Source organism: Schistocerca serialis, chromosome 10, assembly GCF_023864345.2.
Source record: "Schistocerca serialis cubense isolate TAMUIC-IGC-003099 chromosome 10, iqSchSeri2.2, whole genome shotgun sequence".
Lineage (NCBI taxonomy): Eukaryota > Metazoa > Arthropoda > Insecta > Orthoptera > Acrididae > Schistocerca > Schistocerca serialis.
In genome coordinates this window covers 157,246,424-157,318,512 of record NC_064647.1, presented here as the reverse complement: position 1 = coordinate 157,318,512, position 72,089 = coordinate 157,246,424, and the positions used below count along the sequence as shown (strand labels likewise).

Genomic DNA, 72,089 nt, shown 5'->3' with positions numbered 1-72,089 from the left:
CGAGCATGTATGTGTGTGATGTCCTTAGGTTAGTTAGGTTTAAGTAGCTCTAAGTTCTAGGGGACTGATGACCTCAGAAGTTAAGTCCCATAGTGCTCAGAGCCATCTGCCAAGTTGCAGGCCCTGCAAAGAAGTGCCTGCTTAACTTTTTTATTGCCGATAGATATAAATACGATACACTACGGTTGTTATATTAATCTATAAAATAAAATTGTACAATTAACAAACGAAAAGAAACAACTCATGGTAGCAAATTTGCAAACAAACAGGACTGGATTCTTGCTTCATCAATTTGTCAGTATCATGGCAATTTACCTATCAGGACACGTTTGTATCTCATCTTCCATGCGAAATCACCCAATCATCCACTGTGTGACGTTTAGGCTTAATTACAATATATTACTAAAATGTGATGTTTATATATATAGTAAACACCCTCATTTCCTGCACACCGTGATCGAAAACCGAAATGTTTGACTACTAACGGGTAAGATACTTTGATGCAGTAGAACCTTAAATATCAGTGTTAAATCGAAATAAACACAAGTATATCTTTTTTATATGCAGCATGTACGTAGTTTTTTAAATGGTAAATACACCTTCGAATCTGTCAAATGGTTCCGCTACAAGACAGCAGTTATTACCACAGCTCAGATGTGCTTCATTGCAATTTTCTAAATAATCCCCCTTATTTCAGTCAACTAACAAGAAATTCACAAAGAGAAGGGTGTTTGAGGGCTTCCACATCTACTAAATTATGGCGTAAAGTTCTGTGTCAGATGTGATGTCTGACACGAAGCTTTACTCCATCACTACAATCTATAAAAAAATTATCACAAATTTGGAACCACCTACGCGACTGATGGGAATCTTTTTAATTAATAGATAAATACTCTGACTGTGTTTTAGTAATTATTTTGCTACTTTAGGTAACAAACTGAAGAAGCAATGTCGATTATAGTCAATCACGCCGGCCAAGAATTTGACGCCAGTCAGCCAGTGTACTCTTTTGTGGTGCGCTGCGTGAACCTTAGGTTCTGTATAAAATTACGCAGTATAGAATTAAAGATTTCAGCAAGATCTAGATTAAAAATTGTCGAAAAACAGCTTAAATCTCTAAAACACAACAAAGCCACAGGGCCCGACGGAATTCCTGTCACGGCATTTGCGACCGAATTAGCCCCTTTCTTGACCATAATTTACCGCGTGTGTCTCGAACAAGGAGTTATCCCCAGTGAATGGAAAAGGACATATGTCACACCGATGTACAAAAAGGGAAGTAGAATGGACCCACAGACATTTCTGCCAGTAATATGGAGCTAATATGCGGGGTCCCTATCAGGCTGGGCTAACGGGAGACATATAGCAAACACAAAGAAGGCCAGCACGAATGGTAACAGGCTTGTTTGATTGGCGAGAGAGCGTTAGTGACATGTTGAGAAGTCAGAATTGGCAAACACCCGAAGAAAGACGTATATCACGCCAGAACCATCTTGAAACTTTCCAGACGCAAAATCTTGGCAGAAGCGATGCATATTCTCCTTCCCTCTTCGTATCTATCTCGCGAGGACAAAATTAGATAAGTAAGAGACTAAGAGCTCGCACAGAGGCGTTTAAACAGTCATTCTTTCCGTCCTGGAATGGAACAGGAAGAAACCTTAACGTATGGTACTCCCGAGTACCCTCCGCCACACACCACATGGTGACTCACAGAGTACGGAGGTAGATGTTGATAGTATTAAGCCTTCGATGCGCATTTAGGCCAAACGTCTATTAGCAGACAGTGGTGTGCGTACTGTAAGACCTTCGGTACACACACCATCAGATTATTTGGCTTGTCGCTCTAACGAAGTAGGCGAGTGTCAGCAATATGTCTCGTGGTCTTATCATGGCGTGTTTATCTTCTGCCATTAGGTCAGACGATAGAAATGCCACTTGCACGCTTAGAGTAGCAGATTGACGGTGACCAACTTTAAACAGAACTTGATTAATTTTCACACACATTTATTAAAATAATAACAATCGTAAACCTTACTTAACTTGATTCTGGATGCTATTTGCAATTGGCAATCTGAAGTTCCTTTGGTCTTGGTACGTTAATCTTATTTTCACATATCTCTGATACTTGACAAAGTGTCTATTCATTTATCTTCATGGCTATGTACGGAAATATGGTAATCTTATTAGGCACAGACTGAAACTTGGCTATAGACTAATGCAGACTGACTAATCGGAGGTCTGTACACTCGTTATAATACCTCGCACATTCAGGTATCACTGCGCGAGTGTGATCCGCGAGGAGAAAAGGTTCTACGTTAGCCGCAATCTCATTGGCTGCGTTTACATATTAATACGCGGATCGGTGGAAGCAGAATTTGGTCCGGCTCTTAGGCAGCGCCATCTCGTAGTGCGTAGACGGACGAGCGCTGCGCCTGCGCTGTTGTGCTTAGCGGGGCGCGCTCTAGTGGGAAAGTTGTGTATGCGCTGACTACGCAGAACTATGTACACAACACAGAGTGAGCAGCCAAGCATTCATTTACGCCAACAGTTGCTTGTGCGTACTAACTATGGTATGGCATGTAAGTTTGTGAGGCAGGAGGGTTAAACACATATCAATTATGACTTTGGTGCAATGTATTCTTTTCAGGTTCCACATCAGATGAGCATAATGAGATTGAGGACTCAGCACCGCTAATGCCTGCCACTTCGAATGATCCAGGTGATAAGATGAGCTGCTCTTCAACTTCATAACCTGCAGATAACACTTCCGTTTCAGGGGTACATTACGAAAACGATATCGGTCTACATATTGGGACTAAACCATCTGATAGTGTGCTTGCCACCACACTATGAAACCACAGGGAACCTCCTGCTGAATACAGTTACCCACATTCTACTCATAATAAGGGAAGATTGAAAGAAGGTTTCTGAAAAAAGAGCAGTTAGATAAATATAAAGCATGGTTAGTTTCGTCTCCATCCAAAGAAGGTCTATTTTGCAAAGTGTGTCCTTTCTTTGTGCCTACTCTAAAGGATGGGTGTCATGTGGGAATGAAGTTAAACACATTAATGACTGTACCTCTGACAAAATTTGCGGTTATTAGGTAAAGATGGTGACCTGGAACATCACAGTAGAGCAGTATATCACCAAGCTTTACGACGTGCCAATGACTTTTTGGCTTCTTACCAAAATCCAAATAAATCGGTTGAAAATCAAGTTGAAACCTACCGACTAAAGAGAATGAAAAAAAAAAACGAAAACTGCTGTCATTTCATTTGCAAAACGTCATATTTCTTGGAAGGCAGAACATACCTTTTAGAGGACATCGTGATGATGGCTCTGTTTTTCTAACGATCCCGGACTATCAAATAGAGGCAACTTTAAAGGGCTGATGAAATTTCGCGCCGAAGAATGTGGGAAAATTGAATTACAAGCACAGTATAGCTCTGCTTTTAAAAGACGCACATTTTTAAGTAAAACTGTTCAAAATGAGTTGATTGAATGCTGTGGCGAAGAAATTATTTCTCAGGTAGTAAACAGAATCGAAGAAGACAAATTGTACAGTATTGGGTTTGATGAGACAACTGACATCAACCACAAAACTCAGATGACATTTTTCGAAGATATGTTTATAAAGATGTGATCAGAGAAGATTTCACAGGTTTCATCAATCCACGGGAGCCACAGACAAATCTGTGGAAACAAGACTTCAAAGCTGGATCCAAAAGTAATAAAAACGAAGATTTCTCTTCAACAGCTGACGATGAAAATGATCAACTTGAGTCTTTTGAAGATGGCTGTGATTCTAATAAATGTAACAAAGATAGAGCAGATGAAGAGGATAAAGGTTCCAGAACGACTGGAATACTTTTAGGTAAAACTGTGTTAAACACTATGAGACATCTTAATCTTGACCGTAGTAAATGTATTGGTATTGCAACCGATGGCTGCTCTGTCATGAGTTCCGAGATTGTTGGATCAGTTGGCACAATAAAGAGAGAATGTATTAATGCTGAAAGAGCCCCGTGTTTCAAACCATTCTTTGAATTTATCTATGTCTAAGTGTTCTGGTGTGCAACAAGTGAGAAATTCAATTGGTATCGTTAAGGAGGTTGTTTCATTTTTTACAGCCTCTCCAAAAAGAAATGCTGTAATCGTTAAGCATACAGGCAGACAGCTTGTCTCCATGTGGGAAAGAAGATGGGTAGAAAGGCAGTTATCTATAGTGTCGCTTCATTAAAAAATTGAAAAAAATCATGTTGTGCCTTGAGGAAATTTCACAATGGTCACATTTTTCAAGTGATACCTCTACTGTAACAGCTACGACGCTTTTATATGCTATCAGTAATGGAGAATTTATCTTAACTTTAGTGTGCCTTGCTGATGAGCTCTGTCAAACATTGCCTCTCATTAGATTTTTCCAAAAAGAACCTATTGACGTTACAGAAGCAACTGATACCGTAAATGGCACTTAATTAGTCTTAAAAACAAAGCGAGGTAACGAAGATGTAGAGTTCAGTCTCATTTATGATGAAGCCAAGAGAATCACAGATATTGTTGGAAACACCATCCAAACACCCAGAATTACATCTCGCCAAATTAACAGATCTAATGCTGCTCCATCGAGTCCAGAAAGTTATTTTAGGATTAATGTCTTCATCCCCATTCTCGACACAATTAGCAACGATCTTGAAAGCAGATTCTCTAAAAATGTTCTAATTCTCTTCAACCTGAACACGCTTCTACCAAAAGTCTGTTCTTCGTCGACAAGGTCCATGGAGTCAGTGATTAGTGATACCGAAATGGTGCCTAGAAAGTATTATAAACTGTTTGGAAAGGATGAAAATGATTGAATCTCTAATTTGAGGGCAGAAGTCAAGTTGTGGGTGACAAAATGGAAAAGGGAAGATGCAAAGAAGACACTTCTACCAAGCTCTGCAGTTGAATGTTTGCAATTTTGTACTACAGACATTTTCCCGTTGATTACATCTTTAATGCTGATCCTTTCTTGTCTTCCTGTCTCAACTGCAAAAGCCGAAAGATCTTTCTCTACACTGAAATTGGTTAAGACTTGGTTAAGAAATCGTTGTGGGCAAACCGTTTAACTGGGCTTGCTTTATTGTACATACATAGAGACATTATTATTAAAAAAGAAAAAAATCATAGATTTATTGCAAAGGGTGGAAACAGGAGAAGATGCATGCTTTCTGAGGTCTAGATGTTGTAAAGCCAGCTGATGAGAAAAGATAGAGTAATTAATAATTACGAAACTATATTAGTTTTTGTGCTTTTATTAGAACTGTAAGAACAACAAATCACCTGTTAATATGCATAAAACGGTTCAAATATGTACTTTACAAATAGAGAGCCAATTCAAAAATTGTTAACATAACTTCTACCAAAATTTATATCACTCACTACACAGAAATATATCATATTATATTCAAAATTATTATTTTATATCTCTTATATAAGTTTGTTATAACTATTGCTCATACTATTTTTTCAGAACTAGTATCATTCTAAACTGTTTAAAAATTGAAATCGTAAAAAGAACTATGGATTTATCTACGGCTTTACTAATATTGTTTTAAAATAAAGTATTTGTGTTTACAAAACGCTTATGTAACTTGATACTTTCCTGTTAACAATTATGTAAATGTAAATACCTATGTAACGACTTTGAAGGCCAGATGTTTGAAGACATTTTAGATGTCTCTATCCCCAAAATAAAGCACGTCTTTCCCGCGTCTTTGATATGTTTTTTGAGTCTCAAAAAGCTTGAAATGCTACATTTTAAAGACCTTTTTTCTCTTTGTTTTCTGGGGAACACTCCCAGGTTCTCTTTCTCTTCCATCCCCCCCCCCCCCCCCCACCCCCCACCCATAAAATTTCTTAATCCGCCATTGGCTGTAGCTTGTGGATTCGGCGGTAACTGTACATGACTCGGCGCCCTGAACAGAATTTTCAACCGTAGCTCAGTTCTCCGGTATTTAATGAGACAACGATTAATCGCTATCCCCATGTCCATGGATTGGCACTGCGACCCTGGCGGACCTCGGTGTAGTTCGTACTGACAACCCACGCTACGAGTGTTTCGAGCGCAAGTTATCGATTGTGGTGCGGTACTCTCTGGAGTACAGTCGCCACATTCCACATTCTGGCAGTTGCGCCGGTTATTAATGTACAAGAATTTCACACTTGCAATGGCTTATCTCGCGCATACGTTAACCTGGGATCTTGCAATGTTAATCACTTACATATGTTACGAAGACAAATGTATTTCCGAAATTTCGTTCCTCTACGTCAGTTACATGTTGGTGTTTTTTTTTCGTCAGTGTATTAGTTATGCAGATTAGCAGTAGATGGATAAACAGGGAGGAGAGGCAATCATAAAAGTAGCCAAACGAATGATGACTTTTTTTTAGAAAAAAAAAGAAAGAAAAATATTTCTGAACGCCCGGCATACATATTTTCTTAGGAAAGTACCAATGGGGGCGTGTAAATATTAAACTATCAACAAGAGATAACCAGCAACCATTTAGTGTAACTGAGGAGTCAGTTACCCCATTTACATGGGACTCCAAAGACCGATTTCCCAAATTCTAGGTGGTCATATAAACACTTCAAAATCGATTCTGCAAATCTGCTTCTAGTTGCCGGTTTTTCAATTTCCCAATCAATTTCTGCTGCCATGTAAACGCAACAGGTTTTGAAAGTGCTTGAACTGTCAGGATTCGTCTTGTTTTTAAAAATTTTCGGCTAATATGGACGGAGCGGCTTTTTGTACTGTGAAGTTGAAATAATAGACTGAAGCTGCTTACACCTCATCTAATTGAAGAGAAATAGCGATTGTGCTGATTAAATCTGAAGCTATTGACAGTTGTTTTTTCAGGCGGCATATATAACAGGGCTAAGAAATCCGCTTCAGACGTTAACGTAAACACGACAGAGAAAAATAGTTTCCGAAATTCGGTTCAAATGGCTCTGAGCACTGTGCGACTTAACATCTGTCGTCATCAGTCCCCTAGAACTTAGAACTACTTAAACCTAACTAACCTAAGGATATCACACACATCCATGCCCGAGGCAGGATTCGAACCAGCGACCGATGCAGTCGCGTGGTTCCGGACTGCGCGCCTAGAACCGCGAGACCACCGCGGCCGGCTCCGAAATTCGGTTTTCGTCTTTCGGAAAAGGGGCGATTGTAAACGTCGTGAGCAATTTTTCGCAAACTACGGTAGCAACTTTCTTTTAATTTAACTGATTAAGTTTAGCTGGTATAACGGTGAATAGCTTTAAGTAGTAGGAGCCTATAGTACGAATTTATTAGTAATACAGTGTATGCAGTTAATTTCTATTATTCGATTTATTTTGTTGCTGTACACCTTCATTCGTTCCCCATTCCGAAAGTGCGCCTCTTCGTAGGGATTCGACAAAACGATGAACAGCCAAATGAATCTAGTCTATGTACCTTGAATGAATCATTACTCGTCAGAAACTATGGGGCACACTGGGAAATATTTAACTTCCGGCACCGAACTGCCGCGCAGTTCAACGGACGCGGCATACGGGATCATTCATTATTAAAACGCGCAACAGAGTTCTAATTGCTTTGCCCAATTACTGTGGGCACCAGGAGTTGCTTTAATTGCCACGATCCTGTTAGCTGGAGTACGAAAAAGTTATTAAAACTATGAGGAGTGCCGAATCGGGAAGCAGGAAGAGTAGAGGTTATTCCTGGATGAGTGTAGTCAACATTTCTCACGTTACGGTTATCATCGTCTCTGGAATTTTAACAATGTCAGGCATGTACACGAATGCGTTACTTAAGGGATACAAAACCTTCATTATGAAATCTAAGGGAAATTATAGAAACGTGCGTGTTTCTTCTCCTTCTTCCTTTCTTTTTTGCCTTTTCCCGTTTCTCCACGAGATCGGCGTTGTTGTAAGAGCGTCTGCCAGAAAGTAATGCACCACATTTTTTTCTTGGTCAACAACAATGGTACGAATTCGAAACTTTTTTAAGTACGCGTTCTTTGAAGTTTACGGAGCGCGCGCGCGTTAAATACCTACTGCAATGTTTCAAAATGGCGTCCGTAAGTGTTGTACATTACAAGCAGTGTGTCGTCGATAAATTTGTCTTCTTCAGAAGGTAACAATTTTACATTAGTAAGGACTAATGTACCATCGCCGTTTTTACAATTATCGGTATAGATCCATGTGTCAAAAATAAAATAGAGCCCTAGAATTAGGGTTTGTCACGTTAATATAAAATAGCCCATGGATCTTGCAGGGCTCACCTTCTGAAGAGGACAAATTTATATTTGTCGAAAACTAGGTAAAGCATTTCTTTGTCCATTGCAAGTGGTCAGCTGTTTATAATTTTATTACGTGAAACCATTGCTGTTGTGCAGCTATGTTTAAAATATTGATGTTTCTGTGTAGTTTATGGGGCATCCGCATTCAACAGTAGCACTGTTAGTCCACTGAGCAAAGAGGGTGAGGTCATAACGAGAAGGTGATTTGGCAGAGCTCCAAGATTTGCAGTGTTCGGGGGGCCATCCACGGCTGTCACATCTGACAAGGTGGAACTTGCTGATGTACTCATTCGAGAGGACCGACGCATAACGACTCGGCAGTTGGTGCTGAAACTGTCATCAAAGGAAGTGTGGATGCAGTCATCCATGCTCTTGATTGCTTATAAGTGTTTGCACGGTGGGTTCATTCAAGGAGTGATACCCACAGGGCATACAAGTCCTTGTGTCTCATTGGAAGAAGGCCATTGAATGGGAAGGAGATTGTGTGGAAAAAGTAGGCCATGTAGAAGAGTGGTGTTTATCACTCTTTCTTGTATGTATGTTTCATTGTGTTCAATAAATATTTGTTGAAGAACAAATATGTGGTGCATGGCTTTCTGGGCGATGCTCATATATCGGTTTTGGCAGTGTTGGTGGCCTTTGATGGCTGGAAGTCTTCCCTGATGCCACTATCCCCTCCAGGAAGAAATCAGCATACCCATCTGTCTGCATCTAGCATAGATATCATGGTCAAGTCTAGTGCGATGTGGAAAACTGCCTAAAAACTATGTCCATGCTGGCAGGCTTACCAGCCCTTATCGTTAATCCACGAGGCAGAGTCATTCTTGGGCTCACTTGCCTCCACTTGTCTGGGAAGTGGGCACATTAGCACTCTCAGCTATCTGGGCTGTCCATCCTTCTTTTTTATCTTTAAAAGAAAAAGAGCAATGCCACTGTTGGTGAGGGATAGAGGAAAGAACCCATTTTAATGACAAACAACTGTCCCAGGATATCGGTGGCGACCTCACAGTTGGTATGCATTGGTTAAAAGTTGTTTTTGGGCCATTATCTCTTAGGTTCTACATTCCTACAATACATCAGTTGTCCTTTTCATTTAGGTGTATCGTAACTGCTGAATCCTACTTTCATGATCTACTGCATGTAGGTCCGTCCATAGCCAGGCCTTGTTCTACAGCATTTCTACCATGCATTCCACTACAGCTTCAGTAATGACTTGTGTTCTATTGTATGCTGAAACTTTATATATCTTTTATTAATTACTTTCTTGATTAGGCTTTTTTTCTTGTTGAATTGCTGCAGGGCATCTTCATTTAGTGTGCAACAGTGTCTTATAGCTACATTCTGCTCAGATGGATAATCAATTCTTCAGAATTCTTCTCTGTGTAAGAAATGCATAAAATATAAAAAATTTCAAACTACTGAAAATGTCCATAAAACTAATAACCAAAAATAGTAATCAAGATCTACTCAAAACACTGGGGATTTTAACCACATCATGTGAGTACATTTACCACTCAGTTGTGCTCACCAAACATACTCAACTAAATGCTTATGGATTATAATCATGAATAATGTAAATTGGAATGTTCACATAGATAACGTAGTGGGGAAAATGAACCAGAAACAGCAATGTATTGGACGAACACTTAGAAAATGCACTAAAGAATCTGCCTACATTATGCTTGTCCTTTCTCCTCTGGAGTATTTCTGCGCTGTGTGGCATCTGCTTAAGATAGGATTGATGGAGAACATAGTAAAAGTCCGAAGAACAGCAGCTCGTTTTGTACTATTGCAAACTAGGAGAGAGCATGGCGTGTATATGGTACACAAACTGGGGCGACAATCAGTAAAACAAAGGCATTTTTTTCTGTGGCAGAGTCCTCTCATGATACTTCAATCAACAACTTTCTACTCTGAATGTAAAAATATTTTGTCATCCACTTACATAGGGAGAAATGATCGTCATCATAAAATAAGAGATATCAGAGCTCACAGAAGAATGTAAGTGTTCATCCCTACTGCACAATGTTTGAGAGGTGTTTGAAGGTGGTTCAGTGAACCGTGTTTCAGGAACTTAATTGTGAATTGCAGAGTAGTCATATAGATGAAGATGTAGATGAGTCGCCTTGACAATAACTGCATGAACAAGTGTGTCTATGACTATGAAGTAAGATCTAGACTGAACTTATATCTATCAAGAAAGAATAAAGATATAACTCAAAACAATATTTTCTACCAAAGAATAAAACTGTGCAATAAATTGCTCAGGAGATTAAATAGATTACTAAACAAACTTACTTAAAAAGACAGTTGAAAGTACTTGTCCAGTAATACATTCTATGCAATGAAGGACTACTTGATGACACAGTGTATGGGTTTCGTAAAAAAAAAAAAAAAATGTAGCACAAACTGCAATATCAAGTAAATAATAAATTGGGAACCTATTTCTTGAGAATCGCTGATTACAATAATTTCCAAAGAGTAATGTGTGCGACTTGTAAAATTGCTATCCACCATCTTCTTTCTTGTGGCTTCAGCTTGAATTATAAAAAGTTTTATCTACCACTATTGATGCAACTCTTGTCTTGTAATTGTGCTGATATGGACACCAATTAATGTATGTATACTGCCACCACATTAAATTACATCACACTGTATTTTTTTTTTTAGAAATTTATTGAGCTTAAAGAACCTGGAGAGTATAACCAAATCTCAATTAACATTTAAAAATTAGCAAGTCACTAATATTTCAATCTAAATTTGTAATCAATAGTCTTTTTCATATTTTGAATATGCGTAAATACATAAAAGATAGACAAATATACTACAATGAGAAATCATTCTATTATACTATAAAGTTAATAGTAGTAGCAGTAGTAGCAGTAGTAGTAGTAGTAGTAGTAGTAATAATAATACAGCTATTATTTCATACAATACTTTCACATTAGGCCTACCTGTTCTTTTTTTTCCCTTCTTTCTTCTCCTGGGAAAGCTTACTATCAAAGCTCTTACTCATTACAGAGAATACTGACTCTGCTTTTCAGGTTAGGAAATGGGAAGTTGAGTTAAATAAAATGGAAATCAAATAATACCGCTTTGGTCTTGACATTGTGTGTAGTGTCGTCTTAAGAAATAGCGCATGCACTGGGAATGAGAAATGAATGAACAGTGTAGTTCTTTAATTATGTAAATGCTTGTATATATGAACATGGATGTCAGCAGAAATTTATCTAGAGAGGGGTGGGGGGCAAGACTTGACTGCTGTTTTTATGTAAATGAGCTGGTCAGTTTCCACACATCACGTCACAAGAACTGTGTTTTATAGGTCACATGAAAAAGCTTATTGTATCACAAAGAGTTGATGGTTATCCATGGTGAATGGGAATTCTGTAGTGAACAAAACATCTGTATTATACATTCCAGAAAGGTGAAAGTGCCTACTCGTAAGTATATGAATTTTGTTCCTTTTGTTATTCTTAACAACAACAATATTGTAACATGGAGTTTCCACTATTTGATTTTGTTCTTCTTGGAATGTAGTACCAGGACATACCCAGTACTCTTGTAAAAGTGATCTCCAGATGAATATCACTACAACTGTTCCTTATAGTTCAACTCAACTGATCTGCAGCTGCCTACTATTGCACCACATTTCACAGGCTTCTAATTGATTCTTTTCTGTCTCCCTCACCCCATGTTTCCTACCTGTACAGAGATATGCTCCAAACATAACTCTCCATATAGCTTTCTTTAGGCAAAAGGTTTACATTTTTGGATGTTATAAGCTTTTCTTTCTTCTTAAAAAATATGACCTACAATCATTTATTTAGTGTATGACATTTAAGTACATTTCAGTACTAGATCACATTATTCTACAGTGCATATATTCACAGACAAACATCTAGTCCTTGTATATATTCAATGGATTTTTGGGATGCCATGACAAATTCTTCAAAGTCTCCACTGAACACACTGCCACTGCATTTGTCTCTGATGTGTTGGATTGTTTGCTTAGGCGCGCCACAGTCACATGCTGGCGAAGACAGCAGTCCCCGTTTGAGTCAGTACATCGTCCATGCCCAGTTCAGGGTTGACCAGATCTTGCGGAGCTGATCAAACCCAGGAACTACCTCAGTAATACAGGGCATTAGGTTGCAAGTTGTTGGCATACTTTGGAGCCATTCTACAATCACTGTAGCAAATAAAGAGTTCTTAGCTTGATTAACTTCATTGCCGATCAGCACACTTTGAAAAAAGATGCATTATGTTCATACCAAAACTTTTTGATTACTTACCTACAAACATACATGTCTGGCAGCTAGCGTGTATAAATTTAAAAGTAAACTAAAAACATTTATTCTCTGAGCAATGCCTCCCATTTCACAGCAGAGATTGTGAAATCATGTGAATGTGGATGCCATAGCAGCATTCCCAGCTTGTTCAGTACAGAATCTGTAGAGTGACTGTCAGATGCTCAAGTATGTTCCAGTGGAAGTGGGCAGAAATACCTACACATATTTATTTTATTTTGGCCTTTGGAAATGTAATCTATTCGGCCACCTCACACTCTTACAGACAAAAACACGTATCACTGCAAAACTACAATATGTTCAATTGACAATGAAAAAATGATTTACAAAGCCTGACAAAAAACAAAAAACTATCCAGAAGACACGATCAGATGTCAGTGTCACTTCATATATGTACATACCATCGGCAGTATTGTAGATGATTAATGTTGCAATTCTCTGTGACAGGTAGAACATCCTCAAGAGAGCATTAGTGTTGTTCAGGTTTTGTCTTGTTACCAGGTCTCATATGGTATACAAGGAGTGTGAACAGGGTCAGATGTTGAATAGTGACATAGATGGTGCATGTTCATGCGAGACTGTGTTATTAGCACCCGATAAATTTTGAGAGTGGCCTCATTATGGGTCTCCATTTGGTTGAATCATGCTTGATCCAGATTTGTTGGGCACTTGGATACGACAGAGCTTCAATGTTGGACTACTTGCCAACGTGTGGCCAGGTACACTTGTCATCGAGGTTCTGGCTGACCACCTCAAGAGAGGATCACCGTCTTTGCACTGAGCACATTGTAAGCCCTTCCCCTGCACCTGGCATCTGAGAATAAGTAGTGCACTCTCTGCAATATTTCGCACTAACACCTACCGTTGTTCTGAGACTATCAGTAGTAGTCTCACACGTAGATTGCTGTTAGCACCATAACACAAACGGCTGCATTTGGAGTGGAAGCACAGATTACTGATGAATGGGATAACAGTGTGTTCAGCAATGAATTGTGGTTTTGCACTACCCCAAACGACCACTGTTGGCGAGTACAGTGGTGGTCTGGGGAAAGGTCTCATTGTTCCAATGTTTTGGAGAGGCAGAGCGGTGTTACTCCTGGTGTCACAGTCTGGGGAGCCATCGCATATGACTTCATGTCACAGGTAGTAGTGACTGAGGGAATTCTGACAACACAAAGGTATGTCACAAAAATCCCATATCCTCATGCGTTACATCTCACGTGACAGTATCGTGTGGCCATTTCTAGACAGGACAATATTTGTCTACACGTGGCCCATGTCTCTACGAATATTCTTGCGTGATGTTGAGGTCCTGCCACGGCCAGTCAGATCACTGTATCTGTCCTCAATAAAACAATTGTGGGACCAGGTTGAATGTGAACTCCGTCCCAGTATCAGCATATTGAGGACCGTGAACCGTAGTAAAATTTGTTGTTTTGAAGAGTGCGCCGCAGCGCGTAGTGTAAAGCAGTCGCCTTCCGTTTCTGGCAGTGCGCCGCTGTGGCAATTGCAGCTTTGGTGTCTCCCTCTGGTGCAAAAGGGGAAAAGTTGCCTGTTCACATGCATTTAAGGGGTGCTATGAGCTCGGTAGTCGGTCAGTCTGAGTTGTCGAGTCTGGATAGTTGGTCAGCCAAGTTAGTCTGGGTCTGTCTCTCGTCCGCATTGGTGAGGCAGTTAGTGTCTGTCTGTCGTCCAGAGTGCTAGTATGTGTTAGGCTGCCAGTCTGCTCGAGTTGGCTCAGGCAATGGGCATTGGCGGTTGGATCGATCGGTTGGTCAGTCGGTCGCGCGCTGGGACACAAGATGACTTGTCCGCCTGGAGCATTGGCGCATGTGAGGTCGCCACGTGAGTCCAGTGGCCATGCCGTATAGCGAGGCATAGTGGCTTCGCGGCTGACACGAGAGCAACAGGCATCAACTCACGACGTCGGTCTGGCCGTGGCGAGCTGTGACGCCATGAGACGAGAGATCGGCACACCTTCCTGCATCCATTGAAGCGGCTGGCAGCAGACGGTTCGGGAGAGCGTTTTGGGGGTGCTGCGCCAGGTCTTCGCCAGAAATCGCAGAAGTTAAGTGCTTCATGATAAGTTGTTTCAGTTACTTGTAAAATTCTACTTGTTTTCTTGGTCAGTCTCTCGTCCCCAGCTTGCTCGTTGGTCTCTCGTCCGCATTTGTTTGGCAGTTTCTTCTCTGTCTGTCTGTCACTCTGCCATACGTTAATAGCTGCCTCTGTCATGTTTGTCGGATTCGGTGTTAACGAATTTATAGAATTGAGGTAAAGGCCGAATTCCTGAAATATGTTTTTATCTTGCTTATCACCTTGCGAGGCAGTATATGTGTAATGTAGAGCATGTTGTACACTTTATGTAAGTCTGAATTTCATGGGTTTTATTTAAATAGTCATTTTTATAAAGTTGGCACCCTTCCACCATAAGAGCCCTTTTAAAAACAAATTGCACTTTTGGTGGAAAATAATTTCTTAGTGTGAGTGTTTGTACCATTTCCATCCCTCTTAAGGGGTGCATAGTTAATGTGTTTGTGTGAGTTGTTAAAATTTTTAGTTTAAAGTACTCTGGTGTGTTGCAGATTTGCACCAGTTTACTTTTTCGGAGGTCGTTGTGAGCGGTCATGACTACGGACATGTTGAAAGGGAGCGGAAGCTTCTCAGCCTGAAGGCTCCTACTGTAACAAAAAAAAAATTTTATTCTGCCTCTGAATAATTGTAACTTGGTATTTGGAGGGTGCTTTTCTGCTTATAGTTTTAAATCTGTTTTGAAAAAGCTTTTAGGAATAAATTTACATTTGTTAAAGGTAATTTTCCATCAGTTACTCCTTGGCAACTCTTCCACGCTCACCTAGTGTGATTAAATGTGTCAATGTTCTTGATGAATCACCAGTAAATAAAGTAAATTCTTTAAGAAAAGATTTTGAAAGTAAATTTTCACGGTTCAGACCAGTTAGAACAATCTTAGGCCAGCTTCCTTCAGGAGAGCTTGCAACAGCTTTATGACACCCATCCCAACTGAATCAGTGCACACATCCAGACCAGAGGGGGAGCAACAACATACTGATATGTTGCCTCATACTGCCAAGTTCTTTGTAAATTTGACTCAATTTTTTAATCACCAAAATAACATACATGCCCTCTCAACCTCTTATTTTGTTTCTTCATCCCCGCCAGAGTGCTTCACTTTCCTTTTTGTCAGGCAGTGTAGCACTGAAATCCATTCTTCGGGCATAAAAGACTCCACTACACACCTTTCTGTCGAACACTTGAATGAAAGTCAATATGCAACAATGTTATTGGTTTTGAGCAAAGTCTTGAAAATTGTGGGGAGTGCACAAGTTAGTTTCACAGCTCCATCTGATTAGTGACACTATTTTGTTGGCACGTTGAGCACCCAAGGAAAAGGTAATTAAGATCTCCAGTCAATGTCACAGTCATAAACTGCGGGTATAGTTCCTATGAAGACAGTGAAGATACAGATGAAGTTTCTGCGGTGTCACCGCCAGACACCACACTTGCTATGTGGTAGCCTTTAAATCGGCCGCGGTCCATTAGTATACGCCGGACCCGCGTGTCGCCACTGTCAGTGATAGCAGACCGAGCGCCACCACACGGCAGGTCTAGAGAGACGTACTAGCACTCGCCCCAGTTGTACAGCCGACGTTCATAGCAATGGTTCACTGACAAATACGCTCTCGTTTGCCGAGACGATAGTTAGCATAGCCTTCAGCTACATTTGCTACGACCTAGCAAGGCACCGTATTCAATTGATATTGAGATTCTATTAATGTATCATCAAGAGCGATGTTCTACAAATGTGGATTAAAGTTAAGTATTCCAGAAGCTACGTACTTTTCTTTATAGCATTCATTACATATCCTGTTTCAGACCTCACGCCAGCCTGCGTGAGTTTAAGCGCGTGCCTTTCGGCTTCCTCTCATTGTGTCTAGGCTGTCTTGTCTAGACACAACAGTTTCCATTATTAAATCTTATCTGGTCACTTGCCACTATGGAACGTGGACTGCGTTTCTTGTCTTCAGTCTGCCTTCAATACGGGATGACTGTTTTAACAGGTGGTTCCACTTTGTCCTCGAAAGTGCCTCGAAGCTGTAAAGTAAGTCGGCTGATAACAATGTTTCAAGTTTTCACTCCCTAATGCTGACAGCTCCTCAGCTGCCATATCCATCTCTATGTAGCCAGTTATTCTGCAGTATACTTTCATCTCCAGCATGTAAAAATGGAACATGTTGCACGCAAGTAGGCAGAAATCCTTATTACTGTATGGTTACATATTGCTGAACAATCACTGGAAGCAGCTGCATCCATTAACATCTGAGAATACATGTACAGAACAATTTAAGTGGTACAATCACATAACGCTCATCAATCTGAGGTTCATGCCATACAGGACTGACACAGGAATTAGGTCAATCCAAATAAAAGCAGGGTTGTTTAGCAAGTATGAATGCGTCATGGAGATCCACATTGAACTACAGAGGCAGAAGACACCAGAAGAGATGGTTGTGTGTTGCTGTGTGGCCTACTGCTAAAATTCTGAGAACGCACATTCTTTCTTCCTACATTTCTCTTGCAAAAATAACATGGAGGTAGAAATTAAAGGTTACACAGATAATCACCAAGCTCTGTTCTTCCTGCACACCATTTACGACTGGAACAGGGAAGGGAGGAAGTGACAGTGGTGTGCGAGTACCCTCTGCCACACACCATAAGATGTATAGATATTGGGTAATAGGTAATGATCTTTTTCATTTTCAAGTTCATTTATCATTGCCAGTAACCCTTAAGCCAGATGGTCATTAGCTATGACACTGAAAAAGTTTTTATACGTAATTGTGATGGTGTACGCCTTCGCCATCACACCGGTCGGCACTAGGAACTGAACTAGGTGCACCTATGACAAGAGAAGACCAAGACACACCCCCAGGTTACACTTTGATAACAAACCCTGGGCAGCATCCGTATAGGCCGCCACCACCAACTGAGCTGTGTCAATCTTAGTACATTGCATCATGACTCGGTTCTCCATCGTGTTGTGCTCTGGTTTTCCACAGTGATAGTCATCACCTCTCACCTTAGCTAGTTGTCAGGGAACATTAGTCATTGTATACAGTTGCAATATGAAAACAGACAAGATTCAAGAAATAGTACATGTTATTTGATTGCTGTTAACCACAGAACTTCAGACTGGACATCACTGAAGTTAAGTACTCAACTGGTTCCTGTAATAAAGTGTATTTTAACCACGTGTGCATTTTGTGTTGTAGTGAGAGGAAGCCGGCCATCCACATCCTACCAGGAACCACAAAACATTACAAGAGGGCACAGCCACAACAGTAATTATGCAGTGTGCGAATCTGAGAGGATCACGGTGGTTTTTTTTAACACTTTTTTTCTCATATATCAGTCTTTTGAAGATATCAGTGAGCTCAGCTGTCTTTATCAGTGCCTCAACAGTGAATTTAATCATTCCACATAATTAAGGTCTTTCATCGAAGAATGTGCATTCGGTGACTTTGTTGGCCTTCTAGCCATCCGTATACAAGTAAATATGAGGGTGTGTTGAAAAGTAATGCCTCTGAATTTATGTGAAAACTCTGAAAGCTTTTTAGAGATAACAAATTTTGTTAAAATTCTGTACCTTTATTCTTCACATCTACATACTTATTTCTCAACATAGTCACCCTGGCTACGAACACAATTTTCCCAACAAGAGACCTGTTTGTTGATACCGTCACTGTAGAATGTAAGTCTTTGTTGACAGTGTCACAGCTTCACCTTGGCTTGCAAGGCTTCACCAGTATCAAAGTGTAGTTCTCGAAGGTGTCTTTGAAGTACTGGAAACAGACGAAAATCAGATTTGGCCAGATCGGGACTGTATGGAGGATGATCGTGACAGTGAACCCAAGGCGCCAGATTGTTGCAGATGCCGCAGCACTCGTGTGTAGTCTGCCATTATCATGCTGAAGGAGAAGATGCTCCACGTCTAGACGAACTCTTCGAACTTCTGCTTTCAGTTTTCTGAGTGTTTCTCACACACCAATACAGTTATGTTACACATCGCCTTGTAATGCACTGCAATTAGGAGACCTCTAGTAGCAGAGGGTTACAATTTCCATCAGCAAAGTGATAAAATTGATCGCGTAATGTGCATGACCTGTAATACCTGAACCAATATTGAAAACAGAATAAAAAATTGGAAGGCATTACTTTTCAGCATGCCCTAGAAAATCCAACACTGAACCATTCATGTACACTGGCTGTATTTATATTGGGTCTCCAGCCGGAACATCTCATCATCTGGACACAATATTTTGGCAGCCACCTGGTCACCATCTTCAGGTTAGTAGGCCATCCGCTCTATCTCACCAGAACTGAAATCAAACACATCATGGCTGCTCCTTTATACACCAACCGTGGGTCCACTGCGTAACTGCCCTCTAGCGACAGGCACAACAGCGCACCGGTGGTGAAAGCTCATGGAAATGATAAATCGATATCAAACACTATTTACAATTTTTGAAGACTGAGACAAGGATCATTGTTTCTTAATCTCAAACAGAACAGGGTCCCAACTCTTACTTAAAGGATATTCGTTATCTCTGTTTATAATATTGCCAGCCGACTGGTGCACCATTGTGCCTGTCGCTAAGGTGCAGTTATGTTCGCGCAAGTGCAGCGGACCCACAGTTGATGTATAAAGGAGCCGCCACGGCATTTTTGATTTCAGTTCCAGCGAGTTAGTGCAACGGCCTACTCACCTGAAGATGGTGGCCAGGTAGACCACTAAAATATTGTGTCCAGATGATGAGATCTTCCGGCTGGAGACTCGATACGAATACAACCAATTATTACACCAGGAAAGTTTACAGAGCCACATTCATGTACATTGTCACCCAACAATTTGTTTTCATCTCCATTCTACTCAAGTCCAAAGTGTTCTGATGTTGGCAGCAGTAATGGTGCATCAAAACACTATCTGAAAAGAATTTAAATATTTTGAAGCAGCAGCCGGTTGATAAAATTTTTGACTGTATTGAATTATACCTCTGCCAACAAAGGAAGTTTCTTAAGGAGGCAGTGTCATTCAACACAACATCTCATTGCTAGATCTCAACACATTCGTAGAACTGTATCATTCATAAATTTGAAGAGTTTCATTGAGAACTGAGGATGAACATCCACTAATGAAAGGTGTTAACATATTGGTGGTTCTCCTTGATGCTGGAGGAAGCTGTGTGTTAAAGGAAGTGCTACAATAATTACATTATGACTGAGTGACGAGATGGAGGAAAGCAGTGTTGCCAGAGCCAATTTGCAGAAAATCAAGACAGATGGTTTAAAAAATTGGCACAAGGACCTAAAAGTTGGAACACAAAAAAGGATGTAAATGTTCATTTATTAGATAATATCTTCTCTTAACACATTATGAACAAAATTGGTACAACTGGTCTCCTGATAGTACAACTGTACTCAAAAGTACTGCTATTTTACAAAAAGTTCATTGGATCTCCTCACATCTATCACTCATAAGGCTATCTAGAAATTGTGCTTAACAGAAAAAAGTGGCACATTAAAGTGTTACATATGAAGAAACTGCTTGCTCAGCATTTCTCAAGAAAACTAATGAAACTTCAAAATATAAGACGGGTCAAAGTTCAGGCTTGTTAATGTAAGTAAATAGCTACCCCTAATAGCATGTAGTTTCATTCAATTTGTTTGCATTTATTGCATTTTGAAATATGTAGATATTCAATAAATTACTTACCAGTCATCTTTTCAACAACTCAATGAAATGGGAAAGTCGGTGGATATTTTGTGCACACCTAAAAGTCACCCACCTCTCACATTTTGTTTCTCACTACAATCAAAGTGTGAAAAGAACAAGGGGGTGGCCCTCCAGGGCCAATCTCTCCGTTTCAGAGTATGCTCGCACCTAACATTCTCAATTATCTGCTGGATGTTGGATGTATTCTAGTCTCTGTTTTCCCATACAGCTTTTGCCCTTTACTACTCCATCTAGTACCATGAAAGTTGCTCACTGATGTCTTAACGTATGTGCTTTCATCCTGTTCCTTCTTCTTGTCAGTGTTTTCCATATGTTCCTTCCTTCTCCAATTCCGTGGAGTACTTGCTCCTTTCTCACCTCATCACTCCGCCAGTTTTCAACATCGTACTACAACAACACATCTCAAACATTTTGATTCTCTTCTCAGGTTTTTCACAGTCCGTGTTTCACTACCATACAATGCTGTACTCCAAACATACATTGTCAAAAACCTCTTCCTAAATTTATTCTTGGTCTTCTGTACTTATAAGGTGCTATCCAAAATTTTTGGGGCTGATGCTGCCATCTGTTGAAAACCTTACCTTTGGACTTATGGTCACCATCACCCTCGAAGTAGTTCCCATCCACACGTACACACTGGTCCCAGCACTTCTGCCACTGGTCAAATGTTTTCTGGAAGTCCTGTTCTTTGGAGGTGTTCATCACCGCCAATAATGCTTCTCGAATCCTCTCTAGAGTGTCGAACTGATGGCCTTTCAACTTGAGTTTCAGTTTTGGGAACAGCGCAAATTCACAAGGTGCCAAATCTGGCCGGTACGGTGGGTGGGGTACAACTGCCATGTTGTTTTTTGCCAAAAAGGCCCTGGTGAGCAAGGATGTGTGACAGGGTGCACTGTCGTGATGCAGCAGTCAGTTCCCTCGATGCAAAAGTTCGGGCTGTCGTCGTCGCACATTTTCACGGAGGCATCGCAAAACGTCACAGTAATACGCAGAATTCACTGTTTGGTTGGGTGGGACAAATTATTTATTCACAATTCCCTTGGTATCAAGGAAAACAATGATCATGCTCTTCACTTTGCTCTTCACCTGTCTCGCTTTTTTGGGTCTTGGAAAGCTCAGGCTCTTCCACTGGGACGATTGTTGCTTTGTCTCTGGGTCGTAACCATCAATCCAGCTCTTGTCACCCGTGATAACCAGTGACAAGAAGGTTGGATCCATCAGACGGGGTCTGACGTAGGTCTGTGCACACTTCAACACGCAGTGCCTTCTGATCGGCAGTCAAGATCCCTAGCAAAAATTTTGCAGCGACACAATGCATGCCTAATTCATCAGTCAACATTCGTTGACATGTCCCATAAACAATATCCACTTCATCCGCAAGGTCTTGAATGGTTTGACGTCGATCCGCACAAACTAATTGTTGAAGTTTGGCAACAATGTCTGGCATTGTGCAGCTAACGGGCCTTCCAGTGTGAGCATCATCTTCGACATCTGTACGGCTGGCCCTGAACTGAGCATTCCACTCAAACACACGCGTACAGCTCATGCTCTGTCCCCCAAACACTTGTTGAATCATTGCAAGGGCCTCTGTAGCACTTTTCCCGAGATTCGCACAGAATTTGATACACACGCACTGTTCTGTTCGTGGATCCATCGTAAAATCGTCACACACCAAACACAGAGTATTATGGAAATCACTGTGGACACGCAACACGTCCTCCCAGCTGAACGCCACTCCGCACACTGACTCATCAGATATGGAGCTCTCGACACCTAGTGGCACAAAGATCTCCTACTCCTACTTTCTAGATCGCAGCACCAGTCCCGAAAATTTTGGATTCCACCTCAAATTGTTCCTTTTTGGTTCTTAGACATACTGTCTTCCCCTATAGCTTACACTTATTTTTCAGGGAACTTGAACCATTTTGCATTGCTGAACAAAAACTTATTCCCTTATTCTCATCTGTAACAGATCCTCAATTTTCTGTTTCATTCTTCAGCATATTTTTCTTATCAGCATCTTTGATGCACGATCAGTTACGCTGATTGTGCCATAGTTCTCACACTTATCTGCCCTCAGTATCTCGTGGATGATATTCTTCCTAAAGTCTGTTGGTACATTTCCAGGCCAATAGATTCTACAAACCAACTTTAATTGTCAGTATCCCTGTATATTTTTGTAACTCTGGAGCAATGTTATCTATGCCTTCCACGTTATTTGATCAGAAGTCTTCCAAAGATCTCTTAAACTCCGACTCTAGTACTGGATTTCCTGTGTCTTCCATAATACAGACTCCTGTTTCTTCTTCTATAATGTCCTCAGACAGTCCCCCCCCCCCCCCCCCCCCACACACACACACAGGTCTTCAATATATTCTTTCCATCTATCTACTCTCTCCTGTGTTTTTAACAATGGAATTCCCCTTGCACTCTTAATGTTGATGCCTTTGCTTTTAATTTTGCAAGTTTTTTGACTTTGCTATATGCTGACTCAGTTTTTCTGATGACAATTTCTTTTTTGATTTATTCACATTTTTACTTCTGTCATTTCACCTTGGCTTCCTTGCACTTCCTATTTATTTCAGTCCTATTTGACTTATACTGCTGCATTCCTTTCTTTTCCTGAGCAGTTAAGTACTTCCCTTTCTCACAGTCAATTAAAATATTTTCTGTTTCTCAAGGTTTCTTCATAGCCACCTTTCTTGTGTCTATTTTTGTCTGTCCAGCTTCTGTGACAGCAATTTTCAGATATGACCATTCATCTTCTACTGACTTGCCTATTGTGATACATCACAGTAGATATAGCCCTAGAGAACTTCATATACACCTCATCATTTCTCAGTACAACAGTATTCCACTTTTTCCAGAGCAATTCTTCTGGACAATTCTCTTGAACTTCAGTCTTATCTTCATCATTACTAAATTATGAACTGAATCTGTATCTGCTCCTGATACAATCTAACACCAGATTTTGGGATCTCTGTCTGATCATGATTAATCCAGCTGAAATCTTCCCATGTCTTCATGCCTTTTCAAAGTACACCACCTCCTCTTCCAATTTTAGAGTAGAGTACTTACTATTACCAACTGAAGTTTCATGAAGAATCGGTTAGTCTACCTCCTCTCATTACTACTGCTGAGGCCATAGTCTCCTGTAACACCATCTTCTGTTCTTTCCATTAACATGGTGATACCCGTTAAATGACCACACAGGCACATAAACATGAACTATTGTTGTTGGCATTGGTTTGTTGTCAGTTTCAATGAGAACAATTCTTTAGCTGAACTGTACAAACGGTACACATTGAGTATCTTTAATGCAAATGTTTTCATTGCCTTCTGCATCCTCATGCCACTTATCACTGTCGATTCTTGTGCCTTTTAAGGGCAATTTCCCACCCCTGGAGCAAGAGGCTGCCCAGCCCATTGTCCGCTCCTCTGCCAAGGCCATTTGCATTATTAGGGTGTCCCCTTATGTTTGTCATTACTTTCACTCGCTTTTTAAATAGTACCTGGATTTGAACCCAGGACCCTAGACTTCTGATTGTGAGTTAAATACTCACTCCATCTTCAGGCCACGAGCGGCCTACCGGGACCATCCGACCGCCGTGTCATCCTCGGTGGAGGATGCGGATAGGAGGGGCGTGGGGTCAGTGCACCGCTCTCCCGGTCGTAAGATGTTATTCTTGACCAAAGCCGCTACTATTCGGTCAAGTAGCTCTTCAATTGGCATCATGAGGCTGAGTGCACCCCCAAAAATGGCAACAACGCATGGGGGCCCGGATGGTCACCCATCCAAGTGCCGACCACGGCCGACAGTGCTTAACTTCGGTGATCTAACGGGAACCGGCGTACCCACTGTGGCAAGGCCGTTGCCATTAGTTAAATACATTTACCCTAATTTAAATTTCCTACTTCAATAAATTTACATTATAAACATTAAGGGAAAAAATTGGGGATCCCTTCCAACTGAAAAGAAAATATTATAATAATTAGCTAATTTTTAAATGTGACAATAGGACTGAAATTTTCTACATGATACATAACAAATAGGGCTATCTATTTGTACAACATCTAGATAACTGTTCTGCTTTTTCAGTTATCAGTGTCTTTTTCATGATGGGTATGCAGTTGCTATAAATTTCTTTAAAAAGGTCAGTTTCTTGTTTAGGCTTTTTTTTAAAAATAAACACTTCATTTAATTACTGTCTATTAGATAATTTCTTCCCCTTGCACATTTTCTAGCTTGATAAAGCCAAGGGGTCAAAACTGGCAAATCGTTAATAGTGGAATAAAGTTTTTATTTTAAAATGTTAAAAAGTCTACGCAGGAAAATTACTTCTTTTAAGAAAGTTAACGCCACATGCTATTTGTCAAGCAAGCAGTAGTAGGTAACCAATAGCTAGTTACTGTAACTAAAGAAAGAAGCAGCAGCTTTAACAATCACTTTGTCTTCATTTGTAGCTTTTCTAAGCTCAGAATAAGGCTTGTTAATGTAACATACAAAAATAGTTTGACAGCCTTCACTTATTCCAAAACAACGAAAATTCTTTGTTACAGTAAGATCTATGAAGTACGAATGGAAGTAGTAACAGCATGCCAAACACTTTACCTCACATATCAAAAACTTACTTTATTTACAAAAAGTAACATAATGCAAATCGTCCTTAACACTAAGATAAGGAAAGTCTTTTGACTTCTGACAAGAAGTTATGTCCTGTTAAGACAATGGCATTCAAACTGCCATGTTCTGTGTCCTCCATAATCAGTCGAATTACCTTTATTTCACTGTCCACAATACAGTCTAGAATTTACAACACAGCACATTTAGTTCACCTCTTCATACAGTGCCTTACTGAAAGTGGATTACACCTGCACAAGAATAGATCATCACTGAGTACAGACAGACAAATGTCCACTGTTACACCAACAGCGAAAGGGTGCCCCCTGGTATCGTTCTGTCCTACGGGGTGGGTTCAGCACCTTTCCCTTTCCCTCTCCTGACAGCTCGTCACGCTTTCGCAGGCGCCGGTGTCGACGCCGCAGGCTTCTTGCGGCGGGGCAGCTTCACGGGTCTCAGGTAAGGGTTGTCGATTGTGTCCGCGTCGCCAGCACGCGCCGCATCGTCACCCTCGCGAGTTTCCTCGTCACCTTCCTCCTCCCCGTCAGCTTCGCGGCGTTGCCGTGGCGGTCGCTGAGGAGGGCTCGACAGTTCCTCGTCGAATTCAAACACCTGCAAAATTGTGTGGGGTTTGTCAAACAGTATTTCATCAATGACTTTACTGTCACAATTTATTCACGCCTCATTACTACATTGTCAACAAGAGGTATTATACAACATTTCGAACTACATTACCTATAACACAGCAAAGCAAACTGAAAACCTGACCGTCGTGTCAGTACTGTTGTGTTTACAACCAAGAATTTGAGGGAGCCAGTAGTAACAGAATACACACCATAATTCTTACAAATGAAGCACTGTCACGGACTTTATGTCTACATTTCAACGCTGTGCATAACACTACAAAACAGTGAGTGGCACATTTGTTTGACAATGCTTCAAGTACCATTCGCCTGCAAAGTCTCTCCACACACATCTCGCTTTGCGGTGTGTGTAAAGTTGGCAGCATATTCAAGTCTCGCGTACACAGGGTGGGGGCAGTAGTGGCGCACAAGTGTTGCGGCTGTCAGTTGTGTTATTGTCTAGTTCTTGCATAAGCTGAATGTAGAGAGAATGCTTACTATTTCAGACAGAATGCTTTTAGTGGAAGAGATTTTCGTGCAGTAGGAAACGTTGAGGAGCATGTGAGGCGGCAATTTAGATTGCGTTTTCCAGTTTCGAGGCGTCCACATTGTGGCAATGTATGTGATTTAATTCTCAGATTCCATCCAAAAGGTTCATTTCATGATGCACCACGAACTTGTAGGCGCACAATTTTAACAGAACAGAAGCTTGATGACATTTCTGATATTTTGTTGCGGAGTCCAACAAAATCGGCAAGGAGCTTATTGCAAGAGGCTAAAATCTCATACGACAACACAAAAGGCCGTAAACAAAGCACTGAGGATGTATCCATATCAAATTACTGCTGTGCAACAACTACATTGTATGGACTATGCAAAACAAATAGCGTATTGTGAATGGGTTCAGCAATTTGTTAACGAACATAGAGCTGGTGTTTTAGATCAAACCTTTTTCATTGATGAACCTTGGTTTTACCTATCTGGCTCCATTAATTCCCAAAATCAACTAATTTGGCCATCAGAACATCCACACACCTTATGAGAAATGCCATTGCATGCAGAGAAAAGTTGAATAGGGTTACCATAATGTGAACAAATTATAGGACTGATCTTTTTTGATACTATCATCACTTCCAATGTCTATTCTTCGCAGATAATTCATCCATTTATTACCCTGCTGAATGAAAATGAGATCAGTCATTCATGTTTCCAACAAAACAATGTTGCTTCTCATATGACACACCAGTCTCTATGATTTTTAAATGAAATGTTTGGAAACAGAGTAATTACGAAAGTTCTCTGGCCCCTACACTCACCAGATCTCTCTCTGCCAACTATTTCCTTTGGGATATGGAGAAAACATTTGTGTATCACAGAAACCCGAAGACAGTAGATGAACTGATGACGACGATAACTGATTATCTGCAATTGATTACACATGAAACATCGGTACAGTATTCACAAATAAATGCAAATGTGTTGAAATATGGCTTCAAGAAAGAGGAAAACATTCCCAGCACCTACTGTGATATTGGTGAGTACAGTGTATTTAACTGTAATTTATATAATTGATTAATTTCATTCTTTTAACTGTAATAATGTCGAGTCCAATTTCCGAACATAACTGCAGCCACTAGCAGTGAATCCCTGTCCCTAGCTTATACACAATATGAATATGCTGTCTACCTTATGCGCTCCACAAGGCGAGACACGTGGAGCTCGCCGCTGTGGAGAGACTTTGCAGACGCACTGTACACTATCAATGTGACAACATTTCTTCACAGCGTAATGTGAAAAACCCATCTTTCATCTGAATTACCTACTGGATCCTTTAATTCTCATGCTTCATGTTTTTCTAGTGTCATTTGCGTTTATTTAAATATGTCATCTCATTTGCACATCATAATTTGTCTATTGTGGCATCTTTCAAATCCAAATGCCTGGAAAGAACAATTTTTCTTTTTTTGACGTCCAGGTAAAAGTTGTAAAGTTTTTATAAATATCAAGTCCTTACGCAACTTTCTCAGTATGTAAGAAAAACAAAGCAAACAATAATGTAAAAAGCTACAGCTACATGATTACTCTGCAATTTCCAATTAAGTGCTTGGCAGAGGGTTCATCAAACCACCTTTAAGCTACTTGTCTACCATTTCAGTCTTTAGCAGCACGTCAGAAAAAGAACACTACAATCTTTCTGTGTGAGCTCTGATTTCTCTTATTTTATTATGACCATTTCTCCCTATGTATCTGGGATCCAACAAAATATTTTCACACTTCGAGGATAAAGTTGGTGAGAAGGTCCTGCCACAGTGAAAAATGCCTCTGTTTTAATGACCACCACCCCATTTCAGGTATAATATCTGAGGCACTCTCTTACTTGTTTCACAATAATATAAAAGGACCTGCCCTTCTTTGAACTTTTTTGATGTCCTCATGTGGATCCCACACTATGCTGCAGTATTCCAGAAGGGGGCAGACAAGTGTAGTGTAAGCAGTCTCTTTAGTAGACCTGTTACATTTTCTGAGTGTTCTGCAAATGAATTGCAATCTTTGGTTTGCTTTCTCCACAAATTATCCACGTGATCACTCCAATTTAAGTTATTCATAATTGTAACCTATAAGTACAAGACTACTCAAAAAGATGGAACACTTTTCAAACATTAATTGTTTCCAAACTATAAAAGATAGAAAAACAATTCCAAAGTTCCTGGAAAGAGAAAAGCTCAAATTTTTATGCATTCAATGTGAACACTATGTGTTACAAAACAAATATCAATAAGGTAGCTCATTTCCTGCCACACATGGAGCAGCTGGTCTCTCATTATCGAATTCAGAGTTTCAACAATGCGATCTCACGGCCTTTGAAGAGTGTCAGGCATAGGGGGGATAAAAACACGATCTTTTACGTAATCCCACAGATAAAAGTCACAAGGCGTGAGGTCTGGAGACTGATGTCACCTGAATGACACCATTCCAGGACGCTGGATTAGAAGAAGAGGAACAGAAAATGAACTTCATCACCAGTGGTCTCCCAGTCCTCCAGATCTCGCACCTTGTGACTTTTATCTGTGGGGTTAAGTAAAAGACCACATTTTTATTCCTCCTATGTCTGACACTTTTGAAAGTCCGTGACATCGCATTGTTGAAACTGTGAATTCGATAACGAGAGACCGGCTTCTCCGTGTGTGGCAGGAAATGAGCCACTGTTTTGATATTTGGCATGTGGCACATGGTTTTCAAATTGAATGCATAAAAATTCTTTCCAGGAACGTTGGAATTGTGTTTGTATCTTTTGTAGTTTGAAAGTAATAAATGTCTGAATCCTTCCCATGAAGCATGGACCTTGCTGTTGGTGGGTAGGTTTGCGTGCCTCAGTGATACAGTTAGCTGTAGGTGCAACCACAACAGAGGGATATCTGCTGAAAGAGCAGACAAACGTGCGGTTTCTGAAGAGGGACAGCAGCCTTTTCAGTAGTTGCAGGGGCAATAGTCTGGATCATTGACTGAACTGGCCTTGTAACATCAACCAAAATGGCTTTGCTGTGCTGGTACTGTGAACAGTTGAAAGCAAGGAGAAACTACAGCTGTAATTTTTTCCGAGGGCACACAGCTCTCCTGTATGGTTACATGATAGTGATGTCCTCTTGTGTAAAATATTCCAAATGATCTCTGGGCTGGGTCTACTCAGGAGGACATAGTTATTGGGAGAAACAAAACTGGTGTTCTATGGACCGGAGCGTGAAATGCGAGATCCCTTAATAGGGCAGATAGATTAAAAAATTTAAAAAGGAAACTGGATAGCTGTGGGATGAAGTGGCTATTAGTGAAGTTCGATGGCAGGAGGAAAAGGATTTCTGGTCAGGTGAATACAAGGTTATAAATACAAAATCAAAGAAGGGTAATGCAGGAGCACCTTTAATAATGAATAAAAAAAAAAAAGGAACACAGATAAGTTACTACGAATAGCATAGTGCATGCATTATAGTAGCCCACACCTACCACAGAAGTACAAGTTTATATACCAACTAGGTCTGCAGCTGAAGAAGAGATTGAAGAAATGTATAATGAAATAAAAGAAATTATTCAAACAGTTAAGGGAGATGAAAATTTAATAGCCATGGGGGACTGGAATTCAATAGTAGGAAAAGGAAGAGAAGGAAAAGTCGTAAATCAATATAATAGGGACTGGGGGAAGGGAATGAGAGAGGAAGCCGCCTGACAAAATTTTGCACAAACCATAATTTAATTATAGCTAACACTTGGTTTAAAAATCATGAAAGAAGTTTGTATACGTGGAAGAGACCTGGAGACACTGGAAGGTTTCACATTGATTATATAATGGTTAGAAAGAAATTTAGGAACTAGGTTCTAAATTGTAAGACATTTCCAGGGGCAGATGTGGCCTCTGAGCACAATTTATTGGTTAAGAACTGTAGATTAAAACTGAAGAAAGTGCAAATGGTAGGAACTTAAGGAGATGGGACCTGGAAAAACTGAAAGAACCAGAGGTTGTAGAGACTTTCAGGGGGAGCATTAGGGAATGACTGACAAGTACAGGGAAAAGGGACACAGTAGAAGATGAATGGGTAGCTCTCAGAGATGAAATACTGAAGGCAGCAGAGGATCAAGTAGGTTAAAAGACGAGTGCGAGTAGAAATCCTTGGGTAACACAAGAGATATTGAATTTGATTGATAAAATGAGAAATACAGTAAATTAAGCAGGCAAAAGGGAGTACAAATGTCTCATAAATGAGATCAATAGGAAGTGCAAAATGGCTAAGCAGCAATGGGTAGCAGACAAATGTAAGGATGTAGAAGCATATACCACTAGGGGTAAAATTAATGCTGCCTGCAGGAAAATTAAAGAGATCTTTGGAGGTAAGAAAACAATCTGCCTGAATATCAAGAGCTCAGACGGAAAATCAGTCCTAAGTAAAGAAGGGAAAGCAGAAAGATGGAAGGAGTACATATGGGGTCTATACAAGGGAGATGTACTTGAGGGCAGTATTATGGAAATGGGAGAGGATGTAGATGAAGATGAGAAGGGAGATATTATACTGTGTGAAGAATTTGACAGTGCATTGAAAGACCTGAGTAGAAAAAAGACCACGGGAGTAGACAACATTCCGATAGCACTACTGATAGTCTTGGGAGAGTCAGCCATGGCAAAACTCTTCCATCTGGTGAGCAAGATGAATGAAACAGGTGAAATACCCTCAGACTTCAAAAAGAATGTAATAATACCAATTCAAAAGAAATCAAGTGCTCAAAGGTGTGACAATTATGGGACTATCAGTTTAACAAGTCATGGTTGCAAAATACTGACACGAATTCTTTACAGGCAAATGGGAAAACTGGTAGAAGCCGACTTCGGGGCAGGTCAGTTTGGATTCCAGAGGCAATATTAACCCTACGACTCTTCATAGAGGATGGGTTAAGGAAAGGCAAACCAATGTTTATTGTATTTGTAGACTTAGAGAAAGCTTTTGAAAATGTTATCCGGAATAATCTCTTTCAAATTCTAAATGTGGCAAGGGTAAAATACAGGGAGCGAAAGACTATTTACAATTTGTACGGAAACCAGATGGCAGTTACAAGAGTCGAGTAGCAGATAAGGGAAGCAATGGTTGAAAACAAGTGAGACAGCTTTGTAGCTTATCTGTGATACTATTCAATCTGTATACTGAGTAAGAAGTACAGGAAACAAAAGAAAAATTTGGAATAGGAATTAAAATGCAGGGAGGAGAAATAAAAACTTTGAGGTTTGCTAATGAGACTGTAATTCTGTAGGATGCAGCAAAGGACTTTGAAGAGAAGATGAACGGGATGGACAGTGTCTTAAAAATAGGAGATAAACTGTACATCAACAATAGCAAAACAAGGGTAATCGAATGTAGTGAAATTAATTAAGGTGATGCTGAGGGAATTAGATTAGGAAATGAGACACTTAAAGTAGTAAAGGAGTTTTGTTATTTAGGGAGCAAAATAACTGATGACAGTCGAAGTAGGGAGGATATAAAATGTAGACTGGCAATAGTAAGAAAACCACTTCTGAAGAAGATAAATTTGCTAACTTTGAGTATAGATTTAAGTGTCAGGAAGTCTTTTCTGAAAGTATTTTTATGGAGTGTAGCCATGTATGGAAGTGAAACATGGGCGATAACTAGTTTAGACAAGAAGAGAATAGAAGCTTTTGAAATATGGTGCTACAGACGAATGCTGCAGATTAGATGCAATGAGGAGGTACTGAACAGAATTGGGGAGAAGAGGAATTTGTGGCACAACTTGACTAGAAGAAGGGATCGGTTGGTAGGGCACATCCTGAGGCATCAAGTGATCACCAATTTAGTACTGTAAGGAAGTGTGGAGGGTAAAAATCACAGATGGGGACCAAGAGATGAATACAGTAGGCAGATTCAGAAGGATGTAGGTTGTAGTAGTTACTCAGAGAGGAAGAGGCTGCACATGACAGAGCATGGAGAGATGCATCAAACCAGTCTTTGGACTAAAGATCACTACAAGAACAACAAATGTTTGAAACCTGATATTTCTTTTTGAATATCCATTTTTTTAGTTGAGTTTACAGTCTTTAGATTTGTGTGATTTATTGTGCAGCTGAAATTTAGCACATTCCTTTTAGTGGTCATGTGGATGACTTCACACTTTTCATGATTTAGAGTCAATTGATACTTTTTGCTCCATACAGGTATCTTGTCTACATCATTTTGCAGTTTTTTTAAACATTTGATGACTTAACACAGTGGTAAAGGATGGTGTCTATCTGTAAACAATCTAAGAGGCAGCTCAGATTGTCTCCTAAATTATTTATGTAGATCAGGAACAAAGGGCCTATAGGACTTCCTTGGGGAATGCCAAATATTATTCCTGTTTTACTCGACAACTTTGCGTCAATTATTACAAACTGTGATCTTCCTGACAGGAATCACGAATCTAGTCACACAACTGAGATGATACTTCATAAGAACACAATTTAATTAGAAGTCACTTGTAAGGAACAGTGTCAAAAGCCTTAGGGAAATCTAAAAATACAGAATCAATTTGATGTCCCCTTGTCGATACCACTAATTGCCTCATGAGAATAAGATTAACAAGACAGAAAAGCACAAAATCAATATTACAACAGGAGTGAGCACATTGTAAATAGTTTAAAGTCCAATGTTAGCAGACAGTGCTACAGTCACCTGTTTCTCTGTATGTGCAGTCTGCAGCATATTCAGGATTTTAGAATTCTAAACCTGACATAGCCAACTGATCATTGACATTCCGACTGACCAACCCACGCAACATGGTTGGTGGCTTTTTTTACACACTGGCACAGGGCACGTATTCACAACTACAGTGATCAGAAAGTCATTCATGTAAAACAGGCTTCATACATTCAGTTATAATTTTCTACTGATCCCTTACACATCAAGCTGTTCTGAGCAACTGGAAGAGGTCATACTGCACACCCAACTACAAAGGACAACATAGCTGACTCACGAACATCATTCATCTGTTTGTAACACAATTGAAAACATATTTTGAGTTCAAATTTACTGATCCACTCAATGCTAATTTATATAGATTTTGAAAATGATGATGATTTCATAAATGTCACGGATAAAGTATAGCTTGATTTTTTAAAAAGCATTCACTACAGATCTCACCAGTTCTTACTAAAGAAAATATGTTTACTTACAATACCAATTTAATAACGGAAAATACTGGGTGGAATTCAGGCACAAGAAGTAGCCAAGGTAACCACTCACTACACAATAAAGTGGTCAATAGGTGCATACACAAGACAGAAAATAATGCTAAGCTTCCAGGCACTAAAGCTAGATTGGGATGGGGGCTCATATTGGCTGGAGTGGGTGAGGGAGGAAATGAAGGGAGGGAGGATGAGGGCTGGTAATGAGAGAAAGCAAGGGAATGGAATAAGAATGTATCAATATTGAGCTCATCTTGAGGACACTGTCTGCATGCTTAGCAGTATTTTCAAACTCTTGTTCCTACTGACTGCTCATTGTGTCGTGTATAGGGTAAACTGACCACGCTAAAAGCAATTGTGAACCACAGTATTTGGATGACAGGTTTGAGCATTTAAGAACTATTTTCAAAAAACACAAACATTCTGTCAGAGACATAATCAGGGCACTACATCCTAAATGATCTGAAGTTTCAAGTGAAAAAGTACCAGTTAAAAGGAAAATTTTCCTATCATTCATGCAATAGTCATAAATCATAATACTAAGAAGAGACGGTACTGACACAGAGTTTAAGACGACAAGAAAGTTGCATGAATATTTGATCACTCCAAAGAACCTACAACCGCATAGTGAGGAATTTAAACCCACCACACATGCAGCCAAGTTTACATAAGAAATACAAAAATTACCATTAACTCCTCACTTAAGTACTACAAGAGCAATTGCTGTATGGTAAACACAGATAATTTGGCAGTAGCAGATCATGTACTGGGACCAGAAACCACCAAATTTGTTTCTCCGATACTATGATTTTATCAAGGTCCAATCATTACTGTGCTGGAATGTATAGAGACGCTATATAAATCCAAAAGCACAAAAACAACTTCAACAGACGAAAATAAGGATTTAAATAAGAAAAGTTGTGGGCTTGGGCATCCCTACTGCACCAGTTGAGCATATCTACCAATCTGTGCCGCATGTCAGGGAAAATATTATCAAGCGTTTCACTAATAGTTCTCTACATAACCAAGCAACATGAGCAGTTTGGAGTCACATTTGCCAAAAAAATGAAAATCTTTACTGAAATACATCTGTTTAAAAAGGCAGGTAAAACGTTCTTCGTAGAAAAATACACTACACAATTAAGATTGCTTCGAGGATTCAGAGTAGCAGTTAATAATTAAAGGGGATAACTAAAACAATCTGTCGCATTTCAATACATGATCACAGTTTATCACTTTGACAAGAAAATCATGTGTTAAGATGTAAAGTGTATGTTAGTAATATCTTGTCTCCTTAGTTACACATCTCACTCATCACAGGGAGATGCTGACTCAGTTTTTCAGGTGGATTCAAGGAAGGACACGAAGACACACAAGGAGCACAGTTGAATGTTTTCTGGCCTGGAATCAATTTTCTGAACAGACAGGAGTTTGTGCACTGGGCATAGCAGCAGGAGTCACCAAAGTGAGTGTCATTACTGTGTGCAGTAATGAAGAAGAAAGCTATGTTTTATATTAGTAGGTTTTTAAGCAAGTTTTGTGTACATCGAAGAACATAGTATGATAGGAACCAACCATGTGAGGCAGTACAGCTGTTGAGACACTGACTCATGTTCTCGAGGATGGAGTGTGCTCTGTCCAGCTGCCCTGGTTTACATTTTCCATGATTTTCCTAAATCACTTCAGGCAAATCCCAGGCTGCTCCCTTCATCGAAGCCATGACTGACCACCTGTCCTATCCTTATAAAGCATATTTATGTATTCTGTGTGTTTGTATAATTTGCCCTATTTATTTTCATTGTATTACCATTACAATTCCTGCACCATTGTGAAACGATCCTTGGATGAATAAAAATAAATAAATAAAATCTTCCCCGCCATTAGTTCCCATAATACATGTTGGTGCACCTCCACAATCTTAGGCAGCAGTCTGATGATGTCACAACCTGATCATAGTATGGATACCTACAAACATGTCAGTTTGATGAGTTTGTTTAAATTTGAAACTGCTATCTGAGTTTTTATAGCCTCTGATGGAGTGCTATGTTTCAAGTGTGTCTCAAGGAAATATGACAAGGCCATATTCATGTTATATATTAATGACTTAGCGGGATGGTATTACTTGCAAAACAGATTTGACATATGCTTGACACTTATCCAAAAGAACACGGTTCCAGTGAAAATGACATGATAAGAACCTTCCTGTAATGTAAAATATTAGGCAGCATTCTGCAACCTCCTATCAAAAATATTTATATAAATAGTTGGAACTGTATATATTCAAAGCAAGACGCATAGGAGCATGCCCGGTCACTCACACTACATCTATTGCACAGCAGTTATGCAAAGGCAGTTACTTTGCGTTAAAACCCCACAAGGATGCCCTTGCCTTGAATGGTTCAACCAATTACTGAATATTCCTGCAGTAGATAACACGTTACCTAGTAGTTCTCACTTAGTACGCTTATTCTTACTTAGTAGCTTACCCAGCATAGATTTGGAAAGTTTATTTGGAATAAAACAGAAATGTATTACAGAAATTTATTGTGGTCTGTATTTCCACTTAAACACTCTCTGCACATGTTTTGAAAAAAAAAAAAAACAAGTTTACAGTTCATACATACAATCACAGAGTTGTTACAGATTCAAGGTGCAGGTGCCAACTGACCAACTTCAATAGTAGTTAAAGTTACCAATATTCGGCCACAATTGCCCTCCCACAGACACCACAAGTTTTATAAATTGTATATGCTTTACTTTACAAACAAGACAGTCTAAATCTGAATGTTTCAAGAGTTTTTCCCTTGTGGTTGCTCACTCTTCCAGTCACACTGAAATAAATAAGATGCTGATTAAGAAATAACGAACATGCTGAGTTGCAGATAGGCACAACTGAAAGACTGTCACAGAATAAGCTTTTGGCCAACACCACCTTCATCAAAAAAACACACACACACACATATATATACAAAAACCCAACCCACACACACATGACCACAGTCTCTGGCAGCTGAAGCCAGACTAGTCAGGGTAGCCTGGCAGCTGAAGCCAGACTAGTCAGGGTAGCCTGGCTTCAGCTGCCACAGACTGTGGTCATGTGTGTGTGTGTGTGTGTGTGTGTGTGTGTGTGTGTGTGTGTGTGTGTGTGAGCCTTTTTCAACAAAGGCCTTGTGGGCCAAAAACTTATTTTGAAACAGTCTTTTTGCTGTGCCTACCTTTGACTCAGCATCTCTGCTGTATGGTGAGTAGTGACTATCCTTTTCATAATATTGTTACATTCCATCCTGGATTTTTCACTGTTCGATTAAGAAATAAATGATTGAAACATGTACTAAATATCTTGGTGTGACAACAAATAAGTACACACTTTTTACGAATCATTCGTAGATACTTACTGCCAACATATGAACAACGTTCTGGACAAGTTATGTTGTGCTACCTCAGATTCTCCTGCATGCACGCTGATAAGGATCTCATCTACTTTCAGTGAAATACAGCTCACACATAAACCTAATGGCTAAGTACCTCAACCAATAAATGCCCACTATAACTGGATATATAAAATTAGCCCCAACACACTTTCTACCTGCCCAGAGTTCCTTAATACCCTATTAACTACACCAAAAAAATTGCTTGTGAGATGATAAGCAAAAGTCTGAAGTAACTATGCATTCTAAGTTCACCAAGCCATACAGAAAAATATGCTTCCGAAAAATTAAAAGAAAAGTAAAATAAAAATTCTTAAAATAATTGCACATAAGCAGAGCAGAGAATTCTATCCATCAAGATGCTTGGAGTACCTAGTGATCAGCTCCCCCTGTTGGAGATGGCAACAACATGTTGATACACATTGAGATGACAAAAGTCATGGGACAGCGATACGCGCATATGCAGATGGCGGTAGTATCGTGTACGCAATGTATAAAGGAACAGTGCATTGGCGGAGCTTAATTTGTTCTCAAGTGATTCAGGTGAAAAGATTTTCGATGTGGTTATGGCCACATGATGGGAATTAACAGACTTTGAATGAGGAATGGTAGTTGGCGCTATACCCATAGAACATGGGTAACTTAACATAACAACTAACACCAGAAATCAATGTAGGATGTATGATGACTGTATATGCTTCTGCTATTTGAAATCTATACTCAGCGTAATTCTGTTTCTTTTCAGCATTGTTATCAAATACATAACAACAGAGTTTTCGATAGCCTTTCCCAAGTATTTCCTCATAGCAGGGAATCTATATGATCTGGGTGGTCAATACTAATCATTCCCTTATTGTGATCAACAATACATTTTGCTTGGAAAGTAAGGGTTCCACTGACTTCCATTTTTTCCTGTCATTTCTACACTTTCATGCTATCAGTACCAGTACGCAGTTGCAGCTTCTCATTATGTATTCCTCCTTTTTTTAAATTTAGCTTGAACAAAATCTCCCGGCAAATTTTTTTCTATTAAAATTAACTGTCCCAACAACATATGTTTCATTTTCAACTAAAGTTACGAACAGGTTTGGTGAAGAATTCCAATTATCCAAATAGAAAGTACGTCCTTTATCTCTTATTTAGTACTGACTTTCATACTGCCAACAAAACGGTTTCAGATGCATTGTAATCAAGATGTCTTTTATTTTTTCCTGAATTTATTTTAAAATTATTGCAATAGCCTGATGCTAACCCCCACAGTTTATGAAATTTTATCCCAAACCTTGCCCTCTTCGAGGGATTAAACTGTTTATAATACATGTGTCCCTTCAATTTCATTAATGACTCATCAATCATGATGCTCTCTTCCATTACATTTACTTCTTTGAATTTTTTAAATTAAAATAGTTTATTAAAGGTGTGCCTTTACATAATTTATCCATTATGTTGGTCATATTGTTTTTTGCAAAATGTAAAAACCTAAACCATTGTTATGTATAGTTTAAAGATTACTTTAATTTTGTTACAATTATAGGGACTCATGTCTCATCAATTCTCTTTCTTCTTTCATGTATTTTCACTGATCACCCAGAACATACTACCAAACATCATAAACAAAGTCTAACTCTCTTGCACCTATGCCTAATCACTCTAAAATTGGTGCCTTTATGCCAGGTGTCAACATATACAATTTTTGTCTTGTTATTATCTTCTTTTCAAATCTACTGCTTGAACAACTGATGATTGATACTGTCTTCATCATCAGTGTCACCAATAATGATTAATCTTCTTGAATGTTTTCATACAGGAAACACAATAACACTACCAACAGTCTCATTATCAGAAGGATCTATCGAATCACTGTCCACAATAATAAAACACTTATCATACTGTTATCAATATTAGATGTTCTTTTATTTGACTTGATGGTATGTGGGTTGTTTAAATCTTTTGGGAATTATAACTGACATCTGTGAGCACTATGGAGGAATACAAGTATCTGAAGTAAAAGAATATCAAGAACCACAAGTTTGACTCTTGTTGCTGTCATTTGTCCCAAATGATCTACCATTTCCTCATGTTCATGTGTGGTCTGGACTTAGTACCATGATGTAGGGTCATGCTTCTTGCTTATGGCCCAACTTCCTTACCACGTTTCTCACTCGTGGCTGTATATACAAGTTTAGTATATTAAAGAGCTCCATAAATTTTCTTTATGTATCAAATATTTGATACATCAGGATACCTCTATTTTACCTCCACTATACTGCCAGCATCAAAATCATTCAATTTATCAAAATACGGGTATATCAAAACTAAAAAGAAATTTGCCATATTGCTCCCCCCCCCCCCCTCCCCCTCCCCGGGCACCTTTTGCAGTCCTCAATGCCAGCATGTGCCTTTTGTGACTGGGACTTGACAGTGCTATCATTAACCATGGATGGCGTGATTTCAGGCAAACAGAATGTTGTTGTGGTCTTCAGTCTGAAAAATGATTTGAGATGGCTCTCCACATTAGTGTGTCTTGTATAATCTCTTCAGCTCTGCATCACTGATCATACTTAATCCACTTGACACTGCTTATTGCAGTCAAGCATTGGTTTCCCTTTACAATTTTCGTCCATCCACCAAACTCCCCATAACCCCCACCCCCCTTACTAACCCATTTCCTCCATTACCAAACTGATTGTTTCTGGATGCCTGAGGGTGATTCTATCGACTCATACCTTAGTTTAGTCATGTTGTGCCATAAATTTCTTTTCTCTCCAGTTCGATTCACTGTCTCTTCTTTGTTATTCAACCTACCTATCTAATTTCTGGCATTCTTTTGTAGTAGCATATTTCAAAAGCTTCAATTCTCTTCTTGTCCATACTGTTTATTGTTCATGTTGCAGTTTTATACATAGTGAACAATTCCTTTTATTTTATGATCAAAGTACCTCATTTACACTGTATCAGTGAACTGCCCGCAGATTTATGTACACATCACCTGACTGACTATGTAAACTTCCCCATGGCATCCTCTGTATTTATGTAATTTTTATCACTACTGACAAACTGCACCAGGTACTTGTAAGTTCATGATGTTTAAATTATTTGTTACACCATTGTCACTATTATTTATAATGTTACATTTACATAGTTTTTATATTGTTGCACTTCTTTTTTTACTTTTCTCAACTCAAATCTGAAGACGACCTGCTTGTCTGATTAAAATCCAGCCACCACTAACAAAAAATAAAAATAAAAATAAAAATTATCCAAATTATGTTTTTCATTAATAAATGTGCTGTAATCACTGTACAATAAATCAAATGTATCTGTATACTGAACAGAGAATGAGGGGAGTCAATAACATTGCCTTCGGTAGGCTGTGTACTCACCTGGTCACTCGGCAGCAGAGCCTTGAGGTACGGTGGATGATGAGGTTTGCACGCGATAAGAGGGAAAACGTGTCCATCCTCCACACCGACAAAGAGACTGTGCGTCTCACTCGTCTTGGCAACAAAACGGGTTAGAGCCCTCTCCACATCCCTTTTTTGAGTGGCTGCCTTCTCACGAATAGCCTCGTATTCTGTCACGGGCTGCTTGTGAGTCGGGGTCCTTATGTACGCATGTGGATCGGGGAACGCCGGCAGGTGTGTGGGGACGTGTGCCGGATGTGGCAGCTTCACACCTGCTTGTAGAATGCTCAAGCTCTGAAAAACAAAGTAATGTACTACAGGACAACAGAAGGTATCATCAAATTAAACACTTCTCCTGAAATTATATTAAACAACGTAAACAATTTAGGAGTACAGGTAACAATTCTCCAAATAGTAGAGGCAATGTGTCATTGACTGGAATGCAAACAAAACTGAAAACTTTGCTAGCTTTCAGATGAATCGTTTTTTCAAGCTAGAGGGAGTGAGCATGCACATCCTTCCCAATTTTCCCCTCTCCACTGCTGTACACCTACATACACTCATTCAGCACACTGTGCAGTGTGGCCAGAAACTCCCTTTAAACCTGAACCAAATGCATGTAACAGTGTAAGATGATACGACATTTAAGATTTCAGTCTCCTCGTAGCCCATTCTGCTCACTGTTACGGCAACAGTTCTTCTCCAAGAATTGTAATGTGATTGCCACATGACTGCCTGATGGAGGATAACAAAGTCTGTGTGCTAACAAGTTTGTTGTTTGCCTTTCCGTGCTTGGTGAAGAACAATGACAGATACGTGTGACTTCACTTTGGAGGAGCACTCAGTTACAAGTGTGTGGGGTCCATGAATGGAAGCGCAACAACAAAAACATGACAAAGCCAATGTATAGGTTTGGTGAACAGTTCCATAAGGAGTCACCAAGTCACCAGACTTTGATTTTCACCTGGGAAGTGTTTTGCTCCACTTTCCTCTCTGGTTGTCAAATAATCTGAAAGGAAAACGTGATCTAATTAGTTTGTCAGAGATGCAGTCACCCTGCAAGTCAACCAGAAAATGTGCTGCAGGATTTTGAAATAAAAGGAGCACAATCAATTCCGCATAAAAAGGGACTTAGAATGGCTACAAACATTTTTAACAAATAACTGTAAGTGTTATTAAAGTTACAATGAAATAATTTCACATGTACAGAGACTGATCATTCTGTAGATGTAGTCTGTGTGTGTGTGTGTGTGTGTGTGTGTGTGTGTGTGTGTGTGTGCACCCTCATGTACTATAGCACGAAAAAGTATTCGTCTGAAAGGTAACACTGAATACAGTCTCATTTTTCTGCCTCTCAATGATACCTTTAATCCAAACATTATTTACATTATTCTACAAGTTTCTGTACTACTTACATTAAACATTTATAGTCTTATTTAGATTAGTTCACCTCTGACATTTAAAGTCCAAAGTACTGTCTGTAGGCATCCACCACAGTGCTCCACTCTCTGCGGTAATAGACCATCACTTTAAAATATCTACCTCCTACAAAAAACACACAAAAATCTGGAATTCACAGTATAAATCTCTATAGGTCTCTAAGGATGTCAGACCTGTTATTAATTTTAACTAGCTTCATAATTAAGTCTTTTCTTGAAACAGCTGAAATTTTTGATCCCACAAAAGGTTCTACTTGAAAACTGGCATGTAGAACACTTTGTGCAACGAAACTGGTAACACAGTGAGAGCCAGTAATTCTAGCACAGCTCCCAAGGCTGTGTTGCTGGCAAGAAATCCAGCCTGTTCTGTTCACTGTCAAATGCCAACTACTTTAAATTGAACTATTAGAATCAGCAGTTGTCACAGGACATTTAATATTAAAGAATGTAATTTTTTTTAAATACATCAATAGTGTTCCACTTATATTTTCACTTGACAAAAATATAGACAATAAAAGCACAGTAAAAAGAAAAATGGTCCTCTGGCTAACAAGGCCACTAAGAAAATTTTTGTTTTGGAAATATTCCACAATCTGTCCCCAATTTGTGCTACTCAGATCAACCGACAAGAAGAAGGCAGCGCAGTTTGAAACCCGTGTAGCTTTCATTGAAACGTGCAGTATAGACCCACCTTCTCTAGAGACCATCGCCATAAAGTGTTAGACATAGTGCAGGGAGCCCCAGTGACAAATGACACGCTTATGTTCATCAGCTTTCCCACATCCAGAGAAGCATAGCCTCAGTATATTCATGATCAAGAAAACTTTACCCATCTTCATTCCGACCTGGATATCAAACTGTCGGCATCAAGAAAATTCTCACACAGTTGTTGGTACACAGTGAACATTTCCGACCAGAATTGTACAGGACTGTGTAAAGCAAATTTGATCACCAAACTGTACTTCTTGCCTCAGCACCCCATAACTTTTCTCAAACATCAGTGAGACACACCAGTCTTACTCTGTACGCTCCATGTTGTTCCCTTGCTTCAGGAGAACCTGCAAAAGGCAGACGCATCAGACATCCAAATGTGTGTAAAATCAATGCTCCAACAAAAGAGGTTAGAATATAGCGAGGTGCCCTTACACAGAAAAAGTGAAGCCAGCCTCCACCATCCTGGTGAGTCTTCACTTCCACTTCAAACAGGAATAAAACGTTTGACTTTTTGCCACGCTGTACACCATACTCGACAAGTGAGATTTGGCATTAAAAAATTATGTTTTCAACTGTCTGATCGTGAGTATTCATCCACAAAAGTATATTGTTTCAAAGTACATACTCTGAACTGGCTGTCAATTCAAAGCATTAATGCTATGAGGATAAGTTTACCACAGGGCCTTAAGAGAGATGGTGGACGGGCTTCAACTGATGATGATGCTCAGCACAGACAACACCATCTCTCTTTACTCTAACCACCTTGGGTACAACTGACAAAAAAATCTTTGCCAACACTTCTTGGCAGCTTTATAAATGTTGCAAAAAGTGTACTATGGCCAATGGAGGTTACTGGAAGACAAATGATGGCTACTTTATTGTTTTGTTTGTTTAAAAGTACCATTTACTGAAGCTTACGTATGATGATTTTGAACTATGGGGCAAAATGTGTTATACATTTCTGGATGATTACAGAATTGTTTGGGAACAGGACATTGAAATCTTTAGTGCCCATATTTTTGTACTGTAATATGTCTGTGATTAAATGAACAAAACTTTAAAAATGGCTTACAGAGTGTATAATGAAGCAGATGTTAAAAAGTAGAGCACACACATGTGACTGGCTGACCACTGAACTATAAATGGAAATGTCAGCCATTCTGCAACACACTGAAACCCGCAGCTATTAGATTGGGCTGAAGTGTGAAAAATTCACCAAATTTTAAAATGTGAACCACATTTGCCCAATTGTCAGGTAAAATAGAAGACACAAACCCACTCGAATTTATTGCTGCCATCTTGTGAGAACATAACACGCACTTAGTTAAAAAGTGGTGTACTGAAATGCATATCTCTAATTTACAGCTGGATAGAAAGCTATGGGTCACAGGACATCGAGCCATACAGAGGGAGATAGATGTCACTTCACCACAAATGCAAACAGGATAAGGATCGCCACAGCCAGACAGTTAGTTTCACTGAATAATCCTTATTCTCCAGCATTTCCTGCCACTCTCCTGACAACAAGTTGTGACTGGACTCAATACGGGAGACAGCGGCAGAGACAGTACATTGATGCAGTGTGTCCCTGACACGTTTCCACACCTGCTATATCAGTTTCCTCAATTCCCTGGATTCCGACATGCTCAATACCCAACAGAATACTACCTATTTTTACTGAGTGGGTAATGAACTTACAAGTTATAGCAGACTTATGTCTTGAAGTGAATGGTTTCTAAGCTAGAACCAGTTTGTTAATACTCTGTTGGCCTACACTGCATCTCAGCAGTTGAGACACTGATTTCCACTGTCAAAAGACAGAACTGTTTCTCATGAAGACAGCACTGTGTTGCATGTGTTCCTTATGAAGGCAGCATTATTGCTTATTCAACATTATTATTATCTGTTGTTGTCTTTGTATGATGCCTCATGTGGAAGCATAATTTCTGCAGTACACACAAACTGCAGTTCTGGAAGTGGTGCCTACAGTAGTAAAAAGGGATGTGTGGCTCCCACATAATAGTATTCCACCCCACTGTAGCATATTATTTTCTGTCCACTTGTGTGTACACTCTCTCTCTCTCTCTCTCTCTCTCTCTCTCTCTCTCTCTCTCTCTCTCTCTCTCTCACCCACCTCAACTACTTTCCTGCCACTAGGGGGCAGTAGTTTCTGTTCGGCCTGAAGATAATGGGCCAGTCGTTACCTAATCCTCCTAAATGGGTGTTAATTAGAGCTGACTCATGGATTTTAAGGGCAGTAATTTCCCCACACTGGCTGATGCTTCGCAATGTCTGCAGCAGAGAATCTTCTAAAAGTCCTGCCAGAAAGCAAGACTTTACAGAAGTACTTTAAGTGGGAACAGGCTATGGCAAATGAAAATGCCTACATTCTGGTTCAACCTCTGACTGGCTGAAAGGTCTGAATGTAAAACAGTTTCACGGAGCAGTCTGGAGCTCGCAAAATCAAGGTGTCAATGAATACAAGGTGTCAATGAATAGTTCACCTGGATGTTGGGAGATGTGAACCCTCTGGAGTAGAGGTGCCTATTACAGTGTTACTCATTCCTGTGTCTGGAGACTTAACAATCAACGAATTATTTCTTCGTATATGGATAGCTGAGAGAAATGGCAAGGGTGTCTCCCATGTGTAGGTATAGAGTACTCAAAAAACTCAGTATGCAAAGTCCTCAAACTCAGTTGTGATGTCAAGAAGGTAGTTCAATAGTTGGTGTTTTGATGAACGAGGAGGAGTTGGCAAGTTTTTCACCGAAGCCAATAAATTACACTTCTTCCTCGTGGAAATTTGAATGTTTTTGTGTCACTCCATCCCTATTACCTGTCTTGTCATTATGGAGATTACCAGCAGAAGTTGCTCAAATCTACTCAGGGGCTGTGTACAAAGGGTCAGCAGCTTAGTAAATTCCAATTCAGTGTTCAGGTCTCTGACTAAATGTCTTTGGACTGCTACAGTTTTCAATTACTGGTACTGACTTTGGTGTAGTACAAAGCTTAAACCTGTCTCGCATGTCTAAGCAAGACTGGTGACCACTATTTAAATAGACCGGACAGTGTGGCATTGCAGAGAAGTAATCCGGGTAAGTCAATAGAAGTTTCCAATGAAATCTGTGGAGCAGTATGTTGTGCAAATTGTTGTTGTGCAGTTTGTATTGTGCACTGCATACTGCTAAGAGTGTGAGACTTCTGGCTTTGACCACATTTTCAATTTGATGTGATGCTCCAGAAGCTTCAAAGAACAGACAAAACAAATGTTTCACTACTTCTGTCCTCCAGCACAGAATGAGAGTGTCTTGTCTACTGAAATATGCTGAATGTTCCTTATCCTGTCAGGTGTCATCTCACATAGTTTTTCCCCAATGTTAAAAAAAACACATTAAGCATGCATCTTATTTATATTTTTTCACTGGAAGAAATACATTATGTATTGTAGATGTGCACCATATGAACCAAAATACTCATCTCATATATTTCTCTGTTTTAGTTATCCATGAATAAAACTGCATTACATTTACATCAAAATTATGGCTCCAACAGATTTTTTATGAAATTAGAAATAACAAACAAGCACAAAGCAGGGTCAACAGGTTATTATTATGACAAGTGAAAATTAAATGTGGACAAAATTTTGCCAATGGCGAATGTACACCTCGTGCTATGCTACAGATCAATCTGTTATCACCTTCATTTCACATTCTCATTTGTTAGCTTTGCCAACTAACAACACAACCGACACCTTCCAGTCACCCATCGTGAAGAGGAAAAAAAGGAATCTGTTAACATCTAACATAAATTTAAATGTTAAGAAGTCTTTTCTGGAGGTATCTGGAGTGTGAAGAGGCTGCCAGAGGACAGATTAGTTGAAGAGCTGCTTCAAATCACTCTTCAGTCTGAAGACAGTGGTTGGTTGGTTTGAACGGGGGGGGGGGGGACTGCTAGGTCATCGATCCCTCATTCCAATTAAAATAATTCCACAAGGGTGGGAGTAAAACAAACGAGACACACAAAACAAAGCTGGAAGAAAGAAAGAAACCACAGATGACAGAAGGGCAACAAACACTAAAATGGACAAAATCGGACAAGAAAACCACAGAGAGATTCAAGAAACATGTAAAAGAGATCAAAACAAGAGAACAGATTACCATGGCTGGCTGCCCATGAGAATAAAAAAGAGAAGCCAGCCACTCTGCATTAAAACCTCCACCCTAAAAGCACTAGGGTGGAGGACACAGAGGGATAAAGGACATGCGCTAAAACTTAGATCAATTGATAAAACCCACCCTCATGGATAAAACATAAAACTAAAGCTGCTGTTCAGGCATTGTCGCCCAACACTGAAGGTAGGGAGCTGGGAAAGTTAAAAGCCCACTGCAGAGCAGCTAAAAGTGGGCAGTCCAGCAAGAGGTGGCGACCGCCATTAGTGAGCCACAGCGACACCGAGGTGGGTCCTTGTGACAGAGGAGGTAACCATGCGTTAGCCACGTATGGCCAATGAGCTAGCAGAGGACAACTGATTCCCTGTGAGAGGACTGTATGGAAGACTTCCACACATTCGTCGTCTCCCTAATGACACACACTTTGTTGTGCATACTGTTATGCCATTCCGCCTCCTAAAGCCGAAAAACCCTGCGGCATAAGACAGAACGCAGGTCAGTTTCGGAAATACCCTTCTCCAGAAGCGGTTTCCATGTAGCCTGTTTTGCCAACCTGTCGGCCAGCTCATTGTCTGGGATTCCTAAGTATCCTGGGGTCTATAGAAACACCCTACGAAACGTGATATGTAAATAAAAAAATAAATAAAAATAACAACCACTGAGCGATGGGATCGTTCCAGGGCATAGGTGGACTAATGAATGGACGCTACCAAAGAACGACGAGGGTAGCGCTGGTCGACAGCTTGTAGGCTACTCAAGGAGACAGTACACAGGAGAAATGGCTCGCCAGGGCATGAGCGGATGTGCTCAAGAGCACGAGATATAACCGCCAGCTCTGCAGTGGCAAAAGTGCAGCCATCTGGCAAGGAGTGCTGTTCAATATGTCCTCCATGAACATAGGCAAAGCCTACGAGACCATCAGCTATAGAGCCTTCTGTGTAAACCACTTCATGGTCCCGGTACAGGTTGAAAATCAAGAGGAAGTGATAGCGGAGAACCGCAAGGTTAACGGAGTGCTTACGGGCGTGCAAAAGATCCAGAAGAATCTCCGGCCGAGGTGTACTCTATGGAGGTGTGCGTGAATGGACCTCGAGGAGAGATGGTAACGGGAAGAACTCCAGTTCGGACAGAAGGGACTGGACGCGAACCGCAATCGTAAGCCATGACCTGGATTGCCGATGCAGAAGACAAACTGTCGTGGTTGGGAAAAGGAGACTAATTCGGAGAAAGAAAACTGGCGCTCTACAGATCGGCGCGTGGAATGTTAGATCTCTTAATCGGGCAGGTAGGTTAGAAAATTTAAAAAGGGAAATGGATAGGTTAAAGTTAGATATAGTGGGAATTAGTGAAGTTCGGTGGCAGGAGGAACAAGACTTTTGGTCAGGTGAATACAGGGTTATAAATACAAAATCAAATAGGGGTAATGCAGGAGTAGGTTTAATAATGAACAAAAAAATAGGAGTGCGGGTAAGCTACTACAAACAGCATAATGAACACATTATTGTGGCCAAGATAGACACGAAGCCCACACCTACTACAATAGTACAGGTTTATATGCTAACTAGCTCTGCAGATGATGAAGAAATTGATGAAATGTATGATGAGATAAAAGAAATTATTCAGGTAGTGAAGGGAGACGAAAATTTAATAGTCATGGGGGACTGGATTTCGAGAGTAGGAAAAGGGAGAGAAGGAAACATAGTAGGTGAATATGGATTGGGGTTAAGAAATGAAAGAGGAAGCTGTCTGGTAGAATTTTGCACAGATCATAACTTAATCATAGCTAACACTTGGTTCAAGAATCATAAAAGAAGATTGTATACATGGAAGAATCCTGGAGATACTAGTAGGTATCAGATAGATTGTATAATGGTAAGACAGAGATTTAGGAACCAGGTTTTAAATTGTAAGACATTTCCAGGGGCAGATGTAGATTAAAACTGAATAAACTGCAAAAAGGTGGGAATTTAAGGAGATGGGACCTGGATAAACTGACTAAACCAGAGGTTGTACAGAGTTTCAGGGAGACTATAAGGGAACAATTGACAGGAATGAGGGAAAGAAATACAGTAGAAGAGGAATGGGTAGCTCTGAGGGATGAAGTAGTGAAGGCAGCAGAGGATCTAGTAGGTAAAAAGACGAGGGCTAGTAGAAATCCTTGGGTAACAGAAGAAATATTGAATTTAATCGATGAAAGGAGAAAATATAAAAATGCAGTAAATGAAACAGGCAAAAAGGAATACAAACGTCTCAAAAATGAGATCGACAGGAAGAGCAAAATGGCTAAGCAGGCATGGCTAGAGGACAAATGTAAGGATGTAGAGGCTTATCCCACTAGGGGTAAGATAGATACTACCTACAGGAAAAATAAAGAGACCTTTGGAGAAAAGAGAGCCACTTGTATGAATATCAAGAGCTCAGATGGAAACCCAGTTCTAAGCAAAGAAGGGAAAGCAGAAAGGTGGAAGGAGTATATAGAGGGACTATACAAGGGCGACGTACTTGAGGACAATATTCTGGAAATGGGAGAGAATGTAGATGAAGACAAAATCGGAGATACAATACTGCATGAAGAGTTTGACAGAGCACTGAAAGACATTAGTTGAAACAAGGCCCCGGGAGTAGACAACATTCCATTAGAACTACTGACGGCCTCGGGAGAGCCAGACCTGATAAACCTCTACCATCTAGTGAGCAAGATGTATGAGACAGGCGAAATACCCTCAGACTTCAAGAAGAATATAATAATTCCAATCCCAAAGAAAGCAGGTGTTGACAGATGTGAAAATTACCGAACAATCTGTATAATAAGCCATAGCTGCAAAATACTAACGCAAATTCTTTACAGACGAATGGAAAAACTAGTAGATGCCAACATTGGGGAAGGTCAGTTTGGATTCCGTAGAAATATTGGAACACGTGAGGCAATACTGACCTTACGACTTATCTTAGAAGAAAGATTAAGGAAAGGCAAACCTACGTTTCTAGCATTTGTAGACTTAGAGAAAGCTTTTGACAATGTTGACTGGAATACTCTCTTTCAAATTCTAAAGGTGGCAGGGGTAAAATACAGGGAGCGAGAGGCTACTTACAATTTGTACAGAAACCAGATTGCAGTTATAAGAGTCGAGGGACATGAAAGGGAAGCAGCGGTTGGGAAGGGAGTGAGACAGGGTTGTGGCCTCTCCCCAATGTTATTCAATCTGTATATTGAGCAAGCAGTAACGGAAACAAAAGAAAAATTCGCAGTAGGTATTAAAATCCATGGAGAAGAAATAAAAACTTTGAGGTTCGCTGATGACATAGTAATTCTGTCAGAGACAGCAAAGGACTTGGAAGAGCAGTTGAATGGAATGGACAGTGTCTTGAAAGGAGGATATAAGATGAACATCAACAAAAGCAAAACGAGGATAATGGAATGCAGTCGAATTAAGTCAGGTGATGCTGAGGGAATTTGATTAGGAAATGAGACACTTAAAGTAGTAAAGGAGTTTTGCTATTTGGGGAGCAAAATAACTGATGATGGTCGAAGTACAGAGGATATAAAATGTAGACTGGCAATGGCAAGGAAAGCGTTTCTGAAGAAGAGAAATTTGTTAACATCGAGTATAGATTTAAGTGTCAGGAAGTCGTTTCTGAAAGTATTTGTATGGAGTGTAGCCATGTATGGAAGTGAAACATGGACGATAAATAGTTTGGACAAGAAGAGAATAGAAGCTTTCGAAATGTGGTGCTACAGAAGAATGCTGAAGATTAGATGGGTAGATCACATAACTAATGATAAAGTATTGAATAGAATTGGAGAGAAGAGGAGTTTGTGGCACAACTTGACAAAAAGAAGGGACCGGTTAGTAGGACATGTTCTGAGGCATCAAGGGATCACAAATTTAGCATTGGAGGGCAGTGTGGAGGGTAAAAATCGTAGAGGGAGACCAAGAGATGAATACACTAAGCAGATTCAGAAGGATGTAGGTTGCAGTAAGTACTGGGAGATGAAGAAGCTTGTACAGGATAGAGCAGCATGGAGAGTTGCATCAAACCAGTCTCAGGACTGAAGACCACCACAAAAACAACAACAACAACAATTCGGATACGCAAGAAAACTGCTAAAGTGTGCAACGTAAAAGGCGAGCAGTTGTGCACGCCTAACCTTCAATGGAAGGACTCTGGACTCCACCAGGACACTGGTCACCGGACTCGTTCTGAAAGCTCCCGTCGCTAGGCAAACACCACAGTGGTGCACTGGGTTGAGTAAATGCAATGCTGAGGGCACCACAGAACTGTAAGCCAGACTCCCATAGTCAAGGTGAGATTGAACAAGGGCTCTGTAGAGCTGCAGGAGCGTAGAGTGATCTGCACCGCAATTGGTGTTGCCCAGGCAGCGGAGGGCATTGAGGTGTTGCCGACACAACATATGCCGGCCGCGGTGGTCTAGCGGTTCTAGGCGCGCAGTCCGGAACCGCGGGACTGCTACAGTCGCAGGTTCGAATCCTGCCTCGGGCATGGATGTGTGTGATGTCCTTAGGTTAGTTAAGTTTAAGTAGTTCTAAGTTCTAGGGGACTGATGACCACAGTAGTTAAGTCCCATATTGCTCAGAGCCATTTGACACAACATATGTTCCAGCAGCTTACAAAGAACATTGGTCAGGCTGATGGGCCAATAGCTATCCATATCAAGCGGGTTTTTACTGGGTTTGAGCACCAGAATTATGGTGCTCTCCTGCCACTGCAATGGAAAGACACCATTGCACCAGATATGGTTGAAGATGACCAGGAGATGTCGCTTGCAGTCAGATGAGAGATGTTTAAATCATCTGACTGTGGATCCAATGTGGCCAAGGAACTATCTCGGGGCAATGTGCAAGGGCACTTAGGAGCTCTGATGCACAGGCTTGAGCATAGTGCTCAGCAAAAGTGCTTGGCAATCGTGTTTGCATCAGTAGATAACAGGCCATTTATGTTAACACTAGGAACACCTGTTGGGGTCTGGTACCCAAAGACACATTTGATCACCTTGGGAAGGCGACGTATGGCACCCAACATATCTCTCCCAACGCTCCTGCTTCCGTCGTTTGATAAAATGGCGAACGCAGGCACAGAGCCATTTAAAGGCTATAAGGTGCTCTAGGAAAGTGTGCCACTTATGTCGCTGTAGAGCTCGCCAACACACTTTAATTACCTCAGCAAGTTCCGGCAACCACCAAGGGACTGCCTTTCGCCAGGGGCACCTTAAAGACCCTGGGATTGTGTTTTCTGCCACAGAAACGATTGTTGTAGCCACCTGTACAACCATCACATCGATGTTCCCTTGTGGAGGAGATTCAATGGTGACAGTAGAAGTGAAAGTTTCCCAGTCCGCCTTGTTTAAAGCCCATCTGTGCAGGTGTCCGTGGGCCTGATGCCGGGGCAGTGACAGGAAGATGTAGAAGGGGCCACTACTACACACGTCGTCATGTGCTCTGCAGTGGAAAGATGGGAGAACTTCTGGGCTGCATATTGATAAATCAATGACTGAGTAACCACCATGAGGCACACAGAAATGTGTGGCGGCCCCAGTATTTAAGACGCAGAGGTCAAACTGTGACAGTAAAGTTTCAACATCTGTGCCTCGGCCAATAAGCACGGTACCACCCCACAAGGGGCTGTGGGCATTAAAATCTCCCAAAAGTAGGAAAGGTTTAGGGAGTTGATCAATCAGTGCAGTTAATACATTCAGGGATATTGCACCATCTGGAGGAAGATATACATTGTAGACAGTTATTTCCTGTGTCATCCTTATTTTGGCAGCCACAGCTTCAAGAGGGGTTTGAAGGGGCACAGGTTCACTACAGACTGAGTTTAGGACATAACGCAAACTTCACCTGACACTCGATTATAGTCGCTATGTTTCCTGTAGTATCCCTTATAGCCGCAGAGGGCAGGTCCGCATTGCTGGGAACCAGGTTTCCTGGAGGGCAATGCAGAAAGCAGGTGAAAAGCTTAACAGTTGCTGTAGCTCTGACAAGCAGTGGAAAAAACCGCCACAATTCCACTGGAGGATGACATCGTCGTGAGACAGGGAAAGATATGGAACAATCAATGAGGTAGTTAATGCCTCAGGGTCACCTGCTCCACTGACTTTTTGCCTGAGCAGTCTATATCCATTGTGTGTGAGGGTCCGGCGAGATCTAGGTCCTCAGTGGACGCCAGAATCTCCACCCAATCCGCAGACGTGAGTGCCACCACAATTCCCTTGGTCTTGGGGACCTTCTTCTTGGATTTCTCTTGCTGCTCCTTGGGTTTCCCTGGCTGGGAGCACTTCACTGATCCAGTCTCCGGGACTGAGGATGAGCGTGAAGCCCTACGACCAGCTGCTTTTGGGCTCTTCAGCCTTTGGCGGGCGTCATCTTTCCCACTAGCAGAAACCTGAGAAGGGAGTGACCCAAGGGACCCCTTCATAGCAAGAGGAGCCAAAGAAAACTTACTTCTCTGGCTCAGAAGTGGGGACTGATATGCCCGATTGTTGGGGGGGAGTGTTGCTCCCAAAGTAGGTTGTGCAGCAGCAACAGGGAGGGAAGTGCCCCCCACCATCAAGGGGATAGGTGTAGTCTTCTGGCTCTGAGAGGTGACTGGAGTTGGCAGAGCTGATAGGGCTAGAACTGCTGTAGTGGCGGCATAAGATGATGTCATACGTACAGGATGTAGGCATTCAAATTTCCTGTTAGCCTCAGTGTAGGTCAGTCAGTCCAGGGTATTGTACTCCATGGTTTTCCTTTCTTTCTGGAGAATCCTGCAATCAGGTGAGAAAGGCAAATGGTGCTCTATGCAGTTGACACAGTTGGGAGGCGGGGCACATGGAGTATTGGGATGTGATCGGCATCCGCAATCTCGACATGTGACGCTGGAAGTACAGCAAGAGGACTTATGGCACTTAAAGCACTGCATCGGGGGAGGGATATATGGCTTTACATCACACCGGTAGACCATCACCTTGACCTTCTCGGGTAATGTGTCACCCTCGAAGGCCAAGATGAAGGCACTGGTGGCAACCCGATTATCCTTCGGATCCCAATAGACACTCTCTGCTCTAAATTGGCATGCAGCTCATCGTCAGATTGCAAAAGAAGGTCACTGTGAAATATGATACTCTGGACCATATTTAAGCTCTTATGGGGCGTGATGGTTACAGAAACATTCCCCAGCTTGTCACAAACGAGTAACGCCCATGACTGGGCAGAGGATGCTGTTTTGATCAAGACTGACCCAGATCTCATTTTGGACTAGCCCTCCACCTCCCCAAACTTGTCCACTTAATGTTCAACACAAAACTGAGACTTCATCGTCATGAAAGATTCCCCATCATCTCTTGAACATACAAGGTACCAGGGCAAATAAGAACCACTGCCATCCTTAGCCTGACGTTCCTCCCATGGTGTGGCCAGGGAGGGGAACGATTTGGGGTAGTACTTCTGTGCATTGAATTGAGCCTGTAAACGCTTACAGACTGCTGGTGTTTGACCACCACCAAGAGATGATGTACTAAGCTTCATCACGTGTCACCCACCCTGATGCCACCCACTCCAACCAGGAACACTCTCCATGGGCGCCACCCAGCTGCAGCAAAGGCCACCTGGCAAGATAGTCATTGCCAGGAGACCCGATGCCCCAGGGACATACACGGAGAGTTAACAGTGTAGGCATTAGCAGAGCGATCCCTGTATGGTCAGGAGGCTACAACCAACAGGGTACATGGCGGCTCCACCACAACGGAGTGGCTACCATGCTGGGTATCAGGTGCAACCAAGCAAACAAGTCTATTATCATTGTCAGCATAGAAAATGATAATGCACAGTTGATGGAAAAATACGCACCCAGGAGGGTGACCTCACCCAACAGTTGGAGAATGAGCAGAAGTGCAGATTCACGTCGACGAAGGCTGTGATAGGTCTCAGTGTATGATGGACACGATGCACCATGTAAAGTGCCCTTACCCAACTGGTTCGCTCTTCACAAAAATTTTGAAAAATGGAGGTCAAACCCTACAGGGGACCATCACATAAAAGTCAAAATGTGTGAGACTTCTTTTAGTCACCTCTTACGATAGGCAGGAATACCTCAGGCCTATTCAAACTCCTGGGCCCACAGGGGGGAAAGAGTAACATTGGTTGGGACATGTAGAAAGAATGGTGGAGAACAGCACAGTCAAGCAAGTTTTCAAAGGAAAACCCAGTGGACATCATATAAGGAGCAAACCAAGGACCAAATGGCTAGACAACATGGAGCAGGACTTGAGAATTAGAACATGGACATCCACGGCAGCCAGCAGAGAAGAGGGGGCAGTGATTGTCCAGGATGCCAAGGCCCTACAAGGGCCGTAGTGCCAAGGAATATTATTATTATTATTATTAGTAGTAGTATAATTAATTACAAACACAAACTGGAATCGTATCTGCTTGACAGTTACTTCTACTCCACTGAATAAATTGTGAATGTGTAATAATATGGTGTGTGTGTGTGTGTGTGTGTGTGTGTGTGTGTGTGTGTGTGTGTGTGTGTGTGTGAGAGAGAGAGAGAGAGAGAGAGAGAGAGAGAGAGAGAACACAGTTAAGAATAAATTAATATATGAAGGGAGGTATGAGGGTAGCTTAAGGCCATCATATAGTAAATTACCTGACGTTGCCACAATTTTAACTGAGAAAGTGCAGTATAACTGTAACTGGTTTCATTCACATCCCAGAGAGATGTCTCAGTTATGATCCACAGAACATGCAAATAGCAAAGCTAAACTGAACTACAGATCATTTCACCATCACAGTTAAGATACTGGAGGTGGCCCCTGATGCCCTCAAACCTTCTCTCTTCACTTTGTACCCCAATGAGCAGAGAAAAAAAAAAAAACTTTATTGGCTATTGAGATCAAAAAAGTACTACTGCTTTAAGGATGGAAGTAAGGAAAGTAGCCGGGAGTGTAATGTCCAATTAATGACCAATCATCATGGATGAGGCACAAGGTCAATATGGGCAACGATAGGGAAGAAAATCAGCTCCGTCATTTCCCCAGGAACCATACCAGAATTTCTTGTGAAGAGAGATTATGTCTGCACTACTTTGTATATTTATTACAATGATCTTTGTTACAGATCAACCTCAGATCCAACATCTAATAACAAAGCAGAAAGTGGTACAATAGAACACAGTACACTCCAATGTGACATAAAAAATACAAATAATGACAGTTTACTTCGTACCACATTACAATCGCCTTCATACCATTAACCCCCCTGCTCTTCTTTTTTTATTGGATCTCAGAATGATGTGTAACAGAGTTCAAAACCACTTCTTCTCATGGCATTACAACCCTGCACAGGTCTTAGTCTTTTCAACAAGTTTCTTCCATTTTACCCTCTCCAGCACAGTTCTCCACTGTCCTCTGAGAGATTTTACATCTTCTTCCACATTGTCCATCCACACTTTTGTTCGCTTGGTATCTGTCTTTTTCCAGCTGGCCTACATTCAAAAACCTTTTTAATTGTTTGTGACATGTCCAAGCCAAACTATTCGCATACTTCTTATTGTTCTTACAATGTGAGCTCCTTGTATGAGGTGATCCAGCTCTGTGTTTGTTCTAGATCTCCAGAAATCATTGTTTTTCTGAAATGCCCCATAGATCTTGTGCAGAATGCTCTGTCTACATATCCTGAGCTGCTGCTTATCAGCACTTGTTAGTGTCCATGTTTCACGTCTGTAGTTTGCAACTGGCCAGATCATGACCTTATAAATTTGAAGTTTCAGTTGCCTATTTAATAACCTAAGGTCAACAATTTCTTAAATGTGTGGAAGCATTTATTACCATTTAGGATGCACTGTTTTATTTCTGTTGGCATGGAATTTGTCCTATTAATATCAGGTCCCAGATAGTCAAAGTTCTGTGCAAGTTCACAACTGAAACCAGCTGCTGATAGTTTACCAAGGCAAGGCCTCTAGGTAGGGTGGCTTCTTTCAGCTCACCTACTGTTCTCTCCCGTGAAACTCTTCTTCTGTTAATAATGCTACATCAGTAGGATATACACATATCTGGATTGACTTTGTGTCTATGTCACCAGCTATTTGAAGCTTCTGAATGGCTGCTTCAAGAGTCAGATTAAAAAGCATTGTAGAGAGGGGACCCTGACTGCTATACTAATGCTAAACCATTTACTGAGTTCTCCATCCATTCGCACCGCAGCCTTGGGACCATCCAATGTTGCTAAACAAAGTTTCAAGAACCAGTTCTAAGTGATTAATCTAGGAATATACCATAACCACTTAAGAGGTGAGATCAAGAACTAATGACAATTTTTCAATTTTGCAAGCTTTTACATCTGATTTCAAAAACTTTTTTTATTTTTTTGGTGTGGATGTTCCCGATGTATGTCTGCATTTTCAGCTGTTTAGACTATCTAGTGTTTTGTTGACAGTTGAAAAGATTATACATGTTTTTGAGTGTTTCAAGAATTCTTGCTTCCGAAAAAGATGCATCAAAGAATTCACATTACATTTTACTTGAAAAATGGAATAAAGTGCAGCACCACATTTGAAATGTTGACTGCGGCTTTTGGCAAATCTACCATGAGTAAGACAAGAGTTTACGAGCAGTATAAACACTGCACAGAGGGCCGAGAAAATGTTGAAGGCAATGTCAGCCCTGGACATCCTAGCACATCAATTGCTGATGACAATGTGGAAAAAGTGATGAAAATGGTTCTGTAAAATCGCCAGATCATCAGGGAGGTTGCTGATGATGTTGGAATATCCCTTGGCTCATTCCAAGCAATATTTTTCAGATGTTTTGGGCATGAAACATATAGCAGCAAAGTTTGTTGCAAAACTGTTGAATTTTGACCAAAATCGACATCATGCAAACATCGCTCAGGTAGTGCTGAATGAATTCATCAATGGTCCAGAACTTGTACAGAAGGTTATAATCAGTGACAAAGCATGAGTATATGGATATGATGTCGAAACCGAGGCCTAATCATCCCAATGGAAACTGCCCAAAGAGCCAAAATAAAAAAAAAGATTTGACAAGTTTGATCACATGTGGCGGTTCTTCTCACTGTTTTCTTTTATTACAATGGGATAGTGCATCATTGGTTCCTACCTAATGGTTCTACAGTCAATAAGGAATACTACCAGGAAGTTATGCAGCATTTGCATGAAGCAATCCGAACAAAATGATCAGAACTGTGGCAAAACCACTTGTGGAAATTACATCACACCTCAATGCTTGTTCACGGTTTTTTGGCAAAAAACAAAACTGTTGTGTTGCCTCAGCCACCGTATTTGCTGGACATAGCCCCCTGCATTTCTTTCTATTCCTGAAACTGAAGAGAACAATGAAAGGATGTTGTTTTGCCACCATTACAGAGATAAAAACAAAATCACTGAAGGAGTTGAACACCATAACAAAAAGTGAGTTACAGAAGTGCTTCTACGGTTGGAAAAAGCGCTGGCACAAGTGTTATTATATATCTGTAGGGGATTACTTTGAAGGGGACAAGTTAATACTGATGAATAAGTAAAGATTCTTTACGAAAAACAAAAATTCCCATTACTTTTTGATCACAACGTATAAGTGGTATGATGGAAATATTTTCTGTCATATATTTTAACATGATATCCAGAGTATGTATGTGGATATGGAGGTGGAGATGAATGTAGATTTACACATCAAGACAGCTACCTTATGCTGCGAGGCATGTGTGGGCGGTGACAGAACGGACCGACCGGGACGGCGGGCATGCGCCTCGAGGCCCTCGAGCGGGAAGCCTATGTTGACGAGCGCCACCACTACGTCGCCCAGCAGTGGTTGTGTGCGGCCAGCCAGCTCGCAATACGCCCGGCTGCTGTTGCCGACCTCCCAGACGAATGACTGAACAGCCTCGACAAGGGACTCGAGGGCGGCACGGTCGGCGGCCTCAGTGCCGAGTTCCGCCAGCAGGCAGCAGACGGCGGCATGCAGGGCACGGCGGCGCGCTTCCCACGGCAGCTGCGCCTGCTGCTGCTGCGCCTGTTGCTGCTGCTGGAGCTGCGCCTGTGTCGCCAGGCTGCCCGCCCCACCCTGTGGCTGCTGCACCGCCTGCATCGGGCCGTGGTGGTGGCTGTCCATGCCGGACATCTGACGGCTGCGTGGAGTGACATTTCAGAAAATCACACAACTACCGTGTAAAAGTAAATGGCATTAACGCGCCCTGGCGACAAGGATTATACTGTGGACTGCTAATACCAATTACAAGCTACCTTATATGTAACGAGAGTCCGTAAACAATGCTGTACATCAATAACAGGCTGATGACATCATTAGCACAGAGGATATACGAGCTTCGTCAAACAAACGACGGATGACGTCAATAAGAACATTAGAATGTCATTTCAGACACAAAGGAATTAAAGCCATGGCTGCCAGTGGGCACTGATTTATATCAATGGAGCAAGTTGAAAATTTGTGCCAGACCAAGCACAAATTTGTTAATGTCTTTAATTCTTTAGTGGCTGCAGGATCAAAAGTTGAGAATTTGGGTCCGATGTGAGATGTGCTAGGGTAGTCAGTGCAGTTGTGGTGACCACTATGTCCTGATGGCATAGTGGTCAGCACAACTACCTGGTATGCAGGAGACCTGAGTACGAATCCTGGTCTGGCACAAATTTTCAACCTAACCCACTGGTATAAACCAAAGCGCACTGCAGTCCTTTGTGTCTTGATTCATAGTTGCTGCAGGATCAAAATGGTGTGTGCTGATTTGGACATGTCTGAAACGAAAGACATTACAGATACAAGATGATGATGATGATGATGATGTGGTGGTCTTCGGTCCAAAGAGTGGTTTGATGCAGCTCTCCAGACTACTCCATCCCGTACAAATTTCTCCATTCACAAATAACTACTGCAACCTACATCCACTTGAATCTGCTTACTGTGTTCATCCACTGGTCTCCCTCAACAATTTTTAGTCCCCACACTCCCTCCATTACCAAACTGATAAATCCTTGATACTTCCAGATGTGTCCTTTCAACTGATCCCTCTTCCAGTAAAGTTGTGCTGTAAATTTCTATTTTCTCCAATATCATTCAGTACCTCCTCATTACTTACTCCATCTACCCATCTGATCTTCAGCATTCTTCTGAAGTGTCACATTTCTAAAGTTCTTGTTTCATTTTCATAAAATGCTACACCCCCAGAGAAATACCTTCAGAAAATACTTCCTAAACTTTAATTTATACTAGATGTTAAGAAATTCCTCTTTTTCAAAGATGTTTTCCACACTACAGCCAGTTGGCATTTTATATCCACTCACTTAAAGTCATCATCAGTTATTTTGCTGCTTACATCTACATCTTCATCTGCATTTATACTCCGCAAGCCACCCAACGGTGTGGGGCAGAGGACACTTTACATGCCACTGTCATTACCTCCCTTTCCTCTTCCAGTCGTATGTGGTTCGCGGGAAGAACGACTGCCGGAAAGCCTCTGGGCGCACTCGAATCTCTCTAATTTTACATTCGTAATCTCCTCGGGAGGTATAAGTAGGGGGAAGCAATATATTCGATACCTCATCAGGAAACGCACCCTCTCAAAACCTGGACAGCAAGCTACACCGCGATGCAGAGCGCCTCTCTTGCAGAGTCTGTCACTTGAGTTTGCTAAACATCTCCGTAACGCTATCACGCTTACCAAATAACCCTGTGACAAAATGCGCCACTCTTCTTTGGATCTTCTCTATCTCCTCTGTCAACCCGACTTGGTACGGATCCGACACTGATGAGCAATACTCAAGTATAGGTCGAACGAGTGTTTTGTAAGCCATCTCCTTTGTTGATGGACTACATTTTCTAAGGACTCTCCCAATAAATGTTAACCTGGCACCCGCCTTACCAACAATTAATTTTATATGATCATTCCACTTCAAATCGTTCTGCACGCATACTCCCAGATATTTTACAGAAGTAACTGCTACCAGTGTTTGTTCCACTATCATATAATCATACAATAAAGGATCCTTCTTTCTATGCATTCACAATACATTACATTTGTCTATGTTAAGGGTCAGTTGCCACTCCCTGCACCAAGTGCCTATCCGCTGCAGATCTTCCTGAATTTCGCTGCAATTTTCTAATGCTGCAACTTCTCTGTAGACCACAGCATTATTCGCGCAAAGCCGCATGGAACTTCCGACACTATCTACTACGTCATTTATATATATTGTGAAAAGCAATGGTCCCATAACACTCCCCTGTGGCACGCCAAAGGTTACTTTAACATCTGTAGACATCTCTCCATTGAGAACAATATGCTGTGTTCTGTTTGCTAAAAACTCTTCAATCCAGCCACGCAGCTGGTCTGATATTCCGTAGGCTCTTACTTTGTTTATCAGGCGACAGTGCGGAACTGTATCGAACGCCTTCCAGAAGTCAAAGAAAATGGCATCTACCTGGGAGCCTCTATCTAATATTTTCTGGGTCTCATGAACAAATAAAGCGAGTTGGGTCTCACACGATCGCTGTTTCCGGAATCCATGTTGATTCCTACAGAGTAGATTCTGGGTTTCCAGAAATGACATGATATGTGAGCAAAAAACATGTTCTAAAATTCTACAACAGATCGATGTCACAGATATAGGTCTACAGTTTTGCGCATCTGCTCGACGACCCTTCTTGAAGACTGGGACTACCTGTGCTCTTTTCCAATCATTTGGAACCTTCCATTCCTCTAGAGACTTGCGGTACATGGCTGTTAGAAGGGGGGCAAGTTCTTTCGCGAACTTTGTGTAGAATTGAATTGGTATCCCATCAGGTCCAGTGGACTTTCATCTGTTGAGTAATTTCAGCTGCTTTTCTATTCCTTGGACACTTATTTTGATGTCAGCCATTTTTCCATTTGTGCGAGGATTTAGAGAAGGAACTGCAGTGCAGTCTTCCTCTGTGAAACAGCTTTGTAAAAAGGTGTTTAGTATTTCAGCTTTACGTGTGTCATCCTCTGTTTCAATGCAATCATCCCAGAGTGTCTGGATATGCTGTTTCGAGCCACTTACTGATTTAACATAAGACCAGAAATTCCTAGGATTTTCTGTCAAGTCGGTACATAGAATTTTACTTTCAAATTCACTGAACGTTTCATGCATAGCCCTCCTTACGCTAACTTTGACATCGTTTAGCTTCTGTTTGTCTGAGAGCTTTTGGCTGCATTTAAACTTGCAGTGAAGCTCTCTTTCCTTTCGCAGTAGTTTCCTAACTTTGTTGTTGAACCACAGTGGGTTTTTCCCGTCCCTCACAGTTTTACTCGGCACGTACCTGTATAAAACACATTTTATGATTGCCTTGAACTTTTTCCATAAACACTCAACACTGTCAGTGTCGGAACAGAAATTTTCGTTTTGATCTGTTAGGCAGTCTGAAATCTGCCTTCTATTACTCTTGCTAAACAGATAAACCTTCCTCCCTTTTTTTACATTCCTATTTAATTCCATATTCAGGGATGCTGCAATGGCCTTATGATCACTGATTCCCTGTTCTGCGCTTACAGAGTCGAAAAGTTCGGGTCTGTCTGTTATCAGTAGGTCCAAAATGTTATCTCCACGAGTCGGTTCTCTGTTTAATTGCTCGAGGTAATTTTCGGATAGTGCACTCAGTATAATGCCACTCGATGCTCTGTCCCTACCACCCGTCCTAAACATCTGAGTGTCCCAGTCTATATCTGGTAAATTGAAATCTCCACCCAAGACTATAACATGCTGAGAAAATTTATGTGAAATGTATTCCAAATTTTCTCTCAGTTGTTCTGCCACTAATGCTGCTGAGATGGGAGGTCGATAAAAGCAGCCAATTATTAACCTAGCTCGGTTGTTGAGTGTAACCACCACCCATAATAATTCACAGGAACTATCTACTTCTACTTCACTACAGGATAAACTACTACTAACAGTGACAAACACGCCACCACCGGTTGCATGCAATCTATCCTTTCTAAACACCGTCTGTGTCTTTGTAAAAATTTGGGCAGAATTTATCTCTGGCTTCAGCCAGCTTTCCGTACCTATAACGATTTCAGCTTCGGTGCTTTCTATCAGCACTTTAAGTTCCAGTACTTTACCAACGCAGCTTCGACAGTTTACAATTACAATACCGATTGCTGCTTGGTCCCTGCATGTCCTGACTTTGCCCCGCACCCTTTGAAGTTGTTGCCCTTTCTGTACTTGCCCGAGGCCATCTAACCTAAAAGACCACCCAGTCCATGCCCCACAACCCCTGCTACCCGTGCAGCCACCTGCTGTGTGTAGTGGACTCCTGACCTATCCAGCAGAACACGAAACCCCACCACCCTATGGTGCAAGTCGAGGAATCTGCAGCCCACACGGTCACACAACTGTCTGAGCCTCTGATTCAGACCCTCCACTCGGCTCTGTACAAAAGGACCGCAGTCAGTACTGTCGACGATGCTGCAGATCGTGAGCTCTGCTTTCATCCCGCTAGCGAGACTGGCAGTCTTCACCAAATCAGATAGCCGCCGCAAGCCAGAAGAGGATTTCCTCCGATTCATAGCGACACACATCATTGATGCCGACATGAGCGACCACCTGCAGATGGGTGCATACTGTACCCTTCATGGCATCCGGAAGGACTCTTTCCACATCTGGAATGACTCCCCCTGGTATGCACAAGGAGTGCACATTGGTTTTCTTCCCCTCTCTTGCTGCCATATCCCTAAAGGGCCCCATTACGCGCCTGACATTGGAGCTCCCAACTACCAGTAAGCCCACCCTCTGCGACCGCCCGGATCTTGCATACTGAGGGCAACCTCTGGAAGAGCAAATCTCCGTAACTGCTTTTATTGTCTCATTTCTTAATTTAGTTCCTTCTGTATCAGCTGATTTACTTTGATTACATTCCATTAACGTTGTTTTAGTTTTGTTGATGTTTATGTTAAAGGTTTTTTTTCCAAAACATTTGTTTACCTGGTCTCCAAGCTCCTTTGCTGTCTCTGACACAACGTCATCAGAAAACCTCAAAGTATTTATTTCTCCTCACTGAACTTTAATTTCATCTCCAAATTTCTCTTTGGCTTCCTTACTACTTGCTCAAGGTACAGATTGAATAACATCAGATATAGGCTACAAACCTGTCTCACTCACTTCCCAACCACTAATTCCCTTTCCTTCTCATCCTGTCTGGTAAATCTCCCCTGACCTGAGATTCTGGGTGACTTTCTCAATTCCACTGTTTTTCCTAAACCTCCCAGTCCTTTTCCTTCATCCCTCTTCCTTCCTGTTCAACCCTTCTGTCATGAGAAGGAGGCACTGGCTCTGAAAGCTTGCACATGAAAAAACTTTATTTTTATATGTGTGTCTATCCAATTAAATCAAAGATGAGGGTAGAATAATAGAAAGCATTCAGGAATAACCAAATTTTGTAAATTATTATTTCTCTGGTACTGTGGAAAAGCTACAGCAAAATCTTCCTAAAACACGAGTAGCACCCACAGTGACTTACTATGTTCCCACAACAGAGCTTGAAGTCAGAAAGACAATAAAAACAATTAAAATTAAGAAGTCATCAGGCATAGTTAAACTTCCTGTCTCTATTTTGCAGGCATGCATAGGTAGGACACAAGCTCCATTAACAAACATAACAAATGAGTCCTTTAGTTCAGCTATTACCCCAGTCAACCAGAAGCACCCTTGTTAAAGAAAGGTAATGTGGAAAGCATTGAAATCTACAAACCAGTTTCACTGCCATCTTGATTCTCAAAAATAACTAATCAGTAATGGAAGAGAGACTAAGTTACATGAATAATTACAATCTTTTTAATGAAGTTTAGTTTCCAAAGTGGGAGAAATACAATACCTGCCATTACAGAGTTACAAAAGTGATTCCTGAAGCTCCTGACATGGATAATTGTGTTATTCTTAGACTCAACCAAGGCTTTAGATCATAAAATACTACTAAACAAGTTAGAAGTGCCCGGTATAAGAGAAACAGTGAATAAGTGGCCCCAGTGTTAGCTGGAAAACAGGGTGAAAAAGGTGAAGATAGTTCACACATCTGCTGATAGTAAAATTTCAGTAAAACAACTGTCAGACAAGAAACACATAAACATACAGCAGAGGTATTAATTCTGGACATTTTGTTGAAATGTTCATTCATTTTAACATCACAAGATGTAAGTACATTTTGGCATACGAAATTAACATTTTTTTTCTTTTCTTTTTGTTTGTGGCATGTCCTCCACAGTATTTATCATTTTTAGATAATGCGATGTTACACTTTTTATTAAAAGTGAATAAATAGAGTTGAATGATAACAGTTAAAAAACTTCACTGTTTCATTTGCTTGTGCAGATGTTTCCAATGTGTTTTGTTCCAACATATCAATCAATGGAAGCATATTATTGCTTTATTGTGATGATTGTTGTAACTCCAGTAGTAGCAATAGATTGTTGTTGTTGAAGTGCCAGGTTTCTTTAATGAGAGCTAAGCTGAGATGGATTACGGATTGAAAATGATGTCTCCTCTACTGATATGTTTTGATTTGTCACAAACTAAACAGAGTAAGGCAGTAACACTCTGTGAAGAAGATTATACATATGCAGAAATGGCAAAAAGTTGGGTGGAGGTGCTAAAAAATTGGGTGTGAGAAAAGTTTGCAACTGGTATCAAGAAAATAGTTCAATCAAAATTGCTCCCCATGAAAACCAATATTGACTAATCAAGACTCTTGTAGAATCTGCTGTATTATTCTGGAAGGTCATTGACAACTGCAAAAGACATAAAGGGATTTTTGAAGACATCAGGGGCTGAAGTTTCTGATGCAATCACCCGACAGAAACTTTGTGAAAATGGTTTGCAAGCAAGGACTCGAAGGAAGAAGCCTTATCTGAATGAAATGCAGAGGCAGAAACGTGTGCAATGGGTATTAGCACACAGGGAATGGGTGCAAGCAGACTGCACTAGATTCATTTGGAGTGAAGGCACTAAGATCAGCATCTTTGGAAGAGAGAAAGTTCATTTTGTACATTGTAGGCCAGGCGAAGGCTTACTATCTCAGTGCAACATTGCCATAATGAAGCATACCATCAGTGTCATGGGGTGGGGCTGCGTGGCAACTCATGGCACGAGACATCTGGCAGTGTTATTGGGCAACATTACCACAAAAAAGTACCATGGCGAAGTCTTTGCATTGAAATTGCTTCCCTCTATATGCAATTTGTTTGAAGGTCAAAACCACCAGTGCATCTTTCAGCAAACCAATGCATCATGTCATACCATGAAAATCAATATGTAATAGTTCAGTGACTATCAAATTAGTGTGCTGCCTTGGCCTGGCAACAGTCCCAACCTCAATCCAATTGAGAACTTATAGTTTCACAAAATCATTGTTTCCCAACAGAAGCCCAGTAACATGAGGGAGCTCCTAGAGCCCATGATGACAATGATGTCTTAGTTTGTGGGGGACTCAACTGTGTAGCCATTAGTGCCCTTACACATTCCCAAAATGTACACAATCCAATCTAGCCACCATCATGAATGAGGATGGAATGATGAGGACAACACGAACACCCAGTCCCCAGGCACAGAAAATCCCCAACCCGGCCAGGAATCAAACCCAGGACCCCATAATACAAAAGTAGCAACACTAGCCATTAGATGATGAGCTGCAGACCCTAGAGGCCATCATCAGTTCGTGGTTCAGAGTGATCAAACCAGAAGACCTTCAACATCAGGTGGACTCAATGCCACACAGAGTCAAGGCAGTGATTAAAACAGAAAAATATACCACAAAATACTAAGAAACATTGCAATAACTTTTATGTCATGTAATCTGTTACTTTCTGAAACTGTTGGACTGCATTTTGTTTGATTTTTAAAATTTTTGGTTAAATTCTAATATTTGAACTTTAATTCTCTATTAGTGGATATAAGGGCATGTTTTCTTAAAACTTGTACTGAATTATATCGTATATTTCAACTAAAATAAACTCCTGAATGCAGTATTCAGTTAATGTCTACAAAGTGTCCTGAATTAATGTCACTACTGTAAGTATTGTTCACCATAGAGTACTGGGTCCAATTCTGTTTTTAATATTTATCACTGACTTTCAACAGCACGAGGAAAAGTTATTTGCTGAAGACAGCAACATCATGTTGTTGTTGTTGTGGTCTTCAGTCCAGAGACTGGTTTGATGCAGCTCTCCATGCTACTCTATCCTGTGCAAGCTTCTTCATCTCCCAGTACCTACTGCAACCTACATCCTTCTGAATCTGTTTAGTGTATTCATCTCTTGGTCTCCCTCTACGATTTTTACCCTCCAATACCAAATTGGTGATCCCTTGATGCCTCAGAATATGCCCCACCAACCAATCCCTTCTTCTAGTCAAGTTGTGCCACAAATTTCTCTTCTCTCCAATTCTATTCAATACCTCCTCATCAATTATGTGATCTACCCATCTAATCTTCAGCATTCTTCTGTAGCACCACATTTTGCAAGCTTCTACTCTCTTCTTGTCTAAACTATTTATCGTCCACGTTTCACTTTCATACAAATACTTTCAGAAACGACTTCCTGACACTTAAATCTATACTCAATGTTAACAAATTACTCTTCTTCAGAAACGCTTTCCTTGCCATTGCCAGTCTACATTTTATATCCTCTCTACTTCCACCATCATCAGTTAGTTTGCTCCCTAAATAGCAAAACTCATTTACTACTTTAAGCATTTCATTTCCTAATCTAATTCCCTCAGCATCACCTGACTTAATTCGACTACATTCCATTATCCTCATTTTGCTTTTGTTGATGTTCATCTTATACCCTACTATCAAGACACTATCCATTCCGTTCAACTGCTCTTTCAAGTCCTTTGCTGTCTCTGACAGAATTACAATGTCATTGGCGAACCTCAAAGTTTTTATTTCTTCTCCATGGATTTTAATACCTACTCCGAATTTTTCTTTTGTTTCCTTTACTGCTTGCTCAATATACAGATTGAATAACATCGGGGATAGGCTACAACCCTGTCTCACTCACTTCCCAGCCACTGCTTCCCTTTCATGCCCCTCGACTCTTATAACTGCCTTCTGGTTTCTGTACAAATTGTAAATTGCCTTTTGCTCCCTGTATTTTACTCCTGCCACCTTCAGAAATTGAAAGAGAGTATTCCAGTCAACATTGTCAAAAGCTTTCTCTAAGTCTACAAATGCTAGGTTTGCCTTTCCTTAATCTTTCTTCTAAGATAAGTCGTAGGGTCAGTATTGCCTCACGTGTTCCAACATTTCTACAGAATCCAAACTGATCTTCCCCAAGGTCGGCTTCTACCAGTTTTTCCATTCATCTGTAAAGAATTCGTGTTAGTATTTTGCTGCCATGGCTTATTAAACTGATAGTTCGGTAATTGTCACGTCTGTCAACACCTGCTTTCTTTGGGATTGGAATTATTATATTCTTCGAGAAGTCTAAGGGTATTTCGCCTGTCTCATACGTCTTGCTCACTAAAAGGTAGAGTTTTTTTAGCCCTGGCTCTCCCAAGGCTGTCATTAGTTCTAATGGGATGTTGTCTACTCCCGGGGCCTTGTTTCGACTTAGGTCTCCCAGTGCTCTGTCAAACTCTTCACCCAGTATCATATCTCCCATTTCACCTTCATCTTCATCCTCTTCCATTTCCATAATATTGTCCTCAAGTCCATCGCCCTTGTACAGGCACTCTATAGTCTCCTTCCACCTTTCTGATTTCCCTTCTTTGCTTAGAACCGAGTTTCCATCTGAGCTCTTGATATTCATACAAGTGGTTCTCTTTTCTCCAAAGGTCTCTTTAATTTTCCTGTAGGCAGTATCTATCTTACACCTAGTGAGACAAGCCTCTACATCCTTACATTTGTCCTCTAGCCATCCCTGCTTAGCCATTTTACACTTCCTGTTGATCTCATTTTTGAGACGTTTGTATTCCTTTTTGCCTGCTTCATTTACTGCATTTTTATATTTTCTCCTTTCATCAATTAAATTCAATGTCTCTTCTGTCACCCAAGGATTTCTATTAGCCCTTGCCATTTTACTTCATAGCCATTGATAAAACATCAGAACTCCTATTACAGAAAGAAAGTGAAACCTTCAAGGATGTTTACAGTTCGACAGTATGTAATATATTAATGTTGAACAAAAAGAAATCAAACAGTAAACACTTCAGCATAAAGAAGGGGAGCCACTCTATCGCATAGACACACACAAAGTTTTTAAGGATGAACACTGGTTGTCAGCTAACATGGAATGAATACACAGAGGTATTGGCAAAAAAGGATGTCAGTAGCATGTTAAAATTTGACCATCAGTTCGTAACAGTTGACGGTTTGTGGTGTCTACATGCACTCGTTCCTTAGCTATGAAATTATTTTTTGGGGACTGAAGGCATAGCACATGGATGCAGTTCTTAAACTGCAGAAAAGGGCCATTATGGTAAATAACTAGAAGTTATAGACAGTCTAACTGCAAACAGCTGTTTAAAAAATTGGGCATGCTTACTGCACCAAGTGAGTAAATCTACCAATCTATGGTACGTTTCAGGATAAACATCACTACATATCTCAGTAATAGCTCTATACATAATCATGGAACAAGGGCCGTTTGGACTTACACTTACCCACGAAAGAGAAACCAAAAGCTCAAAACAGAACATGATACCAAGGAATAAAACTATAGGTGCTTCAGAGAAGTTCAGTGAATGGTCTCAGAGGGCAAATGAAACAAGAGTTACAAACAAAATACATTTACTGGCCTTCAGAGTAATCACCATTAGCTACAACAAACTTGTGACATTGATTGCAAAGATGTTGTAAGCCATCAACAAATGCTTCATGTAGAATTGCTTGAAGCACCGAGGCCATGCATTGTTGCACATCCACATCATTACAGGAAATGAGACCTGCTGCTACCAGCACAATCTGCAGACCAAGCAGCAGTCAAAGGCACGATGTTCACTGTCTTACTTGTACCCAAAAAACAAGTCAGCTGATAAAATCCAAAATTACAACAATGTGGATCACATTTCTCGACAGCAAGGGATGGATACATTACGAATTTCTTTCTGAGGGAGGTGAGAAAGATAACAGACACTGTGCCATTTACTGTCGCTTATCTCCAGGTCATATCAGTAGCACCAGATCTTGTCTCATCTGCAATGATCCGGATATCCAACAAGCATGAGCACGGTGCTCTGAGCAATTCCACAAGAAGTGTTTGCTGACAGTTTCTGACAGGTTTAAACCAATGTCAGAAGTGTGTTGTAGCTAATGGTGATTACTCTGAAGACAAGGGAAAGTATTTTGTTTGTAACTCTTGTTTTCTTAATATTATCTGAGACCAATCATTGAACTTTTCATATATACCTTGTATAATAAACTGAAAAAGGAAATGAAAAGATTTACTAAAGTACATCTGTTTAAAAACGAAGCTAAAACTTTCTTCATAAGTAATGCGTACTACACAACTAAATTACTAGAGGTAGTAACGAAACAGGATAACTACAACATGCTGTCACATTTCAATACATGATCATGGTTTACTGCTTCCTCAAGGAAATCATGTGTCAAGATGCAAATTACATGACAGTAATTTCTTGTAATTTTTCCAAATTCATTATCTCACTCATCATGGTGACATATTGACTCAGATTTTAAGGTGGACTGAGGAGCATAACTCAATATATGCGGGCAAAAGTCAGCTTTGTGAACGGACTGGAGCTGGTGCAAGTGGCAAAGCATCATCTTCACAATCCAGGGGACACCAGCAGATGCCTTTCGTGTGTGCGGTGATGATGATGAACAAAACTATGTTTTATATTAGAAGTTATCTGAAATAAATTGTGTAAATCAAAGAACACTGAGCAATGGAGACCAGTGGAATGAAGCAGTGCAGCTGTTACAAGAACGACCTGTTATTTGGAAAATGGACTTGCTCTCCAGCCATCCTGATTTGGGTTTTCTTAAATCACTTAGACAAATGTCAGGATAGTTCCTTAATCATGTCCCACCCTCAGACACCACTTGCCCTATTATAATAAACTATGTCGGTTGTAGCTTAATTTTGAATTGTTGATTTGTGCTGTGTTAACTAGATAGTTCCTTCATTATTGAGAGATGATTCTTGTATAAAGACATATAAATAAATATTATCCTTGTCCATTGTTTATAGTTTAGACTTGTTTCTCATTGTGTCCCAAGATTTGCCCTGTGTTTGACACTACAGGAAACAGATACCGGCATCCCTGCCCTAGAAATGTAAACAAAACGTATAAACACAAGAAATAAAAATATGAACGTGTGGTATAAAAAAAGGAAACGATTCACACAAACAAACCGTAAAAAGAACAGTAAATTCTCAATATAAGAACTGCTATTTAGCATGGAACCTATCTGCTATAAACCAGTAGAATGCATCGAGCAGCAAAAAACGAGAACATAAGGGAATTTGCTAACAACCGATGTGAGATTTTTTACTGAAAAATTAGACATCGTAATTGCTGGGTGCTCTATATAACTCCCAAATGTAAACTACAGCCGGGTGGTGTGGCCGTGCGGTTCTAGGCGCTTCAGTCTGGAACCGCGTGACCGCTACGGTCGCAAGTTCGAATCCTGCCTCAGGCATGGATGTGTGTGATGTCCTTAGGTTAGTTAGGTTTAAGTAGTTCTAAGTTCTAGGAGACTGATGACCACAGATGTTAAGTCCCATAGTGCTCAGAGCCATTTGAACCATTTTGTAAACTACAGTTACGCAGCTATAATCCATTTTTACGCACAAAAGAGATAGAGTGAGCCGATGAATTTATACAATATCCGCAATTTAAAGATGAAAACGATAATGTTTCAAACACATGGTACCGCAGGAAAACAAACAAACGAGACGAAAAAGACTTTATATGTATATACAGAGAGACGCTAAGTTGTCAAAAGAACCCTACGAACACATATGAAATGTAACCTGCAATTTCGATATGGTATGTTCTTAGGAAAAATTTGTTTAACAACTCACTTAACAACAAACATTAAGTCAGTTCAACTACTGCACATCACTGTCGTAAAATTATATTATTAAAAATGTAAACACATCCCCGTCAACACAACCAAGTGATACTCAAAGATGTTTAACGTCACAACGAAACTTGTTCAACTATTTGCAGGTGTGCCACACTTACCTATATATGATCTTGAGTTCTGCTGGCGCTTACGGACAAAAGTTATCAAATCCCTATACTGGAGGTGCCGTTAGCCGGGGCGCTGACTTGTAAAAAATATCCGGCGGCACTGGGAAATTTTCTAATTTTTAGATGAAAAATAGTGAGCTTTAAAGATTTTTAAGCATTTTAGAGACATATGATCAACATTAGAACCTTGAAAACTGGACTCTCGATAACTCGACACTCCGGGAAACTCAACAAGAATGACACAATTTTTGGCTTTGAAGAAAGAAACTAAACATAAACACGCTCGGTATTTTCGTAAAAAACTAATTTAATTTACAGTAATAATCATACTAT

The 72,089-nt window shown here is 40.6% G+C and overlaps 1 protein-coding gene and 1 pseudogene across 1 annotated transcript; both read right to left on the bottom strand.

Moving 5' to 3' along the window:
• Positions 1-24,203: 24,203 nt before the first annotated feature.
• LOC126425647 (5S ribosomal RNA) lies at positions 24,204-24,321 on the bottom strand (annotated as a pseudogene).
• A 736-nt stretch (positions 24,322-25,057) lies between these two features.
• On the bottom strand, positions 25,058-71,713 carry LOC126425204 (transcription initiation factor TFIID subunit 8-like). Its single transcript, XM_050088159.1, has 4 exons — positions 71,585-71,713; positions 58,258-58,699; positions 40,214-40,528; positions 25,058-25,677 (listed from the first exon to the last, which is right to left on the bottom strand). The coding sequence occupies exons 1-4, from the start codon at positions 71,596-71,598 to the stop codon at positions 25,456-25,458; spliced, it is 993 nt and encodes a 330-aa protein (XP_049944116.1). The 5' UTR covers positions 71,599-71,713; the 3' UTR covers positions 25,058-25,455.
• Positions 71,714-72,089: the final 376 nt, after the last annotated feature.

Bases quoted from the DNA above. Each gene is read 5' to 3' on its own strand.
- LOC126425204 (XM_050088159.1), bottom strand. The intron at 40,529-58,257 runs GTAGCTGTCTTG...TTTGTTTTTCAG, and splicing joins CACATGCCTCGCAGCATAAG to AGCTTGAGCATTCTACAAGC. The intron at 25,678-40,213 runs GTGAGTACACAG...ACAATTTTGCAG, and splicing joins CTCTGCTGCCGAGTGACCAG to GTGTTTGAATTCGACGAGGA.